This window comes from Dipodomys merriami, unplaced genomic scaffold, assembly GCF_024711535.1.
Source record: "Dipodomys merriami isolate MVZ:Mamm:240054 unplaced genomic scaffold, mDipMer1.0.p SCAF_53, whole genome shotgun sequence".
In the NCBI taxonomy this organism is placed as follows: Eukaryota; Metazoa; Chordata; class Mammalia; order Rodentia; family Heteromyidae; genus Dipodomys; species Dipodomys merriami.
In genome coordinates, this window is record NW_027206102.1 from 8902878 (window position 1) to 8974966 (window position 72089).

The 72089-nt window shown below is 43.9% G+C and overlaps 2 pseudogenes; both read left to right on the plus strand.

The window, feature by feature from the left end:
- The first annotated feature begins 12251 nt into the window (after positions 1-12251).
- LOC138811458 (tubulin beta-2 chain-like) lies at positions 12252-13353 on the plus strand (annotated as a pseudogene).
- Positions 13354-16084: 2731 nt separating this feature from the next.
- Positions 16085-31155, plus strand: LOC138811459 (chromodomain Y-like protein; annotated as a pseudogene).
- Positions 31156-72089: the final 40934 nt, after the last annotated feature.

Below are 72089 nucleotides of genomic sequence, written 5' to 3' on the forward strand. Positions count from 1 at the left end.
AAGATGAGGCACGAAGTCTCTCAGAGACCATTGCCCACATCTGTGAGGAGAGCATAGGAGGTAAAATGGACTGTCAGGGGAGGGGAATAGCCACAGAGTGTCTCCATGACATCTCTGGCATCCAGTATTCAGATAATTAGGGAAAGGTTATGAAAGCCTATTTGGTGTGGATAGTGAATCATTGCAGCAGGTGGCACAGAGGATGGGACAGCGAGTTTAGGAGTACATGGGTCACATCAAGTCTCAAGATGTGCAGATCTACCATCAAGAGAGCTGGACATTATGTTGGATATGTTACATGATAGCCTTTGCTAATGCCATCTTAGACACATGTTATACTACAGTGACTCTGCTGTCTACTACCACAAATGCATGGAAGAGAGATAGAAACTTCATACAGTTGCTGACATCACCAAGATCATCCTAAGGAAGAACTTCATAGACATTATCATCTGATTGTGTGTGGGGTCTGGGGTGGGGGGGGGTGTATGTGTGGACACTAGGGATTCAACTTTGGGCCTGGACAGTGCCCCTGAGCCTCTTTTGCTCAAGGCTTGTACTATAGCTCTTAAGCCACAGATCCACTTTCAGCTTTTTTGATATTTTATTGGAGTCTCATAAGTATTTACTTACAAGATAAACTTTAATTATGAGGTGATATGATTTTAAGGATGATATACTACTATGCAAATGCAATAAATAAAAATGGGAGGTAAAAAGACACTCTAAGGAGTATATAGGAAGTTTTATGAAATCCATGAAAGTATATCTTAAAAAAGTGTTATTAGTGACTTAAACAGCAGTGCTAAATTTTTTGTCCTGGATAAATGAATGCAGTCAGTTATTTCTGTTTAAATGTATAATGTTATTTTTATCTTTTTACTGTTTGTAATCTATACTATTAATATTAATAGGTGTAGGAGACTCGAGCTGAGCTGTTGAACCTGGAAAAGGTTTGAGAGGTTGGAACACCACCTCAATAGTACTCAGAAAGCTGAGAGCTGACCATGCAAAGGTTAAAACACAGCTCTGTGAAGTAAGCCAGGCCCAAAGTTATTTGAAATAACTAGTATATGTCTGAGACAAACAGAAACTGTCAGACAAGTTGATGTTAGGTGAAATGAACCCCAAGATAAGGATTCAAAGTTTTTTTCTTTCTTGAGATTGTTTCCAACATACTTATAAAATGATTTCTTTGTTGCTTTATATGTACCTCCCCCATGGTATTAGCCCTGCTTTCACTGTATTTGATGTTGGTATAATTTGTGGAAAGGAAGGGAAGAAAAACAATTTGTTTAAATAGGGATACTGGTGGACCCATTGCAACAATGAGATGTACAACACATTATGTCGAAAAGCGAACTTTACAACTTTGGGGTGGGGTAGGAAGAGCGGGAGGGAGGGGTGTGGGGAAGGATGGGGGAGGGATGGGAGATGGAAAGGGATAGGAAGGGAAAACAAAGGAGGAGGCAACAATGCTTAATAAGAAATGTACTCATTATCTTGCCCATGCAATTGTAACTCCTCTGTATGGTATTTTCACAATAAAAAATCAATCAATCAATAAATATATAAATAGGGTTACAGGTGACCCCATTACAACAATGAAATGTATAAGATGTTATGTTGAAAAACGAACTTTACAACTTCGGTGGGGGGTGGAGGGAGAGAAGGGGGGTTGAGAAGGGAAGGGATGGTAAGGGGAAACAAAGGAGGAGGTAAGAATGCTTGATAAGAAATGTACTCACTATCTTGCCAATGTAATTGTACTCCTCTGTATGGTATTTTCACAATTTTACAAAAAAGCACAGCTCTGGAGAGGGTTAAGCTATTGCCCCCTTCCATAGTGCTTTAAAGGCCTTGAAGCCTGGGAGGTAAAAGAATTGACAACTTAACCTAGGAAGCTAGATAAAATAGACCAAATGTCTGGATTTTCTCTGGGTTGCATTCTCCTTTCTCAAAACAAAAAGGGAACCAGTGTTTCTCACTCACTGTGGTGGCTCTGATTGCAATATAGAAGCTTCATTTTTGCATGTATCCATGGTAACATTCCCAGCGTGAATTCAAATAAATATGATTGCTTGTGTGACCTGGGGCCCAGGTGCCAGTAAGCCTTGGTACCCAAGGTCCTCATTGATTTTTTTTTCTTTTTCTCTATACCTGTCTGGTATTTTCTAATTTTCTTCAGCTTGGTATCCTATTGCACTGCCTTGGGTTGCAATTAGCAACAAATATGAATATTCTTGAGTTGTAAAACATAAAAGACTTACAAACTTTCTTATCCCAGATGGCTTCAAACCACAATCCTCAGATCTAAGCCTTCTGAGTAGTATTACAGGCATAAGCCACTGGCAACCAGCATGCATCTGAAGAATTGATATCAGTGAGATCTTTCTTGGGGAATGTCTGCACATCTCAGTCCTCCTCAGCTCTGTTCCTTCCTGTTGCCCAAACAGAATCAAACACTTTCACTCCTTTATGTTCAAAATCCTTGAAGTTAGTGAACTGACTTGCCTGCCATGTACCTCCTTTCTATAAATACAATAGTGGGTTTTACTTCTTACCATCGATTAACTAAATTAACTGGGATCCACACAGAGGTGACATGTCCTTTTCTGGATTTCACACCGTACACCTATGTTTTACTTTATCTAATAAAGTTAACATAACTTACCTTGTTTGAGGTTTCTTAGTTCCCATATTTCTTCCTTCTCATCCCTCTTTCCCTTTCACAGAAGGAAGAACAATTTGGAATTGTGAAGAGTGAGTTTTTAGTCATTTTCTGAAAAGCTTTGCCAATGGATCCTGATTTCCAAGTCCTGAGTAACTGGCCTGTAAAGCCTTGTTCTTTAATCTCTCCTCAGCTGACACAAATGACCATATATATCTTAAAAAGGCTTTGGGAAATGAGTTCAGGTTATCAGTTAGGAATCCTAATTACCTGGTCACTGCGCATAAGTTGTTTTTGTTTTTTGTTTTGTTTTGTTTTGTTTGAATAGTGTACAATTAGTACCAGAATTAGACTTCCAAGTATTTTTTTTAAATTCAAAGCTAGCAGGCTTTCTTATTTGAACCACAGATCAACTTCTGCCCCACTCTCTTTATCTTTTGGTGGTAAATAGGACAGAAGTGTCCCACAGGAATTCAAGGGCACTACACAGTATCCTCAAATCTGAGGACTGTGGTTCACAGCCAGCCTGGGCAGGAAAGTCAATGAGCCTCCTATTCCCAACTAATCAGCAAAAAGAAGTGGAACTGTGGCTGAAGTGGTAGAGCAGCAACCTTGAGCCTAAAAAAAGCTAAGATAAAGCTAAGAAAAAAAAGTTTTAAAAAAAGGTAAGTGAAAAACAGATCTAGCACTAAGACAACCACAAAATAAATTTTTAAAAAAGTACAAGAGAGCACAAAGAGTCTTAGAAATGATAAAAATTAACAAGAAACTGGTGGCTCACACTTGAAATTCTAGCTACTCAAAACACTGAAATCGAGCATTACTATTCCAAGCCAGCCAGGACAGGAAAGCCCATTGTGTGTGTGTGTGTATGTGTGTGTGTGTGTGTGTGTGTGTGTGTGTGTGTAAAAAGCCCATTGTGTGTGTGTGTGTGTGTGTGTGTGTGTGTGTGTGTGTGTGTGTATGAGTGTGTGTGTGTTCCTTTCTGGGATATGATCTACAAGTTTTTGCTTGACCATTTCCAATCTTTTGGAGGTTAATTTGAGATAAGAATTTCATGAACTTTCCTTGTCCTCTGACAATGAACCGCAATCAGTATAATTCAGGACCTTGTGGGAGTGTCTATACTTCCCTCCTACTAACCACCAAAACCAAAAAATGAACCAAATTGCAACTGTTACTAAACTTTTAGAGCATTCTATCCTTCAGCAAGATTGGTGAGGCCCTAAAAACAAGAGAGAGAACCAACAAATAAATAAATGTATGTGAAGAAGAAAAGAGCCAATTAGTTTTTTATAATATAGACTCATATCTTTAATCCAAGCTGAAATGTAAAGATTACAGTTCGAATCCAGCCTGGGCAGGAAAGTCCAACTAACTTCTTTTTGAGTGTGCTAGACATGGGCTTGAACTTGAGGGTTTTTACTCAAGTTTAAAAATACTACTTCCTGTCTCATCTGGTTAATTGGAGATGAGTCTGATGGACTTTCTAGCCCAGGCTGGCTTTAAACTGTAATCCTTAGATTTTAGGATACTGTGTAGTGCCTTGGTTCCCATGGGACTCTTATCTACTATTAACCACTAAAAGAAAAATAGAGGCGGAAGTTGAGCTGAGGCTCAAGTAGTAGAGCCTGCTAGCTTTGAAATGAAAAACAAAATACCCAAAATAAAACAAAACAACCCTCATAGTCACTAGGCCTTGAATTCAAGCCTCCCCTCCCCCCCAAAAGAACCCTCAGGAGTTGAGTTTTTGTTCCTGCTAGCTTTGAGCAAAAAACAAAAGGCCAAAAATCTCATGGACAGTGAAGTAGTGTGGCCTAAATGTAGAGCCTGCTAGTTTTGATCTAAAAAAAACAAGCCAGGTGCCTCTGGCTCATGCCTGTAATCCTTGCTACTCAGGAAGCTTAGATCTGAGAATCACATTTGGAAGCCAGCCTCGGCTAAAAAGTCCCCTGGTGACTGTTTTTTTTCCAACTAAGTAGAAGTGGCACTGTGTCTGAAAATAGTAGTGTACCTGCTGTGTCCCTGACAGACAGTTACTAGGCATTGAGTTCAAGCCCCCAACTGACAATATCAATAAATTAATTAATTAAATACTGAGCATAAATGAGTAGGCCCTAATAATAAAGGACATAAACTTTGAAAAAGGGGGAAGGGACAATCAAATAAATGAAAAGGTGGAAAAGGAGCTATTAAGGCTTTCTAAATCAAAACTGTAAGTCTACCTGCTCAGATTACTGAAAACTGAGGACTGTGGTTCAAAGCCAGCCCAGGCAGGAAAGTACAGGAGACATATTTTACTGTGTTCAGTATGGGGGCTTGAACTTGCTATGTTTTGCTCATGGCTACAGGTCTACTTCTTCCAACCTCTTGGTGGTTATTAGAGATAATTGTCTCATTGACTTTCTTGCCCAAGACTGGCATTGAACCATGATTCTCAGATTTCAGTCCTTTCTGTAATGCTCTTGACTTTCTATTGATATTCTAATCTCCTATTAACCACAAAAAATGCAAAAGTTGAGCTGTGGCTCAAGTAGTGATACCAGCTACTATTAAGGTAAAAATAAATAAACCTCAAGGAAAGTCATCTTGACTTAATTTCAAGACCTAAGAACCACCACTCAATTAAAAAAAATAGAACTTCAGTCACTGTGACCTGAGTTTAAGCCCTAGAAAAAGAGCTGCAAAAAAGAAAAACAGCCTGTAGTTTACCTGTGGTCAAAGTTGTAGGGCATGGTAGTTTCAAGGGAAACAAAAAAACATCATAAGAGCTAGCGCCTAATAACAAATGTCAAAAGGAAAGAAAGAAAGAATAAATAACTGAAAAGGTGAAAGAAGAGGTAATTAAAGATTTGTAAATGTTGACTCACACTTATAATTCTGAATGCTAAGGAAACGGAAATCTGTAGGTCATGGTTCAAAGCCATACTGGACAGGAAAGTCCATGAAACTTGCTTCAGTGTGTTCAGTTGAGGGACTTAAAATTGAAGTGTTTTGCTCAAGGCTACAGCTCTACTATCTTCCACCTATTAGGTTGACTGGAGATAAGAGTCTCATTGACTTTTCTGCCCAGGCTGACTTTGAACTCTGATCATCAGATTTCAAGCCTTTCTGTACTGCCCTGGACTACCCATGGAATTCTTGCCTCATATTAATCACTTAAAGAAGGCAGAAGTTTAGCTGTGGCTCAAGTAGTAGAGCCACCTACCCTTCAGTTAACTAAGTAAATCAATAAAACCTCAGAGAGAGAGGAGAGGAATGAGAGTGAAAGACAGAACGTCTTACAATAAGCAAAAGGAAAGAAATGTATATATCACCTGGAAGAAATAATTGTATTGTCGAAGCTTATAGAATTGTATTGTCAAAGCTTATAGAATTCACAAACTTTAACAACCATAATAATGACAATTTGCATTGTGAAGGTTAAAATATGTTTGTGACTTCAACTAAATATCACTATTCCACAATATTCTGAAATAGAAATTTAGGTAATCACCTAATCTCAATAATAGTAAAAATCTCAAAAAGAGTCACCAGGCCTTAATTTCAAGCCCTAACACCAACGTGCCTAACTCCGGCCAAACACACACACACACACACACACACACACACACACACACACACACACACACACACAACAGAGAGCAGGAGCTGAGTTCTCATGCTTGGAGCAAAAGCCAAATGAAACAAAAAGTAGACTGTAGTAGACCTATGGCTTAAGTAATAAAGCAAGCTGCTTTTAAGAGAAAAGAAAAGAAAACCTGAGTATGAAGGCAAGGCCCTAAGCCCCTGACTCTTCCCAGAATGGAAATCAGTCATGGAATCCAACAGTTTGTGCTTGTTCTTGGGATCACAGCTGAACGTGCCCCTTCAGTTCTAGGCCCTCCTATCAAAAATAGAAGGTAGGCTTGTTCTTGGCTTCTGGCACAAGTACCTTGTGTAAAGGAAGCCCCTCCTCATGCTTCCTGGATCCCAGGGTTCAGCCTCTCTTGTGAGTCAGGGTGGGACGTGGATGGCAGTGTGACAAGAGGTTCCAAATAGAGTGGCAGCTGTGCTAATTGACTTGAGGCTGACAGCTGGATGCCAGGGCTAAGTGATAACAGGTAGCTATCTCTGATTACCCAGCAGTAGGAAGAATGAGCTGGAGCACCTACTGGCTCTGCCTATCAAGTCCACCCCATCTCCTCTGCCCCTGTAACAACCAGAGGTTTAAATGGGGATCTGAGTTGGCTGTGTCAGATTCCTTCTCCCCAGCCCTACCTGTTTGCTTCTGTGTACACCACTGCTGAGGACACGCATCCAACTGCTCTGCAGCCCTACACCGTGAGGGAGATCATGTACATACAGGCAAGCCACTGTGGCAACCAGATTGGCGCAAAGGGGAGCATGACACTGGCCTAGGATCCCAGTCTCAAATTTAGGGGGATGAGGAGGAAGAGGATGGGGTTGGAGGGTGCAGGTGGTGGTGGTCATGTCTAGGCTGAGGTAGGTGGGGCTCCATAGTAGTCCCTAACCTCCTGGAAATCAAGTCCCCCAGATAGTTTCCCCAATTTCCCTAATTTGTGTGGCCCAGGTGGGTGTGGTTTTTTAAGCAAGGCTTGCATGTCTTTGTCTTACCTGAGACTCAAGTCATTGTACTTAGTTTCCTGGGAATAGACTAATGCATTTTTGGTCTGATTTGAATGAAAGGAGTGCAGTGTCTTTGAGCTGACAGATACAGAGGATTCCCTTTTTGTCAACTGATGAGTATCAGATAATTGAGAACAGTTCGTCCACCTTAATGCAAATTTCTCTGAGTTTTCATGCCTTAACTCAGTTCCCTTAAGTTGGGTGTTTTCTAAATCAGTGGTTGTCTAAATCAGTGTATGCTCTGAGGACCCTTGGGGTTCTGGAGACCCTTCTAGCTGAGTCTTCAAGTTACTGCTTTGGCAACTTAATGTCCATATAAGACCAGGTTCTGGTCATAGAATCCAAACAGAATATGGTATCCCATAAGATAGAATACTCATAGGAGAACCCAGATGTCTTCTATTCAGCAAGATAGCAAAGAGATTAACAAAACTAAAATACTATCAATTTTTGTGCTTTTTTAATTTAAAAAATCTAATTTTTTTACAAAAATAGTTGTGTCAACAGGACTTGGGTTTCTTATAGTTATTTTAAAATCCATTGTTTGGACAGTTAACATTCTAGGCCATAATACACTCCTATTTCCATCTCAGTTTTGGGAAATGCTAAGCAATGAGCACAACATTGACTGCACTGGAAACTACTATGTAGACAGCAGCTTACAGCTGCAGAGAATCGAGGTGTATTACAATGAGGCAGCTAGTGAGTGTCTCCCAACTGGCTTCCAATACCGTGGCAGAATAGGTCCCTAGGAATACTAATGACAAGGAAGGAGTTCCTGCCTTTCTTAGGGTGGTATTGTAGTTCGAATTTGGGGCCTCCATCTTGTAAGTCAAGTGCTGTATCCACCTGAGCCACTCCACCATATATTTTGTTTTAATTTTTGAGTATACACTTGTGAATTCCTCAGGAAAGCCTTTTACTGAATTCCCCCTACCTGTACTTGCTGACTAGCCACACCTGGATTTTTTTTTCTTGTCATGGGGTTTCAACTCTGGGCATAGGCATTGTCCTTCATCTCTTCAATCTTTCTTTTCCTTTTATTATCAGGGGTTCCTTTTTTTAGAACTCTCTGGGCTTCTGGGATAACTCCTTCTAGCTTAGTTTAATTCATTAATTCTGCTTGTTGTAACATATTTGGAAATTTTAAGTTTTTATGTTTACTATGCGTGAGCTGCAAAACCGCTTGTGAAGTTGTAGGAGTTTTTGGAGGCAGCGTCACATCAGATGATAGATTGATTGGGGCATCGCCCACATTTAATCTTTGGTCCTAGTCTTTATTATTTAGAGAAGTCATCTCCATTGGACTGGAAAGAAACAACATGCTCTGTTCACGGATCAATAGAAAAATAGCCAAAACGAGAATAAAAGCAACGAATGTACAGCCAAGAAGAATATAGTAAGAATAAAGGTAGAGGCTATAAAGGTGCAGCCAAGTGTATGGGATGCCTTGAACCAACACCCTCTTCCTGCAGGCATGCTTCCTTAAAGCTCTTTGTCTAACACGATCTCATGCAGAGGTGGCATAGGAGGTGGCATGGCACCAACTATTTCAGGTAGTTTCTTGGAGATAAGAGTCTCCCAGAATTTCCTGCCCCAGCTGGCTTCAATCTGCGATCCTAAGATCTCAGACTTTTCAGTAGCTAGAATTTCACCCTTCAGCAACCAGAGCCCAGTTGCATTGCCCTCTTTAAAATACAGATTAAATTTCTAAAAAGAAAATTTTTGAAATTGAAAATTTTAAAATTTTAAAGAGGGATGTTCAGTCACTAATATATATGTGAATAGTCCAAATCACAAAGCATAAATAAAGTGTCTCACCCTGAAATCTATAACACTTCTGGACTTCAGCATTTTGAATATGGATACTTAGCCAACAATAAATTCTTTTTAAGGTTTTTAAAGTAGAAAACATTGTTGTGATGTAGAAAAACCCAATAATAATGTGTAAACACTGCTTTTAAATGATTCATATTGTCTTTCCTAATACAAACAACCTTACTGAAGTCTACAGAGTAGATTTTCAGTTTTTGTAAATGTCAATGTGAAATTCATTTAATTTTATATAAAGAGTTTCCATTCTACATTATTGTATACAAACAGAATCGTAGATAATTGGTTTTCCTGTGTAATAAACCAATGAAAAAGTGCAAACAAAAGGACAGAGCTATTTAATGTATTTGAGTTTTATGGATCTACATTTGGGGATGTCCTCACCTTGGTATTTTGTGTTGATATTGCTTAAGTAAGATATAAGACTTTAATCTTGTGGTTCCTTGGTTGAGAGTTGTGTGGGATTGTGTCACTCCTATGAACAGTATTTTATGTTGTGTCTTTATTAGATCCTGCATATCAGGCAGGATGGCCAGTTTTCTTCATGTGATTGTTTAGGAAGGGGGCAATCTCAAACTCATGTTTATATCATTTTAACTGATATCCCTTTTGAAAAATCAGGTTAAATGGCAAATTGCAAGTAATCGCCCAAGGTTGCTCTGAGTATTTGAATACAGGGAAATGTGCTATTTGATAACAATTATTGAAACATTATAACACAAGAAATATGTATTTTATGTATTTTCCCCAGGAAAGCATTATACTTGAATTCCTCTACATTTACTTGCTGAAGAGCCACACCTGGCTCTTTTGTTTTGTTTGTTTTTTTGTCGGCAGTGGCGCTTAAACTCTGGGCCTATGCACTGTGCCCCAACTCTTCTGTTCAAAACAAGCAGCCATACCACTTAAGCCACAGTGCCATTTCTGGTTTTCTATTAGTTTATTGGAGATAAGAGTCTCACAGACTTTCCTGCCGAGGCTGGCTTTGAACAGCGATCCTCTGATCTCCAAATCCACAGTTGCTAAGATTATAGGCATGAGCCAATGGTGCTCTGCACCTAGCTACTTTTAATTGGGGAAGGAAAGGGAGAACAACAAAGGAGTGGGTAACAATGTTCAACAATAAATGTTCTCATTTCCTTACTCATGTAACTGTAACTCCTCTATACAGCACCTTTACAATAAAAATAAAATTAACAAAAAAAGAGAAAGGTTCTTGCTGATAGGCAATGATGACTCACACCAGTAATCCTAGCTACTCAGGAGGCTGAGAAATGAGAATCATGGTTCAAATTCAGCCTGGGCAGGAAAGCCCCTGAGACCCTTATCTACAATAAACAACTCAGAAAACTGAAAGTGGGACTGTGGCTCAAGTGATAGAGTGCTAGCCTTGAGCTGAAGAGCTGAGGGACTCAGCCCAGGCTCAGAGTTCAAGCCCCACCATGAACAACAACAACAAGAAAAGGTGTTGTCATCTTTCTTTTGCCCCATTAGACTCAAAGCCTGATGCTCATCTTTGCCTTCTGAGTAGCTGAGATTTCAGCCACCATGCCCAAAGCAAAGGAATGAAATGCATGGAAATAGACAACTGCAAACGTCCTTAAAGTTGCTGAAGCCTCTTGCATGGTGATTCATTCTCAAGATATCTTTTCTGTTTCCATGTCTGAAATGCTGTAATTTCTGTAATGAATGCTGAGAGCCACTTAGAATCATAAGCTCTGCCCCTAAGTTCCTTGTCAAGTATAGGCCTAAGTCAACTCTTGTTCCCACAGGCAACAAATATGTTCCTCGGGCCATCATGGTGGATGTAGAGCCTGGCACCTTAGACTCAGTAAGATTGGAACCATAGAGTTTCAGACCAGACACTTCATATTTAGTAGGTCAGCATGGTCCATGGAAAATGGCTAATAGGCACCCCTCCTTCCTAACATCCAGGCACACTCCAGTTCCCAGAGCTGAGCTGAGCCTTTATCCATCTAGATATCATCCTCACCTAACCTACCTATTTCAGTCCATGGGAGTCATGTCCCTGGCCACTCAATCAGCACAGATAAATGCCAGTCTGCAAACAGCCTCTGAAGGGAATGAACAGCGAGCAGGGAATGCCTCCAACAAGGTTTCAGCGCTGCTGGCCATTTCAAATACCTGGCAATAACAGGGAACCACTTCAGGACACCAGAAATCAAAGCACAGCTATGTATGAGCAAGGTGCAGACAAGTGCCTGCAGCTTAGCTTCCCTCTTACCATTCTGTTCTCCTGTTCCTCCTGTGAAAGTAAGTACTTTTCCATTATTGAGGCAGGCTCTGTTCATTTTTTTTTTGGTCGGTCGTGGGGCTTGAACTCTGGGCCTTAGCACTGTTCCTCAGCTCTTCAGCTCAAGCAAGCACTCTACCGCTTGAACCACAGCATCTCTTCTGGCTTTTTCTGTTTATGTGGTGTTGAGGAATCAATCCCATGGCATTGTGCATGTGAGGCAAGCACTCTACCACTGAGACCCCTTCCCATCCCCAGGCTCTGCTCATTTTTAGAAGTACGCACGTGGTTTGGGTTAAAATGTATCTTCCTCCACATTGTCTTTACTTTCTTTAGAACCTGGGTGATTTGTAGGGTCCCAGACACATTGAAAACATTTCCTGAGGGCTAGGAAGGTGGCTCAGCAGTACAGTGCTTGCCTTGCATGCATGAGGCCCTGGGTTCGATTCCTCAGCACCATATAAGCAGGAAAAAAAAAGCCAGAAGTGGTGCTGTGGCTTAAGTGGTAGAGCACTAGCCTTGAGCTGAAGAGCTGAGGGACAGCGCCCAGGCCCAGAGTTCAGGCCCATGACTGGACCCAAAAAAAGAAAACATTTCCTTTATTTCACCAAAGTGTATCTAAAATAATAGCCAAAGTTGCTCAGAGGAGCCTATAGTCTTCACAATGCATATAACACAGTCATTATTCCTGGAGTATGTGTCTCATCATGTCTTTGTGTCTGATAGGCCAGAACAGGGCAGGCAATAACTGGGCCAAGGGCCACCACACAGAGGGAGCCGCGCTGGTGGAGTCAGTGTTGGAAGTGGTGAGCAGAAAGGTGTGGCTGTCTCCAGGGTTTCTAGCTGCACTACTCCCTGGGAGGTGGCACCAGGTCAGGCATGGGCACCCTGATTCTCAATAAGATCCGAGAGGAGTTCCCAGACAGCATCATGAACACCTTCAGTGTCATGCCCTTGCCCAAGATGTTGGACACTGGCACCTTAGACTCAGTGAGATCGGAACCATTTGGCCAGAGTTTCAGACCAGACAACTTCATATTTGATATGTCATCATAGTCCATAGGAGATGGCTAACAGGCACCCCTCCTCCCTAACATCCAGACACTTGTTCCCAGTGCTGGGCTGAGCCTTTATCCACCTAACCCTATCATCCTCACCTAACCCTACAACACCATCTTATCTGTCCACCAGTTGGAATATGCAGATGAAACATTCTACATTGACAACGAGGCCCTGTATGACATCTGCTTTTGCACCCTGAAGCTGCCCATGCCCACCTATGGAGACCTGAACCACCTGGTGTTGGCTACCATGAGCAAGGTCACCATTTGCCTGTGCTTCCCTGCCCAGCTGAATGCAGACCTGCGCAAGCTGGCTGTGAACATGGTGTCCTTCCCCTGCCTGAACTTCTTCATGCCTGGCCTTGCACCCTGTCCAGCCATGCCAGCCAGCAGTACAATGCTCTTTCAGGGCCCAAGCTCACCCAGCAGATGTTTGACACCAAGAACACGATGGTAACCTGTGATCCCCACCATGGCTGCTACCTGATAGCGGCTGCCATCTTCCGAGGCCGCATGTCCATGAAGGAGGTGGATGAGCAGATGCTCAACTTGCAGAACAAATAAGCAGCTACTTTGCAGAATGGATCCCCAACAACGTGAAGACACTTGTGTGTGACATCCCCCCACATGGCCTCACGATGTTGGCCACATTCATTGGTAACAACACAGCCATCCAGGAACCCTTCAAGCACACCTCAGAGCAGTTCAGTGCCATGTTGCAGCACAAGGCATTCTTGCACTGGTATACAGGCAAGGGTATGGATGAGACGGAGTTCACTGAGGCTGAGAGCAACATCAACAACCCGGTGTCCAAGTACCAGCAATGCAAAGATGCCACTGCTGATGAACAGGGGGAATTTGAAGAAGTCTTGTGGAAGAAGAGGTTTAAGACTTCCCATTGCTAGCAGTGCAACAGGAATGCCAGAGCCTGCCTACGGCTTCTCAAATAAATGGTGCTTTCCTGAGCTACTGTTGTCCTGCAGTGGGACCTTGCTATGTATCATCATGCTCAGCCTTCTCTGTCAGGAACTCACTGACGGTGAATGTAAAAATGCAGATTTCTTTTAAATATGATTGTTTTAAAACCCTATTTGTATAAATAAAGAAGTATACATTTTATACCCTGAGCCCTTATTCTTCTTTAGAATCCTTTTTATTCTTTCAGTGTATTTGAAATATAAATTTGGCCAGAAGGATTTAATCTTAACAATATAGGACTGGTACTCAAGAGGAGTATTAAATTCATGGTTTTTCTGCTATTTTGAAGAGGAGGATGACAAGTGCCAATGTTGTTGTTTTTCCCCCTGGCCCAGTTTTATAGTTTTCAATCTCTCAAAAGCATGCAAGTAGCAAAAAAGCAGTTTGAAGAGAAAGAAAACTAGATCCAGATGCTACTTCTCCTTCAGACAACCACAGGTTCTTGTCTCATGTCCCATCAGAGGGATTTCAGTCACATTCCCCAGAAACAGTATCAGGAACACTGATCCCTGTGTTTAGAGTTCAATTGGCAATGAAGCAGCACTCACAGGATGAGTGCAAGTTCCTGGTTTCCAGGGTAGTTTCTCAAGGTGTCTGGAGCTTTAAGTACAGAAGTGACTCTAGCTGTTTGAGGGAGTGAGAGGCTGAGAAGCTGACTAGTCCCATAGTGTATACAGAACTGCTTGACACAGTACTTCCAAGTCAAGGAGAGGAGGGGAGACATGGCCTGTCCCAATGACCCATTCTCACGTTCATTTTTCCAGCAGTCAAAGCTGTCTGAGGCCCACAGGGTGTTGTAAGGATATAAGGGATGGATGGATCTAGCCTGTTGGGTATGTTTACTTTACGTGAGTGAAACAGAAATCTCAATTGCTTAGAACCTACAATAGCCAGGAAAAAGGTAAACACTTCTGTTTTCACTGGAGGCCAAATCAGTCACTGGTTCTTTTTGCCAGAATCTTTCACTCTTCTTTCAGTGAGGCTCCAGGCAGGTTGTCTGTGCCAAGCATTCCTCCATGGCCACCAATAACCTGTAAGAGCACCTTTTTCTTCAGAAACAGGGCTATGGGAATATGGCAAATTATAGAAAGCTCTAAGGAAAAGGTACTTCTGGGTGAGGTGCAAGTCCCTTGTTGCTAGTAAAGTTGGGAGATGGTAAGTTCCGTAAGTTTTCCTCTACCAGGCCTGAGGTTGGGGTAGGGTAGGGAGGGGTGGGATAGAGATCTTTAAGCCAAGCTGGTCTCACTCATTAGAAAGTAAAACTGTCCCAGAGAGTGATCTATGACTAGAAGGAGGTTTTGTGTCCTTGCCCCAGGGAGATCAAAGTGCAAATAGCTTCCATTGTGGGAGTCCTAGGGAGTAAGTGTTGACTCCCCTAGGACTCTAGTCCTAGAACTGACCAGGTTGGATGACCCCAAATCTTCTAAGGTTGCTGGGTCAGAACTGAAGGCAGGCCTGGCCAAGGAACTCTCATTCCTCAGTGGGTTAAGGATTGAGGCCAAGCTGTGATGGAGGCACCACCCATCCTATCTACCAGTGTTTGACTAAGAACATTATTGTTTTCTCTTAAGTACTCATTTATGAGTCTTTTCATGAGTCTTTTCTGGTGGCTTTGGCTTGTTTCTTTACACTTTTGAAGAAGTAGTTCTTGGTTCATAATTAATGACTCATGCCTCACTCCTTAGAAAACTCCTGTTGATAATTTTACCAGTAGACCACCATGTATTTTTCAGGCATGACTTTTGTTTTCTCCTAGCCACAGCTCTGCATTCATTGCCACACAAGCTAATGTGGAGGTGATTCCTATAGATAGGTGATTTTTTGTCCAATTGCTAAGTGTAGCATCTCCCTTATTCTCATGTACCTTAGTAATTGTATCAAATACTTAATAGAGTTCTTGACAAGTATGATAAACAAAGTTCAGAGGTGAAGATGCAGCTCAGTGGTAGAGTACATCCCTGGCAAACACATGACTCTCAGTTCAGTCCCCAGCACCAAAAGGAGGAAAGGCAACAAATGTTAGGCTCAGGAGAGGATACATTAGGACTCATAGAAAAGCAGCACCCAGATTGGCAATGAGGAGTTGTGAAATGAGGGAACATTGGTAGAATATTTGTAGGGGGGAAGAAGAAAGCCCCTTGATGTGTGTACCCTTTTAGAAAGCAGAGGTAGAAACAGGGAATTAACCTCTGGTAGTCAGCCTAGGCCGTGGAAGGAAGAAGCCATGACATTTATGTTACTCTAATGGGACCAGAGTGTAAAGTGGCACCACCATACCAGGCCATGGCCTGACAAGAAGAGACATTCTTGCATTGGAGAGATGTCTTTTGACCACTTTGGCCATGTTAATGATATTTCCTTATGCTGTTTCCTTTTTCCTTCCAACTTGTCATACCTATAGCAGATCCTGTCCAGGAGACCCATTCTCTCTAATCTTATTCTCTAAAAGTCTCCTAGTTTATAGCTGCACATATCCTAGACCAAAAAAGTAGGGGGTAGATACTCTGTCAGACATAGATTGAAACTGAAAGGTATCTTTAAAGTAGACTTTGACAAGGTTCTGGTATTGACAGTCTTGTGTTGATATGTGCTGTGATTGCAACCAGCTTCTGGTCTAATTCTGAGATGACAGTGGGAGAGAAATGGTGATAGGACATCATGGACCACTATGGTTTCAAACCCTTCACAGGTACATCTCCATTCATGGATGTGCTATCAGCCAACATACAGATGTCTGTTAAAGGGGTGATGGCTGGGAAAAGGAAATTTATTGGCCACAGATGAGACCAGCCTTTGGACAAGTGGTTGCATTTCAGTGTGAGGCAAAGAGTGCCTACCTATACAGAGATATTTTTCAGGAAGCAAGATGATTCACTCACATCTTCTTATCCACAAAATAATCTGAGAATAACTCTGGAATCCCAGAGGTGAGAGTCATGTGCTTTGCGTTTCTACATGACTGCTTTGCTTCATGGCTCTTTATGCTCTTCTGAAACCTCCTTCTGAGCTGGCCCACAATGTGCCCAGGAGGCAGGAATCAAAGGGGACTTGGAAGCTTGGCTGCTAATCACTCTGGCCACACTGACTTGGGGCTGTAGGCATGTGCTGGGCATCTGCTCTATTCTAATGGTATGAGCTCCAGTGGGAGCTTTGGTTCTTACCAGGAGAAGGTAACAGTGCCTCTGTTTTTGAGCCATCTCCCAGGTCAGGATGTCTTTATCTGCAAAGGCTTGAGCTTTGCCATATCTCTCATCATGACAGGTTTCTTTCTTTCTTTCTTTCTTTCTTTCTTTCTTTCTTTCTTTCTTTCTTTCTTTCTTTCTTTCTTTCTTTCTTTCTTTCTTTCTTTCTTTTTTCCTTCCTTCTTTCTTTTTCTTTATTTTGTTGGTCATGGGACTTGAACTCTAGGCCTAGGGGCTGTCTCTCTGTTCTTCAGCTCAAGTATAGCTCTCTATCACTTGAGCCACAGTGCCACTTCCAGTTTTCTGGTGGTTTCTTGGAGATAAGTGTCTCAAGGCCTATCCTTCCCAAGCTGGTTTTTTACTGGCATACTCAGATCTCTGCCTCCTGAGTAGCTGGGTTTATAGTCAAGGGCCACTGGCGCCCAGTTTGACAGGTTAATTGTTTGCTAAACATAACAATGGCTGCATTCTGTTCTGGGAAAAGTTTCCCTATCATCCTACAACACTGATGGTCTTAGTGTTGTGGCAGAGCACACAGCAAGGGGGCTTTCTATGTATGCATATTGACTAATACCTGAAAAGGCAGCTTGCAAAGGCCAAGGAGATTGTTGTTGAAGAGATTGTTTTTCAAAAGCCCCTAGTGCTAGGAAGGCTCTGGAAATGCATACATCTCAACTTGCACTGGGCATTTCCAAATTTTAAGTTCTAGTGTTGTTTCTTTTCCTTTGTACACAGCTTGAGTAGGTTGTTCCAGACAAGGAAAGCTACCTACAGAAGGTCTGTGTGCTAGCTACACTCATACAGAACAAGCAGTTCAGGGCTTGATTTTTGGTACATTTTTAGACTGCAATCTCTTCACTGGTGAGGTTTTTTAATGTTTCCAAGATCATTTTAAATGATTTTTTGCCCTCTCACCATATCATTTAGGTTTCTATCCTAAGCTAAATTAGCAACAACAATAACAAAAACAACAGACTGGACTCACTTGTAAAGTAGTTAAAAGTGCCACCTGCTGTTCAAACTGCAGAAATACCCATTTCTTGTAACCTTCAGAGAAACAAAGGCTTTCTTTTTATTATTATGATTATTATTGTGAAAATACCATACAGAGGGGTCTTTAAAATGCTTATAATAGTCTGTACCCAAAGTGGTCCTTATCATTGGAACTTATGGTGACTTCCTGGTGATAAAAGAAGTCCTGAGTGCCCTGAAAACAGCCACTGCCAATGACAGCAGGTCTATCTCAGTGCACCCGGCAGCATCTTCTATTGTGGCCTGGACTTAATTTACTTCATAGACCATCTCACCGATGATAGAAAGAGAAAAGGCACCAAGATAGCAGATGCAATCAGGTTTGCAGAGCCAATGTGTTTGCATCGGGGTTGGGGTTAGTTTTCCAAGTACTAGAACTGAAGATCACAGCCCTGCATAGGCTTCAATGTCAGTCATTTAAGTCAGTTGACTCAATTAACTCATCTGCTCTTTCTATGAGTCTGACATTAATGACTGCTTATCAGAGGCCAACAACTGAAACCCAGCAAGTGCTCGGCATGTTGGCTAAGAGTGCTGTATAGATAATGTACAGCTGCATGGTACTTGTGCTGTACACTTCTCCTATGCTTCCCCGAATTCTAAATATTTCTAGTAGAGAGGAAAAAAGCTGAATCAGCTAATGAACACATCTTACATCTGTTGGGTTGTTTTAATAGTATTATGGTTTGATTGGACTCAAAGCCTCATACATGCTAGGCATGCATTCTACCACACCTCCTGCCCCCATCTTGCTTTAAGTATTTTAAGTAATTTTTGGGCTTTGCTCTTCCCTCACATACACCTCCCACAGAGCTGGGATTTCAGGAATGAACCACCTAGCCAGAATAATTTGTTGAGATAAGGTCTGCTTGCTAAAACTTTGCCTAGACTAGCCTTGGATCTCAGTCCCCCCCATCTCTGTTATTCCCCAAAATAACATACCTATGGTTTGAAATATTATAATCCCATTATTATTCTGAGTTCTCAGATGTGGTGCTAGAAGGCATTGCCTTCTTACTTGACTTGAAATTATAAACCTTCATCAGTGGACATAATTCTGCTCTAGACTATCAGAACCTCATATCAAAGTGTAGACACTGCTCATTGTTAAATCATAGTTCAGGATATGTTGCATGTCTTTAAGCCTCACTTTTTACACACACACTCACACACACACATATGCACACACATACACAGAAACACACACACATACCATTGTCTTCAGTGGTGACTTTGTACATCTTCTGTGAGACCACCTGAGTCCTCTCTTATGTATCTTAGAGCTTTTCTTACCAATCTTGCTGCTCTCCAGTCTTCTCCCTCCTCAGGTGTCCAGTCTCTGCCCTTGACAGTGGCTGAGGCTTGTAGTACTGGGATTAGAGAAAGAGAAAAGATAGATACAGATATTTAAGTAGAAACCTCATCTCATGCACTTTTAGGTGATTTTAGATGATTGTTTTCATCAGATCCTCACTCCTATTACTTCTCCCAGCCTCCCTATGCCATGTCCTTCTCCTAGATCCCACAGAAGGCTCAGCTGATATTATAGGAAACTGAAACATTGTGCTTCTGTGAAACCTGCATTGCTGCTGCTTTGAGTAAACGTATTTTTATCAGCGATAATTTTGCTTAATGGAATATGGGAGAATCAGAAAAAACTACTTATTTAAAGCAGTTTCACTTAACCTTTCTCTTACTCAGTTTATTTAAATTAACTTTATATGCCTATGAGGGACATTACACAAAACAATATTTCTATGTATTGTATTTTTGCTTGTTTCTGTGGTATCATGACTCAAATTCCTTAAACTTTTTGAGGCAAAGATCTTCATTGTGGCAAATATTCAGAATGGAAGGAAAGGGAAGTGATAATGGAAATCAATTAACATCTTACATCATCCACTGTCCAGGGCTGCTATTTCCACTATTGGAATTGATGATACCCAGTTTGCAGATTCATTGTCATGAAATGGCCCTTACATCATTGATAAAACTGAGTATCTTGGGTTCCCTTTATAGCATTGGACTTTTGATGTCTGCATACTATGTGTCTGAAGGACCCAAGAGCAAGCTTATCTCCACAGAAGTGAGGTCTCCTCTCATGATAGAGTGAGATAATGTGCAGACTTTCCAAAGGAAGAGGCTATTACTCAGCACTCCTATATTACAGGATTTGGAGAGAGAACAAAACAAACCCGTAAACTGGCCCTAGAACTTGACCTCTTCCTACTCATTCCTTTCTTCTTCAGATAATAAAGCTGAGTAAGCTGAGGAAGGAAGCACACTACCTCCTAATTCAAATTTTGTTGCCTGGTTTCCCCAGACAATTCCTACACCCTTCCATGAGGGTTTGACCTAATATCTGATCTTGTCAAGTGTCTTCTCAGAAGGAATTCTATTGAATAATAATGTCTTCAAAAACTAACTTTGTGGAAAATCTTTCCTTCCCTTCCATATCTAAGACAGCCTTTAACTCAGTTCACAGATAATCCAGTGGGAACAAATACAAATTGAGTATGCTGCATTGTACACCTATTAATGTTTATGGGCTTTAATATTAAGTTTTAAAAGATAAGTATAAAAACCAGGGGCCTGCTGGTTCATGCCTGTAATCCTAGCTACTCAGGGGGATGAAATCTGAGGATTGCAGTTTGAAGCCAGCTGAGACAAGAAAGTCCATGAGACTCTTATCTCCAATAAACTACTAAGAAAAAGCTAGAAGTGGTGTTGGGATTTAGTTGGTAGAACACTAGCCTTGAGCACAGAGAGGCTCAGAGACAGTGCACAGGCCCTATGTTCAAGCCCAATGGCTAGCAAACACAACCGCATGTATACTTAACAAAACTGTACACATTTCCTCTTTAGGTCCATCATGATCTCCTACCACTAGCCACACTGCCGCTGGATTTTTGTAGTTCATGATCATACAGCTTTGTGGACTGGAGAGGTCTCTCCTGACAGGTCATTTCTACAAAGATTTGGTGGGTGGCTGTGTTTTAACAAACTGAGTTTCTGTTCAACTCATGTTTACAAATGAGTTTACACATCATCATTGCACCCTTCCTCTGAGCAGGGCTGCTGATGAATTTAGCATGGACCTCTGAAATAGAGACATAATTTTATTTGACATTATTATCATTCCAGGCAAAAATTGAAATTCCAGTTATAAAACAATGTATCAATCCTATTGAAATCCTGGTATTGATTTTCCTCAAAGACTTTGAAACCAGAATTTTTTTTAATCTTGAAAATGTAGTACAGAGGGGTTACAATTACACGAGCAAGGTAATGAGTACATTTCTTTTTTTGGGGGGTGGGGAGTCCGGTCATGGGCCTGAACTCTGGGCCTGGTCGCTGTCCCTCAGCTCTTCACCTCAAGGCTAGCGCTCAACCACTTGAGCCACAGCACCACTTCCAGCTTTTTATTTCTGCTTCTGTGGTGCTGAGGAATCAAACCCAGAGCCTCATGCATGCAAGGCAATCTCTGTACCACTGAGCCACCTTCCCAGCCCAAATGAGTACATTTCTTATCAAGCATTGTTCCCTCCTCCTTTGTTTCCCCTTGCCATCCCGTCCCATCTCCCTCCCCATACCATGCCAGAGTTGTAAAATTCATTTTTTGACATAACGTCTTGTACATCTCATTGTTGCAATGGGTCCACCTGTATCCCTGTTTAAACAATTTGTTTTTTCCCTTCCCCTCCACAAATTATAGCAACATCAAATACAGTGAAAACAGGGATTATACTGAGGAGGAGGGACATAAAAAACCACAAAACAATCATCTTATAAATATGTTTAAAACAATAGCAAGAAAGAAAAAATATGAGTCCTTATCTTGGGATTCATTTCACCTAACATCAACTCCTCTGAACATTTCTGCTTGTCTCAGACATATACTAGTCATTGCAAATAAGGGAAACCATGGGACCTGTGTTTCTTTGGGCTTGAGATGAGAATTTTTTTATGTATGTACAAATATATCATGGGAGAAGCATGGAATCATGGACAGTTTTTTTATTCTTATGTTTTCATGTACCACAGCTTTATTGTTAAACTCCATTGTGAGCTTTCGAATAATGCCTTGGGCCATCTCATTTAGAAACCTTAGATATTAGTGTGGCTTATTCTTTTAAAGGATCAATTCTTGCATAATGCAAAACATTACTTACCTTGGGGACAATTGGCAAGGCTGAGATGAGGTTGGCCTCACCTAATGGACTACACCTCACACCAGTTGCTGGAATCTGCTGCATCTGCAAGCCCTGTTCTCCTGTGTTCCTTACAAACCTCCCAACCTCCCTCCTTACAATATAATCTAGCTGGAAGCAGTGACTCACATCTGTAATTCTAGCTACTCAAAAGTCTGAGATACATCCAGAGGATTTGTGTTAAGACCAGATCAATTAGAAAAGTCTGTTAAAATTGAGCCTCCAATGATTAGTACAAACAGGACTGAAAGTGTGATTCAAGTATTCAAGTGCCAGCCAACTAAGCAGAAGACCCTGAATTCAACTGCAGGACTTGCACGGGGGGGGGGGAAGGGAGGGGGAGGGGAGATGCAGCACTATATTCCATCTTGATAGTATTCAGAGGATGAGGAACTAGTAGGAAGTGCCTCAATAGCTGTTGTCAGTCAAGCTCTGGCTTAGAACTCTGTATATGAAAAGTTTTAGTTATTCTTCAAAGGTCAGGCTCAAACTACCTATAAAGAATCACTTTATATGTATGTAGGTATAAGTTTATGCTTTGATCTACTCTGTGAAATCAGAACAAGAGACTACCTCTGAAAACAGAATCAGCTGTATGGTGGGGAGGAAGAAGCAGATTCCCTATATAGTATAGCATCAACCTCCCTGGAACTACAAAGCCTATAAAACAAACTCCAGCACAGCATTGGTTGTGTTTTATGGCAAGGTCTTGTCCCCTGCAAAGGCCTCCCTCTCCCATGTCTGCTTTGCTCTCCAATTTCCTGTGGCAGTAGCATCCAACAACACATAATGGGATACAGGCATTGAGATGCTTGCTGATCTTTATTTCCAACCTTATGTCTTAAATTAGCTTATCTCCATGTCCATAAGTTAATTTAGTCCAGTTTATAAGACCTTAGAAAATACGTGTTTCCAATTCAATGTGTAAAGTCTCCTTGCAGGGGCAGGTTATATCCCTTAGTCAATAACCCTTCAGTCAGTACCAGACAATCTTAGTGCCAAGTTCACTCTGAATTTTCCCTTTTCTTGGATACAAGAACTCCCTAAAGTCAGTATGATCCTTGGGTCTTCAAAGAGAGAAAGTTGGAAATGCTATATGCAATAGTCAGAGTGGCCAAGAGCCACTGTAAATATGAAAGCCCTTCTGGCTATGTCACCTACAACTGGTGGTAGCAGCGACACCTGTGTAATATCCAGGCTGTAGGTAAGCCTTTACAATCTGCAGCAGGTAGATCCACAATCTACCTTTTCTGGGAGGAGGCTTTTTAAGAAATCTTAATTTTTATGATTTGCATAGTTTCTGCTTGGCAACTTCCAATCTAGAATAGATTTTTGTCATCTGCTCACATATGCAATGTTTTTACTTGTTCCCTGTGTACTTTTTTAACTTTAGAAACTTAGTGAATACTTTCATCCAGTTTAAGAAGCCTAATTTTGTAGCAGTAAAAGGCCCAGCCATTGGACTAGGAGCATCCACATGGCCTCTTTGTGATGTGGTTTGGACCAAGGAAAAGGCTTGGTTCCAAACACCTTGTACCCCCGTAGGACAGAATCCAGATGGCTGCTCTACTGATATCTTTCCCAAGGATATGGGAGGCACATCTGTGAGCACCTTGGTTAAAAACTTATTTTAGACAATGTCCTAAGAACCTGTGCTTTGGGTGTTGTTTCACTCAGGGTATCTTGTGTGTTCTCTGGGGACATTTCATCAAACCCACTTGGTTCATGTAGTGCTGTAATACTTCCCAGGAGAAGGCCTTTCCTCCCATGAGGAGCCTCCAGATTTACCTAAATCACACTGATACCCAGTTTTCAATCAAGAATTTTCTTTTACTTCACTTTAAAAGCTGCCCTTTTAAAGTGGCAGTGGGAGGCCATGCACTAGTGGCTCACACACTAGCCTTTTGGGAGGCTGATACCAGAATTGCAGTTTGAAGCCATTGTAGGCAGAGAAACCCAAGAGATTCTTATTGCAATTAGCCTGGAAAAAGCCACTAGGGATCAGTGGCTGGAATGGTAGAGTGCCAGCTTTGAACAAAAAAGAGCTAGGTTAAGAGCCAAAGGCCCTGAGTTCAAGTCCTATTATACACAATATCCCCCGCACCCGTACCCACACACCTTCCCCAACAAACACACAAAAGCAATTAGGGAGCAAACTTGCACAAATAAAAGAAGCAGGGAGAGGGGTTCAGTATAATTTTGTGGTTCATTTTTTCACTATTTAAATTGGTCCATTCATGATGAGAGATTGTGTTTGTGTTTTCTCAATTACATATACCTTGTTCCTTAGTTCTAGAGACAGATTGAGAGTGTTGGCAGAGAAGAGAATCCACAAAGATTGAATTCTGTTGAAGAGAGGGACTGGATGTCAGATTGGATAGGGGACAAGTGCAACTCCTCCAGCTCCACCACTGAGTGTCCCATAGTTTGACCTGGCCAATTGGCATGATGCTGTCTTTGTACCCATCAGTGTGGGGAGTGCAGGAAGACAATTGTGTCATGGAAAATGACTGTAGCTGAGGGAGTTGCAGAAGGAACTGACAGCCCACAGCTGAAGTAACAGGATCTCCCTTTGGGGTTCACAGCTAAGTTTACCTCCTCATGTAGAAATATCCAGTATCCAAGGGTATCACTTCCTTGGGGAGCCTACAATGAGGGGAGATAGTACAATTTCAGGCAATCTTTGGAGCAATTAGAGTACAATGAAGAAGAAAATGTGTGTCTCCTCTCTGAAATTCCAGAGGGTAAGAGTAACTGAGGAGAGGAAGCTGTCAGTCACTGCTGAGTTGGTAGGGTTGAGAAGGAAGGCACATTGGAGCTGGGAGTCACATGTGTAATCCTAACTATTTAAGATGCTAAGATTTGGATGATCATTATTCAGGGCCATCCCAAGCCAAAAACTGGGTGACATCTCCTCTTAAGCTATCAATTAATATCAACTTCACTACAACAGGAAGCTTAAAATAGGTGAGTCCAGGCCCAGGCATGTACCTGGATAGGAAGCAAGACCATAACTAAAAAATGACCAGCACAAAATAGGAATATAGCTCACCTACCTAGCAAGTACAATACTCTGAGTTCTAACACGAGTACCATGAACAAGGTTAAGCATGGTGACCTCGGTGCCCCAGTGTGATTCACTGAGATGGCTGCAGCATCTGTTGCTCTGTAGGCTCCTGCCAAAGAGGAACAGTCCATCGACATCCCTCAATCTATGCTTACCAAGACAGCAAATGCTGAGCAGAACCCCTCACAATGGCCAAGGATGGAGGTTTAGTTGGAACTTTGGCCCCTCAAAGGAGAGGAGAGCAACGATCTGCAGGACCAGATGGACTCCTGAGTGAGAGAAGGGCAGAAGGAGGCAATGTTGAGGTTGGTACGGGGTTTGTGTTTAATGACTACTATGGCTTCAGTGGAAATGTTCTGACTTTGATTAACATGTTTTATGACATGTGAATCAAGGGAGAGCTAGGGCAGTGAGGGAAACACACTTGTGTAAATTTTCCATAGGTTGAAACTTACTCTAAAGTCTAAGTTGTTTTTGAAAACTGAAATGTGGAGAAGTTGATAAAAGAGCACAGCTGCCCAGTACTGGCACTGTTCTCTGTAGATTTACCTGCCCTATCCATCCCTCTACTGGTGGGTACTTGTCCCCAGGGTGCCTCATACCCCATCCCAGTGTGCTGCTCAATCCAGAACAGCTGCTGTTGGGCAGGGAGGATCAGGAAGCCCTGATGCACTCATGTGCCAACAGTGCCTCCTTCCCTTAGAGGCACAACACAATCCAGAGCTCTGCAGCACCCTATCATTGCTATGAATTGGAGTCTCCAACACTTGGGCTTTGCCTGCATTATTCCCCCACACCTCCAGACCAGCCTTTTGGGGACTTCTGAGACCTGGAGGATAAGAAAGGGAGGCCTGGAGGCAGCTTCTCTTCCCATTGGAGCACTGAGTTTGCCACAAGGACCTAACAGGCTGAGAATCTTGGGAATGAACAATGCAGGGTGGCTAAACTTTGATACTCTCTGCTAACATGTCAGGCATTTACTGACATTTATATTCTAGCCCTCTGTGTCCACCAAACCATGGCCATTTGGGGTGTGTGTGTATGTCTGATAAGTCAGAAAGTGATTGCTAGCAAACAAGAATGACCAGTGCTAATGGGTTCATATGGTTGACTGTACTGGCCCTTTATGAGAGATCTCTGGTAGATCTGAATGTGATGTTGCAGTTGACAATTCTTTCCATCAACCCATCCCTCTATTTATCATTCAATTCACATCCTACTCCCTACTTTTCCAGCTCTCTGACCAGCAGTCCAGGTTAACACTCAGTACTGTTCAGCCCCAATACTTTGACATCAAGTAGATGACCAGTGCAGTCCCATTTGGGGTTATTTTCCTCTTCTTGTCACTATAGGATGATACTGTAAGGAAGTGGCCAGTCCCCTCCTTGGCTTGCATACCCACACTGTCTGACCACAACAAATCAATTTCTATAAGCTCATAAGTTCTTAGTAAGTATGAAGGTGTATTCTCAGAAATTGCATGCCACGTTTTAGGCTCCTGTCTTTCTTCACCTGTAGCCTAGCATACCTTCCTTGGGCAGATTACTGAGTTTTTCTGAAACTTTGCCAGCAATTTGAGAAGAGTAAGGGTTGGACTCAGGTCTCAGCCTCCTACTTTCCTGATATCCAGGAGTCCCACACGTACAAGAGAGTATTCTGCCCTCACCTGGGATGTCCATGTTTAGCACATGATGGTGTCGCATCAGGTCCCATAGTGGTCCACCTGGCATTGAAATGCTTTTTTGTCCATTTTACTATGCTGTGTCCACCTATCCCTACCTGATTAAGGGTAGATCTTTAAGCTCATTGTGAGTTATTACTGAAGAAGCTGACTTGCTAGCAATTAAATGCTAATTCTACCACTAAAGAATCCTTATTTCCAGGAAAATGTTAAGATCATTGTAAACAATAATCTGGGGGAATGTGTGGAGGTGCAATGGTATGGGAGGATGAGGGTCAACTAGAGGAAAGACTAAGTAAATATGGATAGGTAAACACCATCTAACCAAATGGCATTTTGGAAGTGGAATCTTTGTAATGAATATTGACAGTGGTAGAATTCTTGATGGTTCATTGTGTTTGGAAAGATAAAAATTAGTTTGAAGTCTCTGCAACATAAGCACGTGCAACTTAATATTATCAGTGTACACAACAAGTGCATGAGTACGTGAAGTTGTACACATACACACACATACACAAAGTTGGAATTGAAGAGATGTTATTAGTACAGACCTGGGACTAAAGGACCTGTGCTACAAGCAGCACAAGGTGACCTATACTATGACAGCTCTTGCTCATATTGTATGCTCACCGTAAGCCATACTTCCAGACCTTCTTTTGCGATTATTTTGAAGGTGGGATCTCAAGACTTTTCTGCTTAGGCTGGTCTCAGAGCCACCATCCTCCAGATTTAAGCCTACCTATTAGCTAAGATCACAGGTATGAGCCACCAATCCTGGCCCACTGCTTGTGTGTTTAAGTGGAAAATGGTTAACAAGGGGCTGGGAAGGTGGTTCAGTGGTAGAGTGCTTGCCTTGCATGCATGAGGCCCTGGGTTCGATTCCCCAGCACCACATAAGCAAAAAGAAAAAAAGCCAGAAGTGGCTCTGTGGCTCAAATGGTAGAGCACTAGCCTTGAGCTGAAGAGCTGAGGGACAGCGCCCAGGCCCAGAGTTCAGGCCCTACAACCGGACCAAAAAAAAAAAGAAAGAAAGAAAAGAAAAGAAAAGAAAATGGTTAACAGCCTTGAATCAGTCATGTCATTCACACTCTTGGCAAAATTCAGGAACTCCTTTTATTGTCTTGCACATCCAGTCATTTGGAAAAGTGAAAAGCACAAGTCAGGAAAGACTCCCTAGTAACAAACAGATGTGTATGGAGCTAGCTGGGAAGATGGACCACCATGACAGTGTGCTGGCTAGAGACAGATGGCTCCAGTTAGACCAGATGGAGAGAACCAGATAAGGGCATGAATAGAATGTAATGGAAGAGAACGATGTTAGAGCTATTGGCTGACTTTCAAAGGGCAGAAAACAAAAAAGAAGTAATGAGACTAGGCATGGTGGTACATGCCTATGATCTGCATACAAAGGTAGCTTAGCCCAAAGTCCTACTTAGATTAGACCCTATCTCAAAAAAGAGAAGTTACTGAGAGAACAGAGTGGAACCACTATCACTGAGTTATCTGGACCTGAACATATTGGCATATACTATTGAGAATATACTTCTATTGGCTAGCAGGACTAGGCTGTGGCTTCCCTACTATATGTTGAGAAAGAAAATGATGCTCTAAGATGGGAAAATGCAGTGGTCCTAGGGCCCTTCTCCTTTATCCACTCTCACTTGTCTGCCTTGAAGAACTGACTTAATATAAAGAACAAGGTTTAGTGAGATTTCTGATAAATGTTTACTTATAGTAGATCCTTTTCCCCCAAGGACAGGCTGCTTAGTCAACCTGTGGATTAGCAGAACATTCCACACTCTTCAGATGCTTATGATCTGTCCAAGACTGTGCTCAAATGCCAGCCTCACTTAGGGTGATGTTCAGAACCTTGCAAGGCTTTCTGCTGAGGAACAGGTCCCCTGCCACTGTGTTCATCCTTCTTGCCTCTCTTGAAGGGTGGTGAGTCAGCCATACCTGTGCCCTCCAGCATTAGTTCGTGTGCTATGTGCACTGCGTGGAAGTAAAAAAGCAGTGGAAACTGTAGTGTCCTGTGGGCAATTTTCATGAAGATTTCATCTCTTGAGAAGGGAGACTCTACCCACTGCTTGTTTACCTGAAGCCCAGAAGCTCTGGGTCTGATTTTCAGCACTGCCAGGGAAACACAGAAGGAAGTCATCATTTCGACCCATTCTCCCCTCCTCACCCTGCATGAGCATCTGGGAGCCTGTTGTTGGAATGGTAAATCCAGACACTTTCCTCTGAAACCAAAATGAAAACCTGGGACAAAATTAAAGTCAGTGTAAAGTGATGTATCGATTTATACACTATTACATGTTGTAAAAACAAAAGAATGTTCACTTCCTTCATGCAGTCATTCGAAGTCATGTGTCAGACTCACTCAGCATGGCAATAATTTTGGGAACATCAAAGTCCTGGCTGCTTTGTCTCTTATAGTTATATCCACATGGTGAAATTTGATATCCAGCAGTAATAGCTCAGCCATTAGAACATGGGCTCTGTCTCAGGAACAAGTCACTTTTTGTAACTCAGAGAGGAAAAGAAACCCCAGACAGCCATTCTATGCCTGGCTCACTTCCATAAGATTAACAATTACTTGGCCTTATTTATGGCTCATTTTCTTGCATATGAAGAGTTCACACATGGGAGCTGACTTTAGAGGACAGAGTGCAGATAAAGGAAGTTAAAACAATAACCTCAAACACAAAGTAGACCTTTTCTAGTTCACATTTTTGGAGTCCATATGATTCTGAATGAGGTTATGTCTTTCTCATAATAGCTCAACCCATCTGCCCATTGGATCATGACTCTACACAATTCATAATTAGTGTCTACTAGCACATGTGCCACAGGATCTGGGGTTTGTGAGTAACCATCCTCATTGTTGACATTGGGGGATGAGGCTTCCTCTGTCTGCTTGCATCATGTTTCACATCTCAACACTCTCCTTCCTTTCAGGCCAATGAAATGATGCTCAGTGGTTGGAAGCTGACCTCACAGGAGACTTGTGGCAAAGGCCTGGTCTCCCAGGTTTCTGGCCAGGGAAGTCATGGTTCTAGTCATGGAGCTTGCCTCCTGTAATACAGTTGCTCATGTAGTTGTTTCTTTTACATGTTAGTTTTTTAAAAAATAAAATATTGGGTTGGGAAGGTGGCCTAGTGGTAGAGTGCTTGCCTAGCATGCATGAAGCCCTGAGTTTGATTCTTCAGTAACCACATATCCAGAAAAAGCTGGAAGTGTTGCAGTGGCTCAAGTGTTAGTATGCTAGCTTTAAGCAAAAAATGCTTAGGGACAGTGCACAGGCACTGAGTTCAGGCCCCAGGAATTGCAAAAGTGAACAAATTGTCGATCAGCTTTTACCACTTCAGGCCATAAAAAAGGGTAACAAGGCTCAGGACTGTTGCTACAAGAGTTCATGTCTTCCCACAAACAGAGGGATAAGGCTCCTGTCTCTCACTTTCCAGTACCCAGAAAACCCTAAAATGGTGAATGGATCAATAAAATGTGGTATACATGTATGAGGTTACATATATATATATATATGTATGTATGTATGAGGTTACATACATACATATATATGTATGTATGTATGAGGTTACATACATGTATACCACATTTTATATACATATATGTATATATAGATATAAATATATATACATATATGTGTGTATATGTACATATATACATATATACATATATATAAATGTATGTATGAACACACACACACACACACACACACACACACACACACACACACACACAAACAGAGAGAAATCCCACTCATCCGTCAGAGAGCATGATAGACTACCATTTGTAATAATGTGGAAAGACTGGGAAAGAATTATATTATGGGAAGTAATCCAGACCCAGAGAACACAAGCTGCATGGTTTCCCTTATTTGTGGCTGCTAGAATGTTCCAATAAACCCAAAAGCAAATACATTCAGTTGTATGCTAATAGTTACAGATGAATTAACTGAAGTATAGTAGACTCTATGAAGAGCAGAAATAGTGTGGTATTTTTTCCTCTAAAGAAATGTTTAATGGTCTGCCAAGAAAACAAAAACTCTCAAAGTTTGTCTGGCAATCCATTCACTTGTTAATAACTTAGTAATTAAGGATGCTCTCACCAGAGTGGGCAAGAGTAAACGTAGTAGTCAAACACATTTTAGTGACTAAAATTCCAAAGCTTACTGACATCACAAATAAATGTATCATGTTTAAAATTTTAATCTATTTCTATTTCCTGACTTGCCACACCAAGAATTATTGTCTTACAAGGGAATATGAAAATAAAAACATCCATTTGTGGAAATGAACATGAGATTAGTTGTTCTTTCTTAGAAGTTTGTCTCAATGAAAACAAAGAATTAAACTTAAATGCTGAGGAAAATAAATGTTATTACTTCATTATACCATAAAAGAATGTAAACTATGAGCAAGGTAAATATGACAGGCAAAAATAAGGCAAATAATAGAGTTTCAGTGAAGTAAATTTCTTTTTTCTCATTGCTATCTAAAACTCTCCATCTCTGTGTTCTTCTAGTACACAGCTGAGAATCTTGCAGACCTCTTAAGGACCAGAGCAGAATGGACAATCTCCACACAGGCCAGATGAACACAGTGAGTTGACAAGTACCCAAGGAGTGGGTGTTTCAATATGGGAAACTGTTGGAATAATTATTGTTTCCTCATAATCCAGACAAATGTTCACGCCAAGGTCCAAAAATGTCGAAATCAGGCTTATAAAGGCCACAGGTGAAAAAGAAATAATCTAACATGAAAGTTAAATGTTTCAAACAGGAATGTGGTAATGCATGACTGTTATCCTAGAACTCCGGAATGTGAGGCAGGAGGATCTTCACTTTTAGTCCAGCTAGGCAATAAAGTCAGGTCCTGCCTTAGGAAGCTCAGGTTTCCTACTATCACTTGCCAAAGAATAACTACTTGCACTAGAAGCACCATCTGAAATTTCCATGGCACCCTCTCCATCTTCACATTCATTGCCTTTACTGGTTTCTTCTCTGTCACTGTCCATTTTCTAGTCAATCAACTGCAGTTCATCTCCCTTGGCCCTATCTTCTTTCTGTACACAAATTGTTCCTGCCAATAGTGCCAATCCCATTGTTTCTCTGTATTTTAAACAGTGTCCTATCTTCATCTGATTGATCATTTTCACTGGATCTCCATGGTATACTTGTGAGCTCAATTACTAGATGTGGTTGTTTCTTTGGTCTTGGAGATAATTCAATATTTCAATAATTCAATATTTCAGATGTCCTGAAATCCCTCTCCAAACTTGAGCCATGCTTCAGAGAGGGAAGCATCAGCTGTGCCCACTCTCCTAAGACTTGTTCTTCTGACCTGTGGTGGACTCTTTTGGAAAGGATGGGTACTCTATGTCCCACTTCCCTTTCCACTTGGATCTGCTGGTGCCATCACCAGAGACATAGTATCAGCCTATGATAATAGACTTGTTTTGAGAGAATAAGACAAAAACCAATAAAGGAATCACAAGGAAAGTATATGGTGTTCAGTGTGAAAATAGAAAATTCATAGTGAAGCAAAACTTATGCAGGTCAAACCTCCATTTTCAGAGGCCATGAAGGTCAAGCCATCATACTAGTTCTTCATGTCTGTGTGTAACATATATCCTCATGCTCTTCTGTGGTCATGTAGATCATACTGACCACCAGGAGTCATTGGAAGTACAGGACACATTGGTGCAGGGGTGGAGGGGTTCTCCTGGAGGCCTTTTTTGGCACTGACAGGCCAGCGATGAGGGCAAGAAGGAGGCAGCAGTAGTTGCAGGGATTACTGCCAATTATTAGATATTAAATTATGTCTCCATTTAATGATGCGTCCCAGTTGAACAATTAATAAAGCATTAATTAATAATTACTCAATATCCCATTATTGTTTATCATATATGTACATATACACATATATATTTACATATTTTATAGAATGAGACAGATGTCTTATATAATTAAATTATGCATCATGTGTCACTACCTATAATTCGATATTTAATTATGTCTCCATGTAATTTTTATTCTGGTAATGCTTAATAAAATATTAATAAAACTTAATACACTTCCTATAATTGTTGCATCTAATTTAATCTAGAATGATTCACTAATTCAACCCTTTATCATTTATTGTAGTGACAATTATTCCACCTATGACATTTATTACATTTATGACATCCTATTACATAGCATATAGATTTGCATCCAAATTATACATCCTACCTGACACTGAGCACTTTCAAAGAAAAAGAAAACATGTCATGCTTAGCTTCTCACTCCAAGATTATACTTTTGGCAGTGCTGGGATCTAAATTCAGGGTCTAGAAGTTCATGAATGGGTGATAGTAAGCACAGCAGCCAATTCAGCTCCTAGCCAGTTTCCAGGCCCTGAAATAGAGCCCCATCTGTTGACTCAATATTGTGCTTAGTGTAGCTATTCATTAAATTTTTTGTTTCATTCATCTATTTGCCATTTATTTTATTGACTGTTATTACACATGGAATATTTATTACATTTATTACAGAGGATATAGATTTGCCTATGTATGAAACTTCACATCTGACATCCAGGACTTTCACAGAAAAGGAAAACATGTGTCACCATGGGCTTCTTACTCCACGATTCAATTTTTGTGAGTGCTGGCATCTGAACTCACAGCCTACAAGGCCCAATTCATGAATGGGTGAGTGTCAGCATGCCAGCCTGGTGCATATTGAGCCCACAAGTAGTTTCCCTCACCTGAGATCGAGCCCCAGGGTTTGAAAAATAAGAACAGATTAACATGTAGATGGTAGTGCACAAATAAATATAGATCTTTATAGAGTGCCAGAGATGTCTATACAATATTCAGTTATATATGCTACATTCCTACCAATTCTTGGGTACTTATTATGCCTCCATGTAATTAATATTGTTTTCATCCTTATTGAATTATTAATTAAATCAACCACTGTTCCAAAATAATTGCATCCATGTAATTAATAGTATTCTTTTAGTGTGCCAAAAATATTCATTAAACTCCATTGGCCTCCTAAAATCACTCTAACCTTGACATTCATAACCTTCCATCAGTATTCCTATGAATAGGAAAGAGACTTTTAGGATCTCCCACCATTGGTAAGGGTCAGGACCGGGCTTCCCACCCAGGGCCTATGTTGCCATGTTGGCCTATGGCTTCCCTGATAGCCCGCCAGCCTTCAGCAATGCTAGGTTACCAACACTTTTCAACTGTGTCATTCAGACCCAGGAAGGTCACCTTGCAAAGAAAACAAATGTAAAACTTGCAGCCATATGCAAGTTGCCGAGTTTTTTTTTTTTTCTAGTGTTTTTTTTTTTTTTTTTCTGTCAGCCTTTGGGGCCTAGGAACCCAGGTTTGGCTGTGGGTCCAGTGGCTGCACCCTAGCCTAGAGTGATTGAAGCTGAGGCAGAGTTGCTGCGACCTGAGTTCAAGCCCTGTGCTTGACAAAATAAAAATGCATACATATATACATACATACATACATACATACATACATACATACATACATACATACATACATATATGCATACATACATACATTAAAAATATCTAAAATATTTTTTGAGGCTCCTTGGCTTGGAATTCATGCCATTTTTTTCTGCCAGGCCTGGGATTTGAACTCAGGGTCTGGGTAAATCTGCAGCATTGTGGGGGAAGGGGGAGGTCATCATGCTGGAAGACAAGAAAATCAGGCCTGTCTCCAGAGCCTGAATTCAAGTCCTAGCACTCGTATACATTTTAAATACATGATTTATATTTACATACACATGTTTACTGCATATTGCAGTTAGTGTAGTTATTCATTTTATTTTGTTTTATTTATTATATATTTTAGTGAGTATGATTACACATATAATATTTTTTACATCCTATTACATAGGACATAAATTTGCCTGTGTATTAGACATCATTCCTGAGACCCCGGATTTTCACCAATTAGGAAATCAAGTGGGACAATTGGCTTCTTCCATCAGGATTAAGTTTTTGGCAGTTCTGTGGTTTGAACTCTGGGCCTAGAAGGCCCACTTTATGAATGGGTCAATATTAGCACACCAGTCTGATGCAAGTGAAGTTATCGGGCAACATTGAGGACCTGAGATCAAGCCCTAGGAGTGGCCACTATATAAACACATAGATGTGTAGATTTCAGTGTATGTGTGTATTTACGTATGTATATGCATCCATAAATGTATGCAGAGACAGATAGACATTTATGTAGATTCTAGTGTATAACTCTATATAAAGTGATGTCTATATTTTACTTTTATATATTCTACTACTACCAATTATTTGGTCTAAAATTATGCCTCCATTAATTAATCACAGTACAAGACTTAATAAATATTAAATTAATCAATGACCTGTATTTATTGCATACAAACTTATAGAATGACTAGCTAATCAGTAATTCAATTAGTACATTTCAAACATCCTATTAGTGTTCCTATACATGGAACAATTTTCCTAGGATCTTCAGCAGTGTGTAGGTGCAAGTCCCAGAATCCAACTCAGGGCCTAGGTGTGTGAGTTGAGCTTCACTAACAGCCCACCAGCCTTCAGCCATGCAAGGTCACGTTCAATTTTCAAGCCAAGTCATTGAGACCCAGGATGGTCACAGTGCAAAGGAAACAAGGTAAAACAGTTATGTAAAACCTCCTGGTTTTTTCCTCCTAAATTTGTGTTGGTTTGATTTTTTTTTTTTTTACCAGTGCTGGGAGTTGAACTTGGGTCCTAGGATCCCTGGATCATCTGTGGGTGTAAAAGCTGCACCCCAGCCTAGAGTAATCATGGTTTAAGGCACAATAAAATGCTTCCTTGAGCAAAAAGAGCTCAGGGAAAATGTCTAGGTTCACAGTTCAAGCCTCAAGACCTGCAACACAAAAAAGAGCCAGTAACTCCATGTGTCTGTGTATGAATGCATGTATTTCTATTGGTGAACATCCAGATTCTCTATGAAGAAAAGCACCCAGCTAGGAAATTTGCTTTGAATAGAATGATTTCATAGCACAGAGAGGGCTTTCAAAACAGTGCATGTGCCGGGGCTCCCCTCACTGTTCCCAGTGTAGCCTGAATGTTTCTGTGCACCCCAGGCTGCTGGAGGAAGTCTGCCTCATTGTTGGAACAGGCAGACAAAAAGCCTCACTCCTGTACAGCTTTGTAACAATTCATCTGGGGGCAATTGGTGAGGATGAATGTGGGTGGGCTCTGAAGTCCAGGAGAAAAAGGTCTCTTTGTACCCCAAGGTCTTTCTCTCCCCAGTGCTGTGTTTTGACGGAAGCTTTCATTTGTGCCACCTCCCATGGCAGGCCTGGGTGATGTCTCTGAGCTCTTCAGCTCAAGCTCTACCACTTGAGCTACAGCACTCCTTCAGGCTTTCTGGTGGTTCACTGGAGATAACCATCTCAAGGAATTTCCTGCCCAGGCTGGTTTGGAATGTGATCCTCAGCTCTCTGCCTCCTGAGTAGCTAGGATGACAGGCACGAGTCAGCAGTGCTGGCTTCCACTTCAAGTTGCTAAGTGGTGAGTAGGAGATAATAGTCTCATGGGACCTTTTGTGTCCAGGATAGTTTTGAACCCAGATCCTCAGATCTCAGCTTCCTGAGTAGGCAGGATGACAGACCTCAGCTACAGATACCTAGGGTCCTTGGCTCTACATGATAGGGCACTACCCATGAGCCCAATAGGGAAGGGTCAGTGCCTAGACCCTGAGTTCAACATTCACAACCGAGAAAAATAATCCAGGAGAAAACTCATTAGAGTTCAATACATACATAATTTTGGCCCTGACATGGGGACATATTTGAGCCTCAACTTTCTCATGTGCACAATCATCTTACTTGTGGAGCTCTTACAAGGACCAGATGAAAGAATGCACCCCATGAAGGACTCAGCACAAAACACATCATGAAGGTCTCATCACATAGCTGTATCCCATAAGCTGTCATTAGAATTAGGGTGTTTTCATCAGTATCACCATTCTTTCAGAAACATGTCACAAACTGCACAAAGTTCACATCTAATGGTTTAAAGTGGTGGGGATTTTTGTGGGGGGGCGGAGTTAGCCATGGGGATTGCACTCAAAGTTGGGGCTACTGTCCTAAGATCTTTAGCTCAAGGCTAGAGCTCTAACACTTTGAGCCACAGCTCAGAGTTTCTCAGACTTCCTGCCAGGGCTGGGTTTTAAACCCACCAGTGTCAGATCTCAGACCCCGGGTATCTTAGATGACAGGAGTGAATGAGCCAGTAGCATCTGGTTCCATGGAGCTGGGTTGCAGTGGTTTATCTCTGGCTAAGTCAGGTTAGATGGCAGCTCTCAACACCAGACTGCCAGCTTGCTCTGTGGTGAGGTATTTGCAGTCCTATCCTTATATCATTGTGCTCAGAACATTCTTTTCTTTGGTGCCAGTCTTGGGTCTTGAGTAAGTGTCTAGACACAGTCCCTAAGCTTTTATGCTCAAAGCTAGTGCTCAACTGCTTGAGCGACAGCACGACTTCTGAATTTTTCTGTGCATGTGGTAGTGAGGAATAGAAACCAGGACTTTGTATGTACTAGGGAGCACTCTACCACTGAGCCCCAGGAGTGACAAGTGTATAAACAAATAAATGTGTAGATTGGTAGATAGATAGATAGATAGATAGATAGATAGATAGATAGATAGATAGATAGATAGATAGATAGATAGATGTATATGTATAAAACAAGAGTGATGCCTGTATATTATGAAATTGCATATATGATATTACTACTAACTATTGGCAACTAAATTATTCCTTCCTTTTTTAAGTATCATGAATGAATACATAATAAAGTAGTAATTGAAAATTAGTTAATGTAGTATAATTGTGTATAATCTTATAATATGAAAATCATACACTAACTTCTAATTTAATTGTTGCTTTTATAACATTCCATTTGTACGGATGTATCATCAGAATGTATTTCTTTGAACCTCCCACCATTCATTAGTGGCAGTCCTGGGATTTGACCTCCAGGCCTAGGTTGCCAGTTTTGGCTATGGCTTCCCTAATAGCCCGCCAAACATCAGCAATGCAAGGTCATGTGCACTTTCTGGGCCTTGTCATTTAGACCCAGGATGGTCACAACACAAAGGAAAAAAATTAGTAAAACCTCCTCCTTGAACTTCTCAGTTTTATCCTTCTCCTTATTTTTTTTTTTTTTTGCCAGCCTCAGATTTGAACTTGGGTCCTAGGATCCCAGGGTCAGCTGTGGCAGAGGTGCCAAGACCTAAGTGCTTGGCCAAAAAAATAAAATAAATAAATAAATAAATAAATAAATAAATAAATAAATAAATAATAAGGCCCTGGCTTGGAATTTACACCATTTTTCTGGCAGGCCTGGGATTTTCACTCAGGGCCTGGGTAACTCTGTGGCATTGTCCTTGAAGATAAGAAATTCAAATCAGGTCCCAGGGCCTGAATTCAAGCCTCAGCACTGGAAAAAATAATATTCATATGTGAGATCTATTTACATACATGGGTTTACTGAGTATGACGTTTACTACCCTTATTTATTTAGTATTGTTACACATTTAACACTTCATTTATTACATCATATCACCTAGATTATATTTGCATATGGATTATATATTATACTGAGACCCAGGACTTTGACACAAAAGGAAAAAAAATGTGTCAAAGTTGACTTCTTACTCCACGAATAAATATTTGGCCATGCTGGGATTTCAACTCATGGCCTACAATGCCCAATCCATAAATGGGGTCACAGTCTTAGCACACCAGCCTCCAGAAAACCGAGCTGCCAGGAAGTTCTGAAGACCTTTGATCAAGCCACAGTAGTGCCCAATATATACATTAATAGATATGTATATGTATATATGTGTGTGTGTGTATATGTATGTATATAGATATAGATATATACTGAGAGAGAGGGAATGTGATGATATTAAATTATATATATAATTATCGATTATTTGTTATTACATTATGCCACCATTTAATGAAGTATCATGGTTGAACACTTATATACACATTACTTAAAAATTAGTCAAAATCCTTCAATTAGGGGAATCATACCATGGTGCTAGAATGGAAGATATAAATCCAATAATATTTGTGTGGCATTCTAAAATAGAATCATGAATTAACTGCAAATTTAATTATTACTTTTATAATATTTCATTAGCATTCACACGAATAGGAATGAGTTTGTCAGGATCTCCCTCCATTTGTGGGTGGCAATCCTAGCAATCGAACTCCAGGGTTGTTTACATCGTATGCAAACCATTGGAATGACACGGTGAAGATTTCATATTGTCATGGTTAAAAAAGAACAAGAAAAGAAAGCTAGGTGTCAGCGGCTTCTGCCTGTAATCCTAGCTCCTCAGGAGGCTGAGATGTAGAAAATGCCAACTTGAATTCAGCCAGGGCAGGAAAGTAGGTGACACTTACTTCTAAGAGATCACAGGGAAAAAAAAAAACATGAGTGGGATCGTGACTCAAGTTGCAGAGTACTGCCCTTGAGCAAAAGGAACTCAGGGACAGGGCCTAGGTTCATAGTTCAACCCCAGACCTGCCCCCTGTCCAAAAAAGGCAGCAGTAACTCCATGTCTCTGTGTATGGATGGATGATGGGCATTCAGCAGGTTGTCAATGCTCAGCCCACCCAACTTGGGCAAGCTGGGACAAGCCCTCAGAGTTCCTAGGCTGTAGGAATGGTCGAAGGTTCTGGATCTATATTCTCTATCCTTCTGTAGTATGTGAGCCTAGAACTGTGGGGCCTGGTGGCTCTCATTCATTCATCATTGCTCATTGCCGAGTCACAGACTGGTCCCAAATCTCGGCAAAGATATGAAATAGTCAGCGATTTCTATGCCAAATGGGGTAAGCCAATAAATCCCACCCTCATAACTCCTGTTACAATTCAGCCTTGGGCTGCGAATGTGGCTTAGCGGTAGAGTGCTTACCTAGCACGCACAAAGCTCTGGGTTCGATTTCTCAGTACCACAGAAACAGAGAAAGACAAAAGTGGCACTGAGGCTAGCCTTGAGCAAAAGAAGCTCAGGAGCATGCCCAGACCCTGAGTTCAAGCCTGATGACAGGCAAAAAAAAAAAAAAAAAAAGTGAGCCTGGTGAGACATATTCTTCTGGGACCCAAGTGGTAGAGTGCTAGCCTTGAATGAAAAAAACTGAGGGACAGAGCCCAGGACCTGAGTTCAAGCCCTAGTACCAAGATGCACCCACACACACAGGAAGGTGGTAATGATGAGCTGAGTCAGAACTGGGGGAAGTCCTGAGGCATAGTCATAGTAAACTCTCAAGCCAGATCATGTGGTTTCTCCCTAAGTCTTTCTTGGGCTGAGGGGTCTGGGCCAAGGCAGTAAGTTCCAGGGAACCCGCCCCTCCATCCATGCATGGGGCCACAGGACCAAGGAAAAGAACACTTCAAATGCTCCTTTGTAGTTGGCCCATGATTGCAGACCTTCATTTGCCCCCAAACACTGGTGAGGAAAGAAGGGCTCTGAGTCCTGGGACTCCAGGTTGCTGCTAGAAGTAGCAGCTAGCTGGCTGTGGATTTGTAAGCACACAAGTCTTTCATGAGCCCAACTCAATATCCCCTCCCCCGAGGTGTGCCTGACAGATTTGCACTATTGTGATCCCTGCATGAGCGGGGCATTACCTGCCCTGCCATCTTGCAGCTTTTGCCCCTCCTGGCCCAGATCTCAGCCTCCTGAATAGCTAGGAAAATGAGAGCTTGAGCTATCACTATCCTTCTTGGCAAAAGACAGAGTACCTCTCTACCAGCCTAGCACCCATCTACAGTTATCACTCCTACTCCACCCCTACTCCTCCAGGCTGCAGAGGAGTCATATCCTTCCCTGAGGTCGAAGAAATATGATCAGGTTTGAGCTTTATGCTCTCCACATAGTCAGGGGCTTCTGGGAGCTGAAGTGTACTGTAGTTCAAGTGGTAGAGCACCAATCTTATGTAAACAAGCCAAAGGATACCACCTAGGCTCTGAGTTCAAGCCCTGGTAAATTCACACACACACACACACACAAACACACACACACACACACACACACACACACACACACACACACACACACACACACACACAAAGCACACACAAAAACATCCTTAGTAGGTCCCAATGTCTTATACCAGCAATCCTAGCTACGTAAGAAGCTGAGCTCTTAGGATGGCAGCTTGAAGCCAGCCCAGGCAGGAAAGTCTGTGAGACTCTTCTCTCCACTAAACTACTAAAAAAGATGAAAGGTGAGCTGTGGTTCAAGTGGTAGAGTGTTAGCTTTGAGCAATGGAAGCTCAAGGACAGTGCCTAGGCCCTGAGTTCCAGCTCTAAGATTTTTTTAAGACACCCTTTGCCCCCACTCCACCCCCAATCAGGCCATAAATCCAGATTTTGGGCACCCTGGATCTCACTTCCACTCCTGCCACTTTCACAGCACTGCCACAAGTGGTCGGTGTGGGGCCAGCACTGGATTAAGAAGTGAACTTAGCATTACAAAGAATTCTAAGAGGGGGGACACAACCTGAAGAAAGCAACCAGGAACTGGGGCCTGCCCCAAACAGGCGTTACTCAAAGTCTAACTGAGCAACCACAGGAGGAAAGGAAAGAAGAAAAACTTAGGAAAACGGAATGGCAGGGACAACAATGCATCTCTCTATACTTTCTCTTAATATAAATGGGCTGAATTCGCCAATTAAAAGAAAACGAAATGAGGACTGGATCAGAAAACAAGACCCATCCATCTGTTGCCTTCAGGAGACCCACCTCTCAGCCAAACATACAAACAAACTCAGAGTGAAGGGGTGGAAAAGGATCTACCAATCAAACGCCCCCAGTAAGAAAGCAGGTGTAGCTATCCTGATATCTGACAAAATAAACTTTTCATTAAAATCAGTACAGAAAGACAAGGATGGACACTACATATTAATAAAGGGAACAATCCAAGAGGAGGATATAACCATCATCAACTTATATGCCCCAAATATTGGTGCACCCAGATATGTAAAACAAATGCTCTCAAACTTACAGAATAAAATAGATCCCAATACGATAATACTAGGAGACTTTAACACACCACTCTCACCAAAGGACAGGTCTACCAAACAGAGGATTGGCAAAGAAGCCACCGAATGAAGAGAGGCCATACTCCAAGCGGAATTAACTGACACCTACCGAGTATTTCACCCTAAAACAACACAGTACACATTCTTCTCAGCAGCTCACAGAACTTTCTCCAAAATAGACCATATCATAGTTCATGCAAGGAACTTTAAGCAAATACAAAGGGATCGACATAATCCCCTGTATCCTATCTGACCACAGTGGAATCAAGCTAGCTCTCAATAACAAAGCATAACGCAGAAATTTCTCTAATACATGGAAATTGAACAGCACACTCCTTTACAATGCCTGGATAACAGAAGAGATCAGAGAAGAAATAAAGCATTTCCTACAACTCAATGAAAATGAAAACACCTCACAAAGAAACTTGTGGGACACAGCAAAAGCAGTCCTGAGGGGCAAATTTATTGCCCTCAGTGCCCACATCAAGAGAATGGAGACCAACCAAGTAAATAATCTCATGTTGCAATTAAAACAGCTAGAAAAACAAGAAAAAATGGGACCTAAAGCTACTAGACGAAGCCAGATAACCAAATTAAAAGCAGAGATTAACCAATTAGAAAATCAGAAAACCATAACCAAAATAAACAAAACAAAAAGCTGGTTCTTTGAAAAAATAAACAAAATTGATGGCCCATTGGCTAGATTAATTAAAAAAAGAAGAGAGGAAACCCATATTAATAGGATTAGGGATGGCACGGGAAACATCACAACACGTACCCAAGATATCCAAACAATTCTAACAGACTACTTTCAAAAGCTATACTCTCTAAAGGAAGAAAATCGGGCAGAAATGGATGCATTTTTAGAGAAATACAAGTTGCCCAAACTGAGCAAAGAAGAAGTTAACCAATTAAATAAGCCAATATCCTATAATGAGATACAGGAAGCTATCAAAAGTCTTCCAACAAAAACAAGCCCAGGACCAGATGGATTCACAACAGAATTCTATAAGACCTTTAAACAAGAACTAATACCCATACTCCTCAAGCTCTTCAGAGAAATAGAGAAGGAGGGAGTTATCCCAAACTCATTCTACGAAGCCAATATCACACTCATCCCCAAACCAGGCAAAGACCCAACCAAAAAGGAGAATTACAGGCCAATCTCCTTGATGAACACAGATGCAAAGATCCTTAACAAGATTCTAGCTAACAGAATCCAGAAACACATAAAAAAAAATAATTCACTATGACCAGGTAGGCTTCATCCCAGAGACACAGGGATGGTTTATCATACGTAAGTCAATAAATGTAATTCAACATATCAACAGAGCCAAGGTCAAGAATCACATGATTATCACCACAGATGCAGAAAAGGCCTTTGACAAAATTCAACATACATTCATGCTAAAATCTCTGGAGAAAATAGGAATAGAAGGAACACTTCTAAAAACAATAAAAGCCATTTATGACAGACCAATAGCCAATATTATATTTAATGGGGAAAAGCTACAACCAATTCTCCTAAAATCAGGAACAAGGCAAGGATGCCCACTGTCTCCACTCCTCTTCAATATAGTCCTAGAACCCTTAGCCAGGGCAATAAGGCAAGAAAAAGACATTAAAGGGATCCACATAGGGAAAGAAGAAGTTAAACTATCCCTTTTTGCAGACGACATGATACTATACCTCCACGATCCCAAAAACTCCATCCCCAAACTCTTAGAAATCATAAATCACTTCGGCAAAATAGCAGGATACAAAATAAACCCACAAAAATCAGTTGCCTTCCTATACACTGATAATGTACAGGAAGAGAGGGAAATAAAGGGAGCAACCCCATTCACGATAACCTCCCAAAAAATAAAATATTTAGGAATTAACCTGACCAAAGATGTAAAAGAACTCTTTAATGAGAACTATAAAAAGTTAAAGAAAGAAATTGCAGAAGACACTAGGAAATGGTAAGACCTCCCATGCTCCTGGATAGGCCGACTTAATATAGTAAAGATGGTAATACTTCCAAAACTAATATACAAATTCAACGCAATTCCTATTAAAATCCCAATGACGTACATCACTGAAATACAGAAAACAGTCCAAAAATTCATATGGAACAACAAAAGACCTAGAATAGCCAAAACAATTCTAGGGCATAAAGACAATATGGGAGGGCTATCCATGCCGAACTTCAAACTCTACTACAGAGCTATAATAACAAAGATAGCATGGTACTGGCACAAAAACAGACCCGAAGACCAATGGAACAGAATAGAAGATCCAGAAATAAATCCACAGGCCTACAGCCAGCTGATATTTGACAAAGGAGCCAAAGACATACAATGGAAGAAACACAGCCTCTTCAACCGCTGGTGCTGGGAAAACTGGGCAGCCACATGCAGAAAACTAAAAGTGGACCCCAGCCTATCACTATGCACCAACATCAACTCAAAATGGATTAAAGACCTTAACATTAAACCTGAATCTCTGAAACTACTGCAGGACAGAGTAGGAGGGACACTTGAACTAATAGGCACAGGAAGGAACTTCCTGAACAGAGTCCCAGGGTCACAACAAGTTGGAGAGAGACTCGACAAATGGGACTACCTTAAAATAAAAAGCTTCTGCACAGATAAAGCTATCGCAACCAAGCTAGAAAGACAACCAACTAATTGGGAAAAAATATTTACCAGCAACATATCAGACAAGGGGTTAACATCCTGTATATAAAGGGAACTCAAGAAACGAATCCCTCCCAAACCTAACAAACCAATTACTAAATGGGCAAGGGAACTAAAGAGGGACTTCTCAAATGAAGAAATAAAAATGGCAAAGAAACACATGAGGAAATGTTCATCATCCCTGGTGGTGAAGGAAATGCAAATAAAGACAACCCTGAGATACCACCTTACCCCAGTCAGAATGTCCCACATCCACAAATCAGCCAACGACAAATGCTGGAGGGGATGTGGAGAATGAGGAACGCTATTACACTGCTGGTGGGAATGTACACTCATACAACCACTTTGGAAAGCAGTCTGGAGGGTCCTTAGAAAGCTAAAGATTGACCTCCCTTACGACCCAGTCATACCACTTCTAGGCATCTACCCTGAACAACAGGAACCAATATACAAGGACACGTGCACCTCCATGTTTATTGCAGCACTGTTCGCAATAGCTAGGATATGGAAACAACCTAGATGCCCCACCACAGATGAATGGATCCAAAAATTGTGGTATCTATACACAATGGAATATTATGCAGCCATTGGAAATGACAAAATAATGGCATTTGCCGGGAAATGGATGGAGCCAGAAGGAATCATGTTGAGCAAGGTAAGCCAAGAATGAAGAGACAAACAGTACATGGTCTTCCTGATAAGTGGATGCTAAATCCAAAATGTTAGGTGATATGACAAAACTAACAGGACTTAAGAAACAAATAACTCCCACTCAATTGGTTGAACCCCAACCAAATATCCCCATGCTGCTGATCACATATATGGTATATAACATGTGAGCACCGTTATATATTACAGACTGTGATAGACAATTTGCTCCAGGAAAGTTAGAATGAACTTGTGACTTTAAATGAGCATCATTATTCCACAATACTGTGAATTTCCGGAAATTATGTAATCACTTAATCACAATCAAAAAAAAAAAAAAAAAAAAGAACCTCGGGGAAGGGAGGGAGGCAAGGGATGGTAGGGGGAAAATAATAGAGGGGGTAACAATGTTCAAGAAGAAGTGTACTCATTACCTCACTCATGTAACTGTAACCCTCTGTATAGTATCTTTACAATAAAAAAATTAAAAAAAAAAAGGAGTGAACATACAACAAGGGGGGCATAGCCAGGTCAAGGCTAATGACCCAGAACATTGAGGTATTGGCCATACTAGTCTCTCATGCCCCAGTTCCCTGGACCTAGAATCTAAATGTGTGCATCTGTATTCTGGGCATCTAGAATTCTCTAGAAGGACCTGAGCAGCCAAGCTGTGGGGAGGGGGGGGGGGAAATAGACTTTCCTGTGACAAGGTATGTTGACATTTCCTAGACACTGACGGATACTTCCAAGCCACCTTGGCCTCACCTCACATGTAGCCCCGGATCCTCCTTGCTTGGATGGCCTTCAGTCAGCTATCAAGCTCGAGTTGGCCAGAGCCACCGGAAAACTTCCATCCCCCACTCTACTGCCAGCGTGCAGGGAGGGACGTGCAGCCAGAGACCCAGCTGAGGAAATGGCAAGACATCGCATGACTGAGGCCTCCCAGAGGCAGGAGAGACCCTATGCTAGCTGGCCATGCTGATCCAGAATCCAGAATCCCCTGGAGGTGCCCAAAGATTTGGACAGGCCGGACTTGGGCCCCAAAGAAAAACTGGAATGCAGGCCTCTGGCAATTTAGGACTCATTGTAGACCCTGATAGGGGGCTAAAGGGCAAGGTCAGTGTGGAGGAGGGGCACCATTCAAGGTCAGAAAGAGGCAGACAGGCACCCAGGAAGGAGACAGAGAGAGACGAAGGAAAAATACACACACAAACACACACACAGCCCAAGGCCTCAGCAGTCCCTGAGCACCCTGAACATCCCACACCCAAGAAGATGGCACTACCATCCTCAGACCAAGTGTAGACAAAACTCAGGACATCTCACACATCTGGAATGGCTCATAACACATCTTGGTATTTCCTAAATGTACATACCACTATGCAGAAAACTCAGCTACATTATTTTTGGTTGTCAGTCATGGGGTTTGAACTCTGGGCCTGCACGCAGTCCCTTAGATCTTGAGCTGCAGGTGGGCCCTCTACCACTGAAGCCACAGTACCACTTCTGGCTTTCTAGTGGTTCACTGGAGATAAAGCCAAACACATTTTCCTGCCCAAGCTGGCTTTGAACCATGATCCTCAGATCTCAGCCTCCTGAGTAGCTGGGATGACAGTTGTGAGCCACGGGCAACGACCGGCTTCAGCCACCTTCTAATACCAAGAGAAAACCCAACTCATCAAGACATAAACCACATGTAACCCTACACTTCAGACTTTGTCACCAGCATCCAAAACCATGAATGGAGAGCATATAATTGACACTGCCATCCCACGCCTGCTCCCATTCACCCACTCCCTGCCTGCCACAGGCCACAACCTCTGGAGTTCTTGGTAAGGCACCACCCACCCTGTTACAGCTTCATACTGGAGCAAACCCAGGGAGGCCAGCATCTGGTCTCCCAACCATAGCAACCCCACTGCTTCAACATCTCTTGCAAGCAAGGAAGGGATGCCTTTCTTTCTTTCCTGTTTTTTTTTTTTCTTTTATTTTTCTTCTTTCTTGGTTGAGGGGCTTGAACTCAGGGCTTGGATACTGTCCCTGAGGTCGATTTTTCTTCAAGGCCAGTACTCTACCACTTGAGCCACAGTGCCACTTCCAGTTGGATTGGAGATGAGCCTCTCATGGTACTTTCTTGCCTGGGTTGGGAAATGAGATCCTCTGGATCTCAGCCTCCCGAGTGGCCAGGATGACAGGTGTGGGAGAAGAGGGGTGAGCGACTGGCTTAAGGTGTCTAGCCCTTCAGAATTTCCACCTACTCCTCCTAGAAGCTACCACCTAGACACCCCTCTACCTCCCTCAGGGACAGCAAAGGAAGGCTCAGAATCTGGGTGGGGCCATGAGGATTAAAGGGCCCCCTCACATCACTAGCCCTCTCTAAGCTCCCATCTACCTCCTCCTGATTGCCTGGTCTTCCAGGGCAGATCAGACCCACAAGGAGTTCTGGGGCCTGCCCTATATCCTCCTGCCCCACCCAACCGATACCTGAGGATTTCTAGGGCCACCTGCTCCATGTCCCGGTGGAAGACCTTGGGAGGGTTGCTGATAACCGGGCCCAGGGGTGCCCAGGGCAAAAGGAGTATCCATCTCCCCTCTGTCAAAGGAGACACAAAGCACAGATGGATCTACTGAGAGCTTCAGGGCATAGCCATCCACCTGTCACCAAGGTCCCTGAGAGAACTGTTTTATGGTGACAGCCCTGGGGCCTGACATTGGGGCCCAGCGATGTCCCCGACTTTCTTTGTCTCAAGGGGAGTGCTCTTTCACCTGAGCCGTGGTGCCACTTCCAGCTTTTTCTGTGTATGCAGGACCTTGGAATCTAACCTGTGCTTTCCTGCGTGCTAGGTGAGCCCTCTACTTCTAAGATACAATCCCGGCCCTGGATAGCTATTCTTCTATGACCCCTCAGACCTATCTCGGGACAGTCTCACACATCTATACCAAGTCACACATCTATACCGAGTCTCTCACCAGCAGCCCTGGCTGGAAATGAGCATGCTCTGCTGTGTTGTCCATCATTTTCAGCACTTTTGCTCTCTGTGCTTCCGGGCAGATCCTCCTTGTTAAGTGAGACCCCCTTTTCAAGTGCTGCCTCCAAGAAGACCATTCTGATCACCTTGGCAGAGCTGCCAGCCTTGTCAGGCTCTGCCTTCCAGCCAGTGTGGGTAGATAGTGCATGAAGGGAAAGGCGTGGATTCCATCACTGGATTTCTGAAGGCCCTGATACACCACCCAGGGACAGGTGTTGTATCACACTCCATGAGTGGGGGCTCGTGGCCAAGGCAATCTGTGGGCCATAAGATGGGGCCATTTCTCCATGTGGGCTTGAGCTGAGGATCTGGGAGCTGTCTCTCTGAGTTTTATTGTTCAAGGCTGGTGCTCTACTACTTGAGCCACAGCTGCACTTCTAGCTTTTTGGTGGTTCCATGGAAAGTAGAGTCCCACGGGCTTTCCAGCTTATGGCTGGCTTCAAGCTGTGATCCTCAGATCTCAGCCTCCTGAGTAGCCAGGATGACAGGCATGAGCCTGAGCCTCAGGTGATGGGCACCAAAGGCTTTTTGTTTTGCTCCTGTTTATCTCCTGTCAAGTAGCAAGCCCAATTTAAAATAATCAGTTACAGGGGATCAAAACTCTCTCCTAGGTCAGTTAATCCAAGGAGATAAAGTGTCTTTGAAAAAGGCTAGTCTGAGTTGGCTTAGGGGTGTTTGTGTGTTCGTATGTGTTTGTATGTGTGTGTGTGTATGTGTGTGTGTGTGTGTAAAAGTGTCCAGAATACCTACCCTCATCTCTGCGGTGCCTCATCCTCCTAGTAGGGAGTGCATCCAGGATCCTGACCCCAAGGAAGGGGGGGGGCAGGGTACCTAAGGTCACATCCAGGGGGATGATCGGAATTCTGTCCTGCAGCCTAAGCCTGGACAGATAAAGGAGAAAAGGAGAGGTTTAGGGGAACAACAAGGGGAGCCCCTTACCTTTGGCTACAAGTACCAGCAGAAGACTGTATGCATCTTTCTTCGTAGTCAGATAAAAGGTGTACACTGTTCATTTATTTTATGATTGTGTTAGTCCTAGGACTTGGATTCAAGGCCTGCGTGTTATCCCTGAGCTTCTTTTGTTCACGGCTGAGGCTCTACCACTTGAGACACAGCACATCTGGATTATGTGTGGGTTTGGAGAGGGAGGTGGTTTATGGGAGATAAGAATCTCATGGACTTTCTTGCCCGGGCTGCTCTGAGTCACAACCATCAGACCTCAGCCTCCCAAAGAGCCAGGATGATGGGTCGGAGCCATGAGCTCCTGACTGCCACCATCCATTTATAATCCCTTAGGCCCAGGGCCGGGCCACCCACACTACACCTCCTTTGTGGGAGTAGGAAGCAGACATGAGTGGGTTTGATACTTCAACAGCCTACCTATCTTTGAGCATTGTTCTGGGTCAGTCTGATGGAGGCTTTATCCTTATCCACAGCAATGACTTGGCTCTGTCACAAGAACAAATGTCCCCTGGAAGGTGTCAGGTCTGGGGTATTTCCTCTGAACCCCTCCCCCCTAACCAAAATGACACTCTCCAGCAAAGGGTAGTACACACAGAGTGTTTTTATTGTCTTATAGCCAGGGTCTTGTCAGATAAGTGGTGGTATAGGTCAGAGGCCCGGGATTGTGCTGGGCAGGGGGACAAGTTGACACCTTCTCATGCACTTTCCTTCAATGGTGTAGCAGAGGGATGTGGGGAATGACTCATGAGATAGACAATGAATAACTGTCATGGTCTAGCCGGGGCATGGAGGAGCTTACCTCATGAAGCTGGTTCAACAGGCTGAGCAAAACAACTCCTGAATCACAGCCCACCCCCAGAATGAGAGGGTCACTGTGGGTTCCAGCCACATGGGGATGCTGGGCTACCTCCTCCAGCACACATTCAACCAGTTCCTGAGAGAGAGAAAGAGAGAGGGAGAGAGAGAAAGAGAAGGAGAGGGAGAGAGAGGGGGGAGGGGAAGATAGAGGGAGAGGAGAGAGAGAGAGAGAGAGAGAGAGAGAGAGAGAGAGAGAGAGAGAGAGAGAGAGAGAGTACCAGAATTACATTTAAGCCAGGTGCCAGTGGCTCAGGCCTATAATCCTACCTACACAGGAGGCTGAGATGTGAAGATCATGGCTCATAGCTGGCCCTGGCAGGAAGATCTGTGAGACACTTATCCTCAAAGAACCAACAGAAAACCGGAAGTGATGCGGTGGCTCATGTGGTAGAATGCTAGCCTTGATCTGAGGAGCTCAGGGACAGCATCCAGATCCAGAATTCAAACCCCACAAATGACAAGAAGTGGACTTTGCACGACAAGAAGTGGACTGAATAACACCCACTGTCCTAGGAAGCATGGCAGGTAAATCAGGCCAAGCTTCCTGTCAGCTGGAGGTCATGAGTAGTTCACCTGGCTTCACTATGACTCATTTTCCCCAGCTGCAAGACTGAATACAGTGAAGGATCCCCTTCCTCATGGGAATAGGGTAATGATGAAATACAGACATGTTTTGTTTCATATTCCCACACCTATGGCACTATTAAAAACAGACCCCATCTGAGTCCTTTCTGGTAACTTCCTGTCATATAATCACAGAATTGTTGAGAACTGTATCTGACACCTGCTCCCTCTGTGCCTGGCACTGCTCCGAATATCCCTCCTTATTTCCTCACAACTGTCCCGTGAGGAGACTGAGGGCTGATGGTCGACATCCAACCCAGAGCTTCACCTCTGGTGAAGAATCGGCTGCCGTGAACTAAGAGTTGGGACAATCCATCTAAAGTGATGACACACGCACACAAACACACCTCCACCATCCTTTTCAGGCAAAGATGTTTTACTTTTTTTCTTTTTGTTGGTTGTGGGGCTTGAACTCTGGGCCTGGGTGCTATCCCTGAGCTCTTCGGCTCAAGTCCAGCACTCTACTACTTGAGCCACAGCACCACTTCCGGTTTTCTGGTGCTTTATTGGAGACAAGAGTTGAGGGTCTTTCCTGCCCAAGCTGGATTTTACTCATGATCCTAAGATTCAGCTCCTGAGTACTTAGGATGACAGCCATGAGCCACTGGCACCCAGCCAAAGATGCTTTTCCATGCCTGTCATCCTATCCCCTCAGGAGACTGAGATCTGATGACTGCAATTGAATGCCACTCTTGGCAGCAAAGTCATTGAGAACTCTTATCTCCAATTAAACACCCAAAAACATTGCAAGTGGAGCTCTGGCTCAAATGGTAGAGTGCTAGCTTTGAGGATAAAACAAGGGATGGGACCCAGGCCCTAGTTTTAAGCTTTTTCTAGCATAGACCCACTCAAAAAAGGGAAGAAGGTGAGCACATGGGAGCTCAAAGCTCACACATAATACTACAGACTCACAGAATAGACACCATCCTGCTCTGTGTCTCTAGATTCTATGTCCTAGGTCATGGCAGTGTTAAACGGGACTGACCATGCACCAATTCAGGACATTCAAGTACAATCTCATACTGAGAATCACGTGACCTCATCAAGGACTCAAGAACTCTCACTGTCCTGCCTTGACACTGGGCAGTCAGGTGAGATCTAGTTATCCAACCAAAGGATATAGGAATGAATGAATTTCTCAGCCAAGGAATGCAGACTGGAGGGCTCTAGGTCCCTCTCTCTTGGGAAGGAGAAAAGGGCTGATCCATCTCAGCAATATTCCTGGGTTTGAGTATCCTCAAAGAAACAACCCTGCTCAGAGCCCAGTGCCTCTGGTTTTCTCACCAGCCTCGACCTTCAGTCGACCTTCTCTAAATCCCACATATGCCCTCTAGACTAAAGGCTGAGCCAGCAAGGAGACCCACCTCTACCTCTGAGAATGGCAGTCACGGGGCCCTAGAGTCCCCTAGAAGAAGTCTGGGGGCAACACGGATCTGAATCCTGCCCTCACAGGCTGTCCTGTGCCAGTGGCCTGGATACCTCTGTCTCTGATCGAGGAATGAGCTCTGGGGGTGTCATCTTAAGATTGACCCAGCAAAAATTCCAGTCCCCAAGGATGTACTGCACAGGCATACTGCAGTGGATGACAGCAAGGTCGTCAACGGTGAACTCAGAGTGCCAGGACTTTTAATAGCCATGTGGCTGGGTCGAAAGCTCTATCACTGATGGTCTAGGTTATCAGGTGAGGTCATGGCTTCAATGGCCTGACACACCTGATCTGAGATTGTCGTCCCTCTTCATCTTCCTGCTTATCCCTTGCCACCCCCCTTTGGACACTCCCTCTCCCTATCCTCCCTAGCCTTTGGACACTTTCTTCTTATCTCATCAGAAAATAAACTCAGTGAGCCAGGGGAGATTGAAACTCCATGGCCCACCCTGGGCACTAGGGTCTACCCCAGGCTGTTTCCCTCTGCAGTCAGCAACCACTCAGATCCTGGATGCCATGAAGTTGCTGAGGGAACAGTGGCTTGCTCCTACATACTGGCTTTAGGCTCTGAAAATGTCCCCACAGAGATTGTGAATGGTTGGCTCCCTTGATCCAAGAACTCCAAACCAAGGCCTGCATGATCCCTTCTTCCTTCCTTTCCTCCTTTTCTCCCTCCATCCTTAACTCCTTTCTCTTTACTCTATTCGTGTCACTCCTGGCCATTAAAATCAGAGACTGGGTATTGTCCATGAGCCATTTTACTCAAGGCCAACAGTCTATGGCTTGAGCCACTCATCCACTTCTGGCATTTTCTTTTTGGTAGTTAGTTGGAGATAAGAGTCTTATAGGATTTCCTGTATGGGCTTTAAGCCTCAATCCTCCCATCTCAGCCTCCTAAGTAGCTAGGATGACAGGAGTGAAGCAATGGTATCCAGCTCAAACCAAGATTTCTTCATGTGCTGTGGAACCAGCACTGGAACCTTTCATCCTGTATGATCCTCCTCCCCCCAGGCTTGGCACACACTATAACGGTTTGTTGGATAAATAAATGAGCATCTGTCTATGACAATACTACAGAAAAGTCCCGTCTAATTCAGGTAAGCATCCTGGGTGGGGGCAAAGCCTGATGTAGCTCTCCAACAGTTCTTCCTCCTCCCTCTTCCCACCCTCCTGGTGCCACCGCACTTAACTGTTTTGGTTCCAAGGACATGAGCCATGATGTCCTCCCTGGATTCCAGGGCCTCTGGGATGCTTATCTTCTTAAAGATCTCTGTCCAGCCACTGACCAGCTCTGTGGCACTCCATTCCCCACTCAGGTGTGAACAAGGTTGCTGAGAAGTAAACACCAGGCTCAAGGGACCTCCTCTCCACTCCCTGGGGCAGACAGGATGGTCCACTATATCCGGCCCCCAAGTTTCATGTTGCAGAGAAAGGATCCTTGAGGCATCCTAGGTCTCTGAATCTCCCAGATTCCAGTGCAGGTGCTGGGAATTCTCTGCTCTCAGCTGGCTGGCTGTGGATGGTGAGGTCACAATCTCTGCTCCCCAAGACATCCTCAACTGTGGTGGTCACCCTAGAGATAGCCGGGGGATAATCAGCAGCTGCTGGAGAAAGGTAGTCAAGGCACGACGTTCGTAGCAGGAAACCATCTGGCTCGGAAACTCTGCCTGTGCTGCTTTGAAAGTCATTGTTTGGTGGCTGAAATGGTCCATCTAATTTGACCCAGAATCCCCGGCGTTAGTAAAAATTGCCAGCTTCAAGAAAAAAACCTGGAAAAGCTGGCATTTCACTTGTCCCAATCAAACTTAATGAGTTCCAAAATCAGTAGTCCCCTTTTCCTTCAAGACAGCCTACAGCAGGTTACAGAAAATGGCATTCAGAGAGCCTTAGCTAACTGCCATGTCCTGATCCCAAGCAGGCTCCAGCAGGGGGAACACATTTGCCTACCATTGCCCAGCTGGAAACAGCTCAGGAGGGACACAGATTGGAGTCTGCAGGACTCCAGGGAGGACTGCCCACCAGTGCACTGCCCTGGGAGGAAATCCATGCCAACATTGGCAGCCCAACGCCCCCTGCTCTGATGCCCACGGACACCATCAATGCCATGGGTAAGATTCCCCTCTCATCCTCGGTCGGGGTGAACCATCTGCCATGTCACACCGTTCATCACTTTCTAGACCCTCGTAGCTTCACAGCCCCTGTCCTACTCCCCCTATCTCCTTCCCTATTTATGTTTGGCAGACACATTCCCAACTTTGAATTAGCTCCAACTATACACATGAGAGCAGACTCTCTGGCTGGAAGAGTGTGGCTGTGGTCACAGTAGCCTCATGAGCCTTCTGGCTAAAGACAGAAGGGCAGGTATCCACGCTGGTCTGCGGTTCACACAGGCCTCCTAGAAGAGACCCACGTAGGCCCAGCAGTTACTTTGGGCTGCAGGAAAGGGGGAGAAAGTGGTGGGAAGGAATATCTATTGAAACCTTCTCTAAAGGAGCCATGACACTGTGAAAGAGAAAACTAAAAGTGTGGCTGGGCTCATAGTGGGCATAAATGAAAAAAGAACAACAAATACACACATGCCCAAAAATAAAATGCTTTCGCTTGGGCTAGAAAGGTGACTGTGTGGTAGAGCGCTTTCCTTGCATGTACGAGGCCCTGAGTTCGATTCCTCAGCACCACGTAAGCAAAAAGAAAAAGTCGGAAGTGGTGCTGTGGCTCAAGTGGTAGAGTGCTAGCTTGAGCTCAAGACCTGAGGGACAGGGCACAGGCCCAGAGTTCAGATCCCACAACCAGAACCCCCCCCCCAAAAAATGCTTTTGCTCTTTTTAGACATGCTGATTGTACAATGAGAAAGATGATCTCTCTCTCTCTGTCTCCCTCTGTCTCTGTCTCTGTCTCTGTCTCTGTCTCTGTCTCTGTCTCTGTCTCTCTCTCTTTCTCTCTCTGTCTCTCATACACACAGACTCAGAGCCGTGCCTCTCCTGAATTTGTTGGTTTCTCATCTAGGCAATATACCAGCTCAAGCACTGGGGTTCCCTTGTCAGAACCAGGGGCAACCACCCAAGGGGAATAATGCTCTAATAATGTAGAACTACCCTGCCTCCCCCTTTCTCCAGGGCCAGACCCTTCCCCTTGGGAACAACCAGCCTTCACTCCCCATTCACCAAAACCCTAGGCTAGGACTCTGGGTGAAGGAGTCCTGAGACACGTGGCTCCTCAGAGCCTGGACAGAAAACAAAGCAGGGGGTCATGGTGCCTCCAGAGAGGTATCTGACCTGGGGTGGGGGCGTTGTTGGGGACTTTAATGGGGTCCTAAAGGCTATAGACATGGATGGACTCCCTACTTCCAGCCTACATACTTCTGGGAGACTTGGCAGATTCTTGGGGAGGACAAGGAGACCAGATGGACTGGGAGCACTAGCAGAAGCTGGCAGAACTGGGAAATGTGATCACCCAGTCAGAACTGTTGACAGCTAGGGTTGGGGGTACAGGCCAGTTGTATGTGTGTCAGAGGGGGTGTGTTTTTCTCCCAAATATCCACCTTCTATTTGACCCCAGTGCCCTCACCTCTCTAGTGGGCTCTTCTGGGAATGTCCTCAGGTGAAAGGGTAACTGAGCACAGAAGACAAGGGCTCACACAGCAAGGGGGGCCTATCTTCTGTATCCAACACCCCCCTCCCCAGCAAAAAGGAAAAGACCTAAGAAGGCAGATGTGGGGTGCTGCTCCCCACCTCTGACTAAAGCCCCCAGGTTCCCACCAGGGAGAGAAAGGATGCAGATGAAAGGCTGTGTGGCTCCCACTGCTCCAGGCCTGGGGCTCTGTGGTGCCCTCTCCTCACCCATCCCTGCAGCTCCCCTTTTCCGGGACACTGGCCACTAGGGATGAGAGTGGGATACCTGGGTGGACACCCACCTCCAAACCCCACCCTTGGGGTGCATTTTTGGCAGAGGCATGACATACTATGGCGCATGGGGGAGGCGCAGGCAGGACTGGACTGGGAGGGGAGAGGCAAGGGTCCAGGTCCGAGAGAGTGGGGAGGAAGGGTAGATTGGGGGACGGGGTTTACAGGGGGGGTCGTGGAATACGGGAGTGCAGGTCGGCCACTCATGTGAGCTGCTGCGAGAAGCTGTAGGCTGGGACTCCGGGTGCGGGCCGGGAGTCTGAGGGCCGATGGCTGGAATCAAGTCAGGGGCACAAGCAGGCCAGGGGTACACCAGCTCGGCGGGTCCGAGCCAGCAGCGCCATGTTTGAAAAGCAGCGCGGGCTAGTGGTGGGGCTGCGCACAGACTCTGTTCCTCCTCAACTACCACCACAGCCTCAGTGGCCTCCTAACCTGTGGCCGCCGCTGCCTCAGCAGCCACTGCCTCTGCCGTGCTCCCCGCACCGGGACCTCAGATTCAGGGCCACCATGGCTGGGCGTCTCCGAGGGGCTGCGTGTGGCGATGTGCCTGCCTTGTAGGCTCCGCATGCTCTGCACTCCCAGCCAGGACCCACGCTATGATTGGAGCAGCCGCCAGCCACTGAAGCCATTTCCATTAGTGCTTGTGCTCAAGCTCGCACTTCTCCCAGCACTCTCTTGGACCCACACTCCTCTCCTGGGCCACCCGCCGCTTTTGAGCACAGACCCCTGCCCCCTTGGGCTCCTGGCCATTGCTGCCAATAAAGTGCACTCCTGGGCCCCACCCCCTCCTCCTCTGGGCCCAGTCCCCCACCCCTGGCCACAATTGCAGCCCTGACTGGGCCCTGAGGCTTCTAGACCATGGCAATTGCAGCCTTACCTCAGCTAAGCACTAGCCCCCATCCCCAGTACCTGCTCAATGGATCCAATCTCCCCTCAGCCCCACCCCTCCATCCCCCTCCACTCCACACACCAAACAGGTGCATGGTGACACTCGTTTGTGTATTTGTGTTTGTGTTTGTGTGTGTGTGTGTGTGTGTGTGTTGGGGATAACCACCACTCAAGGACTCAGAACATAGCACCCTTTGGAATGACTCAACACACAGCACTCTTCCAAAATCAACACAAAGCACCCTGTGTAAATGACTCAGCACATAGCTCCCTTTGAAGGAATCAGCATGTAGTATCCTGTGTAGACTACTCAGCACACAGCACCCTTTGAAGGAGGGAGTCCATAGCCCCCAAGGTAAAGGACTCAGTGCATGGCATACTTTGAAAAACTCAGCACATAGCACTCTTTCCCAGGGACTCATCACACCCTGTGTTGAAGCACGCTGTGTAAAACACCCAGTGCACAGCATCCTTCAAAAAACTCAGCACACAGAACAATTTTGAAGGACTCAGCACATACCACACTGTGGAAGCTCTCAGCACACAGCACCATTTGAAGGACAGTACAGAGCACCCTGTGTAAAGGACTCAGCACACAGCACTCCAAAAACACCTCATCCCTCTCTTCTCAAGGGCTCAGAACATAGCAGGAGCCTTTGGGATGTATTAGCACACCACACCTTTTGAAGGACTCAGCATGCAGTGCGTTGTGTAATGGATTCATCACACAGCACCCTTTGAAAAACCCTAGAAGGCCCACTCTTCTCAGGGACTCAGCACATAACACCCTTTGGGATGACTCACCAAACAGCACCTTGAGGACTCAGCACAAAACACCCATGTGGGAAGGACCCAGCAAATAGCGCCCTGTGAAGGACTCAGCACATAGCTGTATGTCACAAGTTCAGCTGTCATCAGAATTAGGGTGCTTTCTTCAGTATCACCATTCTTCAGAAACACTGCACAAATCCTACTAGTTCACATTTAGACAGCCTATGTTTTATGGGGTAAGGTCAGCTGGGGGTCTTGAACTCAAAGCTTGAGTGCTCTGTCTCTGAGCTCTTTGGTTCAATGCTAGAGCTCTACCACTTGAAGGCATAGCTCCAATTTTGTTTATTTGGAGTTATAGGTCTTATGGTGATAAGTAAGGCCAAGTTGGGGTATCCGTGAGAAAAGGCTCTTAGCTCAGCCTGGAGCTGACCTCTTCCTTCCTTGTGAACCTGGAAAGCTGGGCTTCCTGGAGCTCTCTTGGCCTAGGGTTGAACAGACCTGCTCTGGCATCAGCAATCAGGGTGAGCAAAAGTCAGCTTGGCCCTGGTCACTGCCCCAAATTGAACTCTAGGGGATAATGGCACCAGGCCGCATGTTCCGCGTGTGGCCACCAGGGGGCAAGAGTAGCCCACCATAGGGATAGTACTTGTGAGTTGTGTTTACTCTTGCTTCCCTGGGGCCCCCATTATGATTCAAAGCCACCCTGGAGAGGAAAGTCCTTGAGACTCTTACCTACAATAAACCATCAAAAAGCAAGTGGGGCTGTGGCTCAAGTGGCACAGCACTAGCCTTGAGCAAGAAAACTCAGGGATAGAGGGATAGAGCCTAGGCCCTGAGTTCTCTCTCTTTCTCTCTCTCTCTCTCTCTCTCTCTCTCTCTGCCTCTCTCTCTCTCTCTCTCTCTGTCTCTGTCTCTCTCTCTCTGTCTGTCTGTCTGTCTCTCTCTCTCTCTCTCTCTCTCTCTCTCTCTCTCTCTCTCACACACACACACACACACACACACACACACACACACACACCACATGCATGCAAAATCAGAGATTTCAACACTACAGTCTTTGGGTATTCTCTACTTTTCCCCCACTAAGCCTGGTGGCTGCTGGCCTAGGTGTTTGGTGCATACAACATCACCTGGCATCTTCAATTTTGGGGGAACAGAATGGCTAGAAGGTCAACCTTCCCCCCTCCCAGCTCCTTGATTGGGTCATGGTCTATCCAGGCCCTTTGGGGCTCCTTTACAGACTCGCCAAAATGCCTTCAAAAGGCATCACATACTGGGCACTGGTGGCTCATGCTTGTTATCCTAGCTACTCAGGAAGCTGAGATCTGAGAATGTGGCGGATGATGACTCTCTATGTGACATACTGACTCTCAAAAGCCTTGGCAGCCACCAGAAATAGGAGGTCAAGTGGCTTTCTCTCAGGCCTCCATCTGTAGGGCAACGGGAAGGTTAAACTGGAGGTAGGGTAAGGCAGAGGCTGCAGGGAGTTGGCCCAAACTCAAGGGACATCTAATGGCCCATTGGTCGCCAGGAAAGAGGCCTGGCTAATCATTGTTCAGGATTATGGCTTCCCCAGTAGCCGGCAAGCCTTCAGCAATGCAAGGTGAAGTATCCTTTGGAGCCGGATCATTCAGACCCAGATGACCATGGTGGAAAGGAAGAAAATGTAAAAATGCTATCCCGCCACTTTTTTTCTGTGCATTCCTCACCCCCACCCCCCCAACCCCCGCACAAGGCCTGAAGTTCTAGGATCTCAGGATAGGCTGTGTTTCCAGCGGCAGCACCCCAGACTATGGTGATGAAAGCTGAGGCACGGTTGCCATGACCTGAGTTCAAGACCGTGTTTGGCAAAAAAAGCAATATATATATATAGCTCCCTGGCTTGGAATTCACGCCGTTTCTCCTACCTTTGAATTTGAACTTAAGGCCTGGGTAACTCTGAAGCACTGAGGATGAAGGGGAAGCTCACCATGCTTGAAGACAAGAAAGTAAGGCCTGATCCCTAGGCTTGAATTCAAGTACCCACCCAGGAAACATTCTATTTAATACATTATAAAGGTAGGATTTGTACTTATGTATAAATGGTCAGTCCATATCCTGTTTGTTGTGGTTATTTACTGCATTTTTGTTTCATTCATTTATTTTCCATTTTTTATTTTGCAAATACTGTACAGAGGGGTTACAATTACATGGGCAAGATAATGAGTACATTTCTTATCAAGCATTGTAGCCTCCTCCTTTGTTTCCCCTTCCCATCCCTTCCCATCCTCCTCCCAGCCCCCCCCACAATCCTCCCCGCTTCCCCCCTCCCCCCCACCTCTGCTGCACCAAAGTTTTAAAGTTCATTTTCGACATAATGACTTGTACATCTCAGTTTTGCAATGGGTCCTCTTGTATCCCTATTTAAACGATTTGTTTTTCCCCTTCCCCTCCACAAATTATACCTACATCAAATACAGTGAAAGCAGGATTTATACTGTGGGGAAGGGACATACAAAGCAACAAAGAAATAATCTTATAAATGTGTTAGAAACAATCTCAAGAAAGAAAAAAAACACATTTGAGTACATATCTTAGGGTTCATTTCCCTATCACCACCTTATCTGTCCTTTTCTGCTTGACTCAGACATACACTAGATATTACAAATAAGGGAAACAATGGGTTCATTTCCCTATCACCACCTTATCTGAACTTTTCTGCTTGATTCAGACATACACTAGATATTAAAAATAAGGGCAACAATGGGACCTATATTTCTTTGGACCTGGCTTACTTCACTTAATATAATTTTTTCCAAGTCTTTCCATTTCCTAATAAATGGGGCAATGTCATTCTTTCTGATGGAGGCATAGAATTCTATTGTGTATATATACCACATTTTCTTGATCCATTCATCTACTGAAGGGCATCTGGGTTGGTTCCATATCTTAGCTATAGTAAATAGTGCTGCAATAAACATAGTCGTGCTGGTAGCTTTAGTGTGGTCTTGTTTGTAAACATTTGGGTAAATGCCCAAAAGTGGGATTGCTGGGTCATAGGGGAGTTCTATGTGGAGTCTTTTGAGGAACCTCCATACTACTTTCCAAAGTGGTTGAACAAGTTTACACTCCCATCAACAATGTAGTAAGGTTCCCTTCTGTCCACATCCTCTCCAGCATCTTTTGTTATTAGAGTTCTTGATTATAGCCATTCTAACTGGGGTGAGGTGGTATCTCAATGTTGTTTTGATTTGCATTTCTTTTATGGCTATGGAGGTTGAGCATTTTTTCATGTGTCTATTGGCCATGCTTCTTTCCTCTTCAGAGAAATTTATCTTCAAGTCTTTAGCCCACTTATTTATTGGGCAGTTATTTCTTTGAGGCTTTGTTGTTGGGGGATTTAATTTTTTGAATTCCAAGTATATTTTAGATATGAGATTTTTTATTGACTGTGATGATACATATTACATTTATGATATTGATGACAACCCATCACATAATATCTAGATTTGTCGATGTGTTCTCCATCATGTCTGACACCCAGGACTCTCAGAGAAAAGGAAAACAGGTATCACACTCAGCTTCATACTCCATGATCCAATTGTTTGCAGTGCTGGGATCTGAACTCAGGTACTGGCAGACCCAATTCAGACCCTGAATGGATGTGTCAACACGGCAACCTCTAGCCAATGAAGCTGCCAGGGAATTTCCAGACCCTGAGATTGAGCTACAGGGGTGATCAAAATAGCCATACATGGGTAGACAGGTGGTAGAACACCAATAAATATATATTTGTACAGAGTGCCAGAGACATCTACCTAGGATTCAATGACATCAACTACATTCCTACTACCTCTTAGGTATTTATTATGCCACCATTGAAGGAACAGTATTCTTTTCATGCTTAATAAACCATTCATTAAGATGAATCATTGTCCAAGGATCATTATAATTTTGGACTAGACCAATACATGCAGAAACTTCTCATTCAATCATGAGTTTGCTAACATTTCATTGTTATTCCCATGCATAGGAACAAATATCTTGGAATCTCCCCCCATTGGTAGGTGTCAGGACCAAGATTCAAGCTCAGGGCCTATGTTGCCACATGGGCCTATTTCTTCCCTGATAGCCCATTAGCCTTCACCAATGCAAGGTGAAGTAGCCTTTGCAGCCGTGTAATTCAGACCCAGGATGGTCACCATGCAAAGAAGAAAATATAAAATATAAATATAAAAAAATCTATCCTGTGACATTTTTTCTGTCATTTTTCTGTCATTTGTTCCTGCAAACTTCAGAGCCTAGGATCTCAGGTCCATGGGAGCCCGCCAGCCTACGGTGATCGAAGCTGAGGCAGAGTTGTCATGAACTGAGTTCAAATCCCATGCTTGGCAATAATAATAATAATAATAATAATAATAATAATAATAATAATAAAAACACACCCTGGCTCAGAATTCTCACCATTTTTCTGCCACCTCTGAGATTCTAACTCAAGTCTGGGTAACATTGTTGCACTGTGGGGCAAGGTGAAGCTCACCATCCTTGAAGACTACAAGGTCAGGCCTAGTCCTAGGGCCTGAACTAAAGCCCCAGCACTGTCAAAAATCCTATGCTCACCTGCTTTACACATAAGATTTCTCTTTACATAGAGATGTGGAATGCATCATGCATTCAGTGTAGTTATTATTTTTATTGTGTGTCTTAGTCATGGATGCCCATTTTGTATTTTATTACATATGATGACAGCTATAACTGTGCTGACATGGATGGCAACTGATTCCCATGAATATAGAGTTGCGTATATAGCATACTGCATCCTAGCTGAGACCCAGTACTTTCACAGGACAGAAAAACAGATGCAACGATTGGCTTCTCACATCAGGATTCATCTTTTGGCAGTGCTAGGATCTGACCTCGGGGACTGGCAGGCCTAATAGGGTCCAGGTAAGTGTGGAGCACATGGGCAGCAAAGATGGCGCTGGGAGGGGGTTGAGTGGACAGAACCTAATTTACTGTAGAGCACATGGCCAGCCAAGATGGCTCTGGGAGAGAGTAGAGTGGGCAGACCCCAATTGACCTGCCGATCAGTGCCTAACCAGCCCATGAAGGCTCAGGTGAATGATAGGGTGTGACCTTGACAGTGATTGGTTCCTCTTCCTCCCTTACCATACCACCCACCCTTTTTGTCTTTAAAAGGGGCTGCTCACTGTTAATAAACGAGTTTTTCTACCTGCTGGATTTGGCTCCCTGCTGTGTCTGATTATCTCCTGGGCTGAGGGAGGCTAGGGAACGGGCGAGCGCTGCACTTACCTTTCCTCGGACCCCGTCTGTCTTGTGTGGGACGGACGAAGACCCAACATCTGGCGCCCAACGTGGGGCACGAAAGGAAAAGATACCAGCCGAGGCTAAGCGGTCTCTTGGGGTAAGTGAAACCCTAAATATGGGTAATGCTATATCACAGAAGGAGAAGGAAGAGGCAACATTAGGCCTAGAAGGGGTACAGGAGGACTTGGGAAGTGAGAAGGAAAAGGAAAGGGTCAAATCCAATCCAGAACGCACTGAGACGTGCACAGTAGAAGTCAAAACGAGGGTAAAAATTACCCCCTCTGACCCAGCTGATACTGATGGTCCTAGGCCCCCTCCCTATTCTCCTGATTGGAGGGGAGGTATGGTGCCCTACAGACCTGTGAGAGGGACTTGCAAGACCCAGACCCCTACCAGCCTTCTATGGAGGGGCCGAGGGCCGGGGAAGTAACCTCCTCGGAGACCTCCTCTGGAAAGGAAGGGCCACCAAAGAGCCCTGGAAAGGAAGGGCCACCCAAGAGCCCAGACTCTCGGCCACAGGATTCGCTTCCCCAAACGTATCCAGTCAATCTGGCACCAGGAGCTAACAGGCCCTTGGAATGGTATCCATGGGAAGCTAAGGATCTTAAAGAGCTCCGCAAGGTGGTGGCGGAGGATAGCCCAAACTCTCCCTGGGCCCAGACCCTATTCCAAGACATTGCCTATCACCCTTGTGTCCCTAAGGACTGGATGGATGTGGCCAAAGCCGTTCTTACTAGTTCTCAGTTTATTAAATGGTGTGCTTTCTTTAAGGAGGAATGCAGAGTGAGAGCAGAGAGTAACCGGCAGGCTCAACCTGCAATACCTATTACTTATACCATGTTAGCAGGGACGGGAGAAGCCTACTCCACCGGCGTGGAACAGGCTGCAATACCTGGCCCGTACCGTGACCAGGTGAGGCAGGCAGGACTTGCTGCGTGGTACAAACTAGATGATGGGCCTACTGAGTCCCCCATAGCAGGAGTGAGACAAAAAACGGGTGAGTCTCTACCTGATTTCATAGACCGAGTCCAACAGAGTGTTCACCGCAAGCTGCCAGCAGGGAACCTCCGAGATCAGTTTGTAAAGCTGCTGGTCTGGGAAGGGATGAATGCAGACCACCTCATGGCCTGCTCGGGATTGAGAGAGAGTTCCCTGAGCAGATGGGTGGTGGCCTCGCAGGATGTGGGAATGCAACAGCACCAGTCCCAATCACTAGCTTTAGCTTTACAGGCTCAGGCATTTGCAATGACTGAGGCTATTACTCAGGCGCTGGCAGCCCAGGGCCAAGGAACCCCAAGACTATCGGGAAGAGGGACTTGTTTTAAATGCAGGCAGGAGGGGCACTTTAAGAGGGACTGTTTACAACAATCCCCCGCCAACCGGCCTGAGAGCAAACCACCCCCTACACCCTGCCCCAGGGGCATGGAGGGATACAAGTTTGATTTAGAGGGGAAGTCTTTAAACTTGGGGAGGGGCATCCTCTAGCCCCTTTAACTCAAGGAGGAACCCCCTCTGCTGTGAGGCCCAGGCAGCCTCATGGCGGGGTGACCCAGGCCCATTGTACTATCCCCTGGAGGACGGACTCTGCCCTAAAATGAGTATTCTCATAGGCGGAAAGAGGTTTCACTGCTTAATTGACACTGGGGCAGACCGAACCATACTCAGGGAGGAGGTAGTGCCCTTGGACTGGAAGCTTGCACCTGGGGCTCCGATATTGGGGGTAGGGGGCAACTCTGAGACCAAAGAAACGGTTGCCCTTTTGACATGGACTAGCCCAGATGGAGAACAGGGAAAGATACACCCTTTAGTGGCAAAGAACCTCACTGTCAATTTACTAGGGCAAGACATACTAAGACAAATGGATGTCGTGGTCACTACAGACCATCGAGCATCATATGATGATATCCTGGATGGAGAAAAAGCACAAAGGCTTAAACAGGAAGAACATAGGGGACCCTCTCAGGTGCACCCCCAATCCTAAAGGCCACTGCCCCCCAAGTACCTCCCATTAGGTGGAAGCCAGGAAGCCCAATCTGGGTGGCCCAGTGGCCATTGACCAAACCTAAACTTGAAGCCCTCCACCTTCTGGTGGAGGAACAGATAAGCCTCAGGCATATCGCCCTTCTATAAGTCCTTGGAACACACCCGTATTTGTTATTCAAAAAGCCTCCGGGGCTTGGAGGATGCTCCTAGATCTACGAAAGGTAAATGAAAGGATGGAGCTAGTAGGAAAGCCCCTAAAAGGCATGCCCTGGACTCCTGCTATACCTTCAGAATATACCTTGGTTGTGATTGATATTAAAGATTGTTTTTTCTCTATCCCTCTGCATCCAGATGACTGCAAGAAGTTTGCTTTCTCTATACCTTCTCTTAATTTTTCCCAGCCTGATCGGAGGTTTGAATGGACAGTGCTGCCACAGGGTATGGCCAATAGCCCGGCCTTCTGCCAACAATACTCGGCCACACTTTTAGAGCCTGTGCTGGGTTCAGATAACTCCTTTGTCTATGCCTACATGGATGATATAATTCTGGGACACCGAGACCCAAGCTGCCTGGAAGGCCTTCTGGCCCAGGTTCTGGACATATTAAAAAAGGGGGGTTTTACCATAGCCCTTAATAAAATTCAAAAGGTAGCTCCTTTTAAGGTGCTCGGGACCCACTTTACCTTGACTCAGGCCAGCCCCCTTAAGCCTTTGCTGGATATTCCGGCCACTCTAACCTTAACCCAACTTCAGAGTCTTTTAGGGGAAATAAATTGGCTGTTGCCATGGGTTTCTGTCCCTAAAGATAGTCTTGTGCCCTTATTTGCCCTGCTAAAAGACAGGACGCCACAAGAAGTTATTACAATTACAGACAGCCATAGGGCAATATTTTTGCAGTTCCAAAAAGCCCTGGATAAAGTTTCTCTAAAGAGGTATTCTATTAGTGAGCCCATTTCCCTTTGGTTGTTTGCAGGGGTCACATTAATATCTGCAGTTTTAACTCAAAGTGGGGAGTCATTAGAGTGGGTTCACACTCCCCTGGGGGCACGCCTCGGGTATATTCTCAAGCAGACCAACTTGCAGATGCTATTGTGAAGGGAAGGACGCAAGCCCAAAGGCATTATGGCCTCGACCCTCACTCCATTGTTTTTCCTTTTCGGATGGCAGGCGTTGAGTGGCTCACTCGAGCCAATGCTCATCTTGCTCTCTCCTTGGACGGGTTTCTAGGCCAAATTGACTGCCATTATGGGCCATCCAAATGGACTGTCATGTTATGGCGGCTTCCCCTCAAAATACCATCTCTATTTTCTCCTACGCCTATTCCTGGCACCCTTCATGGTTTTACTGACAGAGGTAAAGCAGGCTCTGCATATGCAGCCTTTGAGGAACAACAAAAGACCCCGAGCCAACAAAGATTTCAACCTTGTCAAGGGTCAGCACTATATAAAGAAATGCTGGCCATAATTATGGCTCTTCAGGACATTCAAAAACCCTTTAATTTGTATTCTGATAGATAGCCTATATATGATTAACTTGCTCCCTCATATTCCCCAGGCACATATTAAGCTGGATGAAAACCCTATTTCCCCCCTTATGGTTACCCTTAAGGGCCTATTAGAAGGGCGGGGAGCACCTATTCATATTCAACATTTGAGAGGGCATTCAAAACTTCCTGGGTTTTTTCCCCTACGCAATAAGTGGGCAGACCAGTTGGCTACTGGCCCACAAGCATTAACATTACAAGAGGCTACCTGTTTGCATGATTTAACCCATATTAATTGGAGAGGTCTTCAGCATAGATTTCCTCAGATTACTGTAAAGGACCTTAAAAGGATAGTACATACCTGTAAAACATGCCAGCCTTTCTTAAAAGTACCCCGTTACAACCCCCGGGGTAAATCCCAGAGGCCTTAAACCTAACGTCCTCTGGCAAACGGATGTCACTCATTTCCTGGCCTTTGATAAGTTTAAATATATCTTTGTCTCTATAGATACCTACTCAGGAGAATGCTGGGCCACAGCACATACAGGAGAAAGAACTAAACATTCACAAGCACATTTTCTTCAATGCTTTGCCACCTTGGGTCTACCAGCACAAGTTAAAACCGATAATAGACCCTCTTTTGTTAGCAAAGCAATGTCAGAGTTTTTTGACAAATGGCATATTAATCATACTACAGGAATTACCTATAATCCCCAAGGCCAAGCAATTATAAAAAGAAATCATCAATGTCTTAAAGAGCAATTATTAAAACAAAAAAGGGGGAGTTAGCCCCCATATACAGTTACAGATAGCTTTGTTTTTAAATTTGTCAAAAGGGGCAACTGAATGTAGATTTCAAAAGCACTGGGGACAACTAAACCCTAAGCCCCAAGTGAAAGTCAGGTGGAAGGACCCCCTGACACAACAATGGAGAGGACCTGACCCCCTAGTTACTATGAGCAGGGGATTTGGATGCATTTTTCCCATAGGGGAGTACACTCCCATTTGGATCCCTGCCAGGAACCTAAGTTTTTACCCATTTCCTCTATACAGGAGGATGCCCAAGAATAAGCTAACCAACAAGGAAAAAAAAATGGCCATGGCCGAGGCTTATGTTTTAAAGACAAAAGCCAAAAAGACAATTATTAACCATCCCCAAGGGCAACCAGCAGATGGCGATACTCCAGCTGTCCTGACACTCCAGCTGTTGGCTGTCCTGACTCTCCTGCTCCTGTGAACGGCCGTATGGAATCTGCCTCAACCTCGACAAGTGACCTGGGCAGTGGTCAATGCTGGCAATGCAGAAATCATCAGGAGCACCACAAGAGAAGCTGTCCTTTCGACCTGGTGGCCTGACCTTCATTTTGATCACTACCCTATGGACTGCTTAATATTTTTGTAGGAGTTAATTATTTTAATGTTACCTGCTTTAATTGTTCTTTTACTAATTGCTTGTATAGCAGCATTGAATCCATACTTAATTGTTAAACAACCACCTTTTGTTATGCTTCCAGCTTAGATTTTGTCCAACCCCACAGGCAAATAGCTGGATTAGAACAATCCCCACCTCTGGACTCTGAAGTGGCAAAGACTGCTATCCCATCCTTCACTAAGGTTAAAGGACTAGTAGTGACATTTCCTGGCCTGGGAATGCTTTTGCTGATGGTTTTTCTATGCCTTCCTTGCATTATACGTGTGCCGCGGACCGGGTTCTGTCGGGACGATGGAGGATACCTAGGGGAGGAACCTGGAATAGGATGGGGAGATGGCAAACAGACAACTCACACACATTAGGAGTGGATGCTGAGTGCTGAGTGCTGAGTGCAATTTAATGCAGAGGATAACAAACTTTTATAACAGAAGTCTTCATAAGAAAAAGGGGCAAAAGGTTACACAATCTTGCTGCAAGGCTTCGTTCTTGGATGGTCACCAGCTGGTCGCCTGAAAGGGCAAAAGTTTACACAATCTTGCTGCAGGGCTTCATTCTTAGGTGGTCACCAGCTGATCGCCTGAAAGTCACTTGTTTCTGGCTTATCTCTAAGAAATATAATGGGTTTCGACGTTTGTCACCATCTCACCATTACCTTATTTCTATAGAGGCCTTAATTATAAGGTTACGGCGGCCTAGATCTAGCAAGTCTCTTAGTAAATGAGAGTACCAGGAAGTTCTTTCTCCTAAGTAGTTATCTCAGCAACTGCCATACATTCCTTCTGTTCTAGCCGCGCATACAGCTTCTTGTAAATTTCTTACAATTCCTTCTGCTGGAGTGACTTTGTGAAACCCCCAATACTTTTATATTTGCTTATAACTTGTCTACTAGCCTCCATAAGAGGGGTTTCAGGGTAGCACTTAACTCTGGTGAGTTAGTCATATTTTTAAGACACTCATCAGATATTGGAGTCGTCAACACTCTTAAGAAAGAGCTTTGAATAAGGGAACGTTGACAATGAGTAAGTACAATGAACAGCAGAAACAGTAAAAGATTGATAGGCACTCTTATGAGGAGAAGAAAGACAGAAACACATCTTTTCCCAGGGGGTTTTCCAGCCTTTTCCCAGGAGTAGGCCTCTTAGAAGCCCTATTCTCCGAGGTAGACTCCGGTGAAGTCCCAAAACTTGGAGATAGGTTTCTGTAAAGCCCCATTCTCTGAGGTAGACTTCGGTGAAGTCCCAAAACTCAGAGATAGGTCTCGAGGCCCCTATCATGGTCTGATAGATGGTTTCCCATGCTAAGCAGACTCTACTGGGGTCGGCGTGGCATACGTGCACTGCAAAACTCTTATGAGCTTAGCCAGCCAGTTAACAAGCTCCAAATGAATGAATTCCCCCCCCAGAGGAATCGCAGCCAGAGACGGGTAAGAGGGGGTGTCAGTCTGACCAACCTAAGACAGGGCCTTCAGCTTCGCTCTGAAGAAGTTCCCAATGATGGGCAAGGCAGACAAGGCGATCCACCCAACCTAAGACAGGCGGGTTCACTTCTTTAAGCAAAGACAGGGGGAGATGATGTTGGGAGCAATTGGGAGCTGACAGTAAAGCTCAAAGGTCATCTGGACTCCTGTGCTAGCTTAAAGACACGTACAAGGAACTGGCTTACTTAAACGACACCAGGTGCCCAGGTATTAATTGAACTGCTTTGGACATTTCTAACTGTGGTGGGACTGATGTTTATTACTGTGCTAGGTGGGTCAGCCATTAAAAAAAAAAAAAGGGGGGGGGAATCTGTGGAACACATGGGCAGCAAAGATGGCGCTGGGAGGGGGTTGAGTGGGCAGAGCCTAATTTACTGTAGAGCACATGGCCAGCCAAGATGGCTCTGGGAGAGAGTAGAGTGGGCAGACCCCAATTGACCTGCCGATCAGTGCCTAACCAGCCCATGAAGGCTCAGGTGAATGATAGGGTGTGACCTTGACAGTGATTGGTTCCTCTTCCTCCCTTACCATACCACCCACCCTTTTTGTCTTTAAAAGGGGCTGCTCTCTGTTAATAAACGAGTTTTTCTACCTGCTGGATTTGGCTCCCTGCTGTGTCTGATTGTCTCCTGGGCTGAGGGAGGCTAGGGAACCGGTGAGCGCCACACTTACCTTTCCTCGGACTCCGTCCGTCTTTTGTGGGATGGACCAAGACCCAACAGGTAAGCACACCAGCATGTGAGCCACTAAGAAGCTAGGCCATTCCCAGGACCTGAGATTGAGCCCCGCAGTGATGGCGACCAGTGATGGAATCCAAACTACCTTGTGACTAACGATTCTTGGATCTGCCCCTATGCCTCCATTTCATGACTGTGATGATTATGGTCATGTTTCATCAACTCTTCATTAAAAATAATCGATACCCCATGAGTCTTGCCTATGATTTTCTACTCATATCAAGCAAGAACTACTCATTCAAGGATGAGATTGATTGCATTCCACGACTCTTCCAAGGTCTGGAAACAAGTGTCCTAGGATCTCTAGCCATTCCCTCATCGTCACAGGGCTGACTGGGATTCGTCCTCAGGGCCTTCACTGTCTGGTAAGCCTGTGGCTCCCCCAAAAATCAGCAGGCCTTCAGCCATGCCAGGTCAACTTCACTCTGCAGGCAGCCATGTTTGGACCCAGAATGGTCACCATGCAAAGGAAAATAAACATAAAAGAGCCAGGTAGAATTTCCTCTGCTTTTTTTCCCCTCGAAGGTTTTTTTTTCCCCAGCAAACCCCAGAGTCCAAGGGTTCTAGGACTTGATGTGGGTCCAGAGGCTGCAGCCTAGGATGATCAGAGCTAAGGCAGAGTTGCCACGACTTGAGTTCAAGCCCCAGATCTGGTAAAAGAAAAAAGAAAAAAGAAAAAACTATGAAGGAAGAAACCTAGCTCAGAATTTGTGCCATTTTACAGTGAGAGCTGGGATTTTAACTCAGGTTTGGGTAACTCTGTTGCACTGTGGGGGAAGGTGAAGCTCACCGTCCTTGAAGACTAAAAGGTTAGTCCTGGTACTGGGCCTGACTTGAAGCCCCAGCACTGGACAAGCCCACCTCCTTTAAACCTAGGATCTCTACATACGGGTGTGGTATGCACCTTGTTTTCAGTGTAGTTAATCTTTTTATTTTGTGTCTAATTCATCTATGTATTGTGTATTTTACTGAGTATAGGATGACATATATAACTGTACTCACATGGATGACAACCTTTTCCCATGGTTATAGAGCTGCCTATGCTTTCTAGATCCTAGCTATGACCCAGGACTTGCACAGGATAGGAAAACATCTACAAGGTTTGGCATCTCACATCAGGATGAACCTTTTGGCAGTGCTGGAACTTGAACTCAGGGCCTAGCAGAACCAACTGCCAAATGGGTCCACATGAGCACACCAGCTTGTGAGCCACTAAGGAGCTAGACCATACCCAGGACCTGAGATCTAGCCCTGTGGTGGGGGTGGAGAACCATATTCACCCATTCTTAAGCTAAAATTAATATGCTAATAAAGGCCTGTTTGTAGAGAGTTGGAGATGTGGTGAGCTGTGTTGGAATCCTATCTTCCATGTGACTACCGATTCTTGGATCTTTCCCACTGCCTCGATTTCCTAAATGTAATTATTATTGTCACACTTCATGCAGTCTTAATTAAGATCATTTCCTATGCAAATCATGCTTGAACTTCTCAACTCTTCCCTAGGCCTGAATTCAAGTACCAGTACTGAAAAACATAACATTTATAGACATTTAAAATATTGGAGTTATATCTCTATATTCATTTTAAATCATGTTTGTTGGAGTGATTCATTATATTTTATTATTATTGATTCATTGATTGATTTAGCATTTATTTTATGGACTGTGAGTACACCTATAACATTTATTACATTTGTTCCAATCTATTCCATAGCATATAGCTTTGCAGAGATAATATGTACATCATACCTGACACTCAACACTTGCACAGAAAAGGAAAACAGTTGTCACACATGGAATCTTACTCCAGGAAGAAGATTTGGAAATGATGGGACCTTGACTGAGGGACTAGTAGGCCCAATTCATGAAGGGGTGAGTGTCAGCACGGCAGCATCTAGCCCATGCAGGTGCCAAGTGGATCCCAAGACCTGGGAACAAGTTTCAGATTTGGCCAAATTAGCAAAAATGTTCTATGCAGATGATGGTATACAAATAAATATAAATTTAGACATTTACATACTGCCAGAAATGTCTATTTAGTGTTCAATGACACATACTACGCTCCTACAGATTCTCAGGTCTTTAGTGAGGACTCCATTTAATCAATAGTATTCTTTTAGTGCATAATAAACTATGAATTAAAATCAGTCTGTGTCCTGTG